At 40.9% G+C, this 72,089-nt stretch overlaps 2 protein-coding genes across 2 annotated transcripts in view; one reads left to right on the top strand and one right to left on the bottom strand.

Moving 5' to 3' along the window:
* The first annotated feature begins 16,860 nt into the window (after positions 1-16,860).
* FKBP11 (FKBP prolyl isomerase 11) lies at positions 16,861-58,116 on the top strand. Its single transcript, XM_063444724.1, has 6 exons — positions 16,861-17,069; positions 20,041-20,103; positions 27,003-27,090; positions 44,243-44,276; positions 54,250-54,320; positions 57,881-58,116. Exons 1-6 carry the CDS (start codon positions 16,950-16,952, stop codon positions 58,096-58,098), a joined length of 594 nt encoding a protein of 197 aa, XP_063300794.1. The 5' UTR covers positions 16,861-16,949; the 3' UTR covers positions 58,099-58,116.
* A 6,610-nt stretch (positions 58,117-64,726) lies between these two features.
* CCDC65 (coiled-coil domain containing 65) overlaps positions 64,727-72,089 on the bottom strand; it is a 16,197-nt gene continuing 8,834 nt past the window's right edge. Inside the window, exons 6-9 of the mRNA XM_063426062.1 lie at positions 71,368-71,565; positions 70,408-70,626; positions 67,176-67,328; positions 64,727-66,570 (exon numbers count right to left, since the gene is read on the bottom strand). Coding sequence (XP_063282132.1) covers positions 66,253-66,570; positions 67,176-67,328; positions 70,408-70,626; positions 71,368-71,565 — 888 coding nt within the window. The 3' untranslated portion in view covers positions 64,727-66,252. The remainder of the gene's footprint in view (positions 66,571-67,175; positions 67,329-70,407; positions 70,627-71,367; positions 71,566-72,089) is intronic.

Here is a 72,089-nt window from a genome sequence, read left to right as displayed (position 1 = left end):
TAGATTTAACTGGGCGAGTTTTAACAATATGTCAATCTAGATTTTGCAATTAACTTATCAATTCACCACAGTTCTCTAAAGTGTTAGCCAAGATTTCTTACATTTGTAAATCAAAAATCACACATTACATTACATTTTCTGCTCAGATATAGTTCAATTAAGGGAAGTTTGTCCTAACCACTCCCTATTCAGATTTCACACACCCACACATCTCCTCCCCTTAGCCTGAGAGGTAACCCAATTATCCATACAGTTTAAACATACTTTTTACTCAACTTTCATAACTCTAAAACCATACATCCAATATTAATAAAATATTACATATTATTAATCAGCACATTCCAAATACAAACATACCCAAAAATCATTTGAATCCGTTCAGCCGTTCGGGAGATAGATATAAGTCACTTTTGACCGACCGCAAGCACATTTTCATGCCCAAAACATGGATTACATGGATTTGGGCTGTGCGGTCGGTCTATTTTACACCGAGAAAATTACTAAGTCCCATTCGAACAAGCATTCGAATCTTCGAACGGGACGTAGTCTCCAGCCGCTGTGTCGAAGAAGGTACGGGTCAGCGGTGTTCGTTCAATTGGGTAGCCGAAATCAGTTCCATAGATTTTGCTGCACACACCGCGGACCGCGTTCGAATAAGTTAAAATGGCCGCCACGTATTCGTTTGTCGAATGGCGGCCACTTCGATGACTTCAGCACTTCGACTGCATCCGAAGTGCCAGATTAAAAGTTGTAACACTGCTCTGAAGTAATTAAAGGGCCAGGAACAGCATTATACAAATCCATTATGCCCAAATACAGTTCTTTAAGGGGTAATACATCCCAGGGCCATAGTCGCAGGGCAGGAGGCTAGCAACCAGGCTTCTCCAGTGCACAGTGGTGAGGTTGGTTCTGCCACACCATGCAAGAGATTACTAGAGCATTTTTAATATGGAATCTACAGGATTTGGTAAGAGACTGGATGTGAGCCTCAAAGGTGAAACCAGAATTAAATATAATGCCAAGACAGGGTGCTTCCAAGGATGGCTGATGTGGGTACCACCAACTTGAAGCAAGAGTAAGAGAGGAGTATCATTAGTGGTGGAAGGACATCCAATCAGAGACGGAAGAAAGGCAAGCAGTGACACGTGCCAGAATGGCAGGGGAAAGGTCCGGGGAGGAGAGGTATAAATGGGTGTCATCAGCATACAGGTGGTATTGGAATCCAAATTAGGTAATATGTTTGCCAAGAGAGACAGTATAAAGAGAAAATAGAAGGGGACCAAGTACAGAGACAGGACGAAGGGAGGAGGTATCATTAGAAAAGGAGACACTGAATGAGCGTTGAGAGAGATGGGAGGAAAACCAAGAGAGGACAGTGTCACAGACACCGAGTGATTGAAGCGTTTGGAGAAGGAGAACATGGTCAACAGTGTCAAAGGCAGCAGAGAGGTCAAGAAGAATTAGTCAAGAGTAGGTTGATTAAAGTCTGCAAACATGTACACTGAGACCTGTTTGGATCTTTACCAGCCTGTTAGCCAAAAGTTTCTTTGTAAAGACAATTGCAGGAGAAGTGGGACAATACCTGTCATGAAGAAGAGGGTAAGACCAGGTCCCTGGTATCAGAAGAGAGGTGATGGACAATGTAGTAGAGTAGATGTGCATTCCCAGCAAGGGACCAGTCATCCCAGTTCCTGTTATAATGTTATTTTCCATTTATGTTATTTGATTTATATTTTTTAATAATCAGAGTTAAAACTATCATTTATAGGTCTGTAACAGCAACTATGTACACAGTGCTACAGTTTTATTTTGCCTATCCTCTAGCAATGAAACATCAAATATAGAGATTGTTTCTTGTGTTTAGTTTATTTCAAACAACAGATTTACTTAAAAGATCTTTAAATGTCTCATGCATTATATTAATGCATCCAATATACATTTAATATGTATATGTGAATGACATAAATTCTAGAGATAATTTCTTTGTACTTAAAACACCTACTTACAGAAAAATAACATGATTTAAGGGTACTCTCAATAAATCAGCATTTACTCTCTGTGTTCCTAAGGTTCCTAAGTAAGATTTTTTTTAAAAAATGAGCACAGGACTTTATAACATTTCAGAAGATTAATGAAAAGATCTCTGATCTGCAAGTTTACTTTATAGCCTTCGGCAGAAGTATCAAAACTTGTTAATAGTGCAAGAAAGGTTCACTGTTTAATAATTCACTTAAAAATGCCAGTGGCAAGTTCATTTGGCGCACAGAAACAGACAAGATGCTGATTTTGTTTATATGACTAATAAATCCGTTGGGAGGGCCAAGTGAAATTTAACCCTGTTCTTCCTTTGCCTGATTTTATAGTTTAGATATATCTCTGTAGCAGCGCAGTTTGTTCCTTTATATTTTCCGTTTGTCACATGATTGCTCAATGTTGTTCTGAGGCGGTTTTCTAATTTATAATGCCTAATTACCATTTCATTATTGGCTACAGGCTTCTTTATTTTCATATGGGCTTCTTATGATATATTTTCCCTCTGGCTGTGAAAGGGAGAAAGGCAATGCTAATTACCAAGGCCTTCAACACATGCAGCTGATAATGGACATAATACTCAGACTTGTATTGAGTTTATTCTTTCTCTCCATGTCCGCACCCATCCCATTGTCTCAACAGATTCTATCTCAAGAATTCAGAGAGGAGGGACACATCAGCCACTGGAGACACTTCCATATGAAAATTGAAGGTTTAATTATACCATTAAAACATGACAGCAGGAGATACAGATTTCTAAAACAAGCACCCTGTTCAAAAAGATCAGCTTGGAAATTAAACATTTTTCTTATAGAGATACAGGGGAGCTGAGGCTAGGTGCTGCATAAAAAAAGTGATTTTATTACTAAACAGCAAATAATTGAGCAGTGAGACTGCAGGGGTATGTATGATGCATACATCAAATTTATTTCATTATCCTTAAGTTGTTTTGATGCTTAGATTAGCACTGTAATGAGACTACCTTTACAAGTAACATCAAGCAATAAAATAACTGCAACTTTGCGGAGCAGTTTTTTACAACGAATGATCATTCTGTCAACACTGCTTTTGCTTTCCATTGGTATGGATTTTTTTGTTGTTTTTTTAAATATTAATTTGGATAAGGTTTAATGAATACAGCAAGAAAATGAATATCTTTTTACAGAATGACATATTGATTTATCAACTGTTGGAAGAAGAACCAAGAATAAGCATTTAGATTAGCAAACTGAAATCAGAAACAAATGCAAAGTGAAATAAAAGAATGTTTAAATGAAGAGATGCGTAGCTCTCTACTTCATTTTAAAGCAAGTACATTGGTATAATAGAAACAAAGCACACAAATTAGTTACTAAAAAGCTAAAATAAAGATTAGTTAAAAGTAGGATGAACGGAATAATAGAAAACAAAAGAATTTCATATTAGAAAGTCTGTCAAAGCAAAATATGCCAAAGACCATTATAAATTGTGAATATACCCTCAATAGCCGAAGTATAAAAATAAAAAAATTAAAAATGTAAAAAATAAAACCCCTAGGATACATGAGCCTTTTTCATGTTTTTCATAAGAAATATTGATCTTATATATTACAAAGAGTCTTGAATGAGATTGGTAACACAGGACGTTTTGAAGACATATAAGTAAATTATCTTTAATCTGAATTACTAAATCGGAGACAATAACATTTTGTAAATAATTATTGTATGAAATCACTCACTGCAGACACTGAGATTTACTGATAGAGACTTTCTTCCCTCAATCCAACTTCATCTCAATGAAGTTGTTTTGAAGATTCGAGTCCCTGGGCAGAGACTTACCTTAAGATGATGAACCGTTTTAGAATAGCTGTGTGTGTCACCTCTCTTTGAAGACGCAAGGGCACTGCTGAGACCATTTCGGTTCTATGTACTGAAACAGTGATTGTTTGTATAGAATGACTGAGACTAACAGTAACCTCATACAAAAGCTGCTTTTTCTTCGGGAGAAGGGCTATGTTATTGGCCTCATTTTGGTTTCTAATATATTTTTCTAAGAATTGGAACAACTGTGAGTACTCTACAGTAATATAAGAATGCTGTGGACCCTTGAGATGAAGTTGTTACATTGCCAGGAGTACCTCCTGGCCCATAAAGTGAACCTAATCTCACGTACTTGAGTTCCCAATCCTTTAGCAAATCTTTTTTCTTTGGCTGTAAAAAAGGCCAATTAAAAATACGGAGCACAAAAGACTACATGTTCTCCCTAATAGACTATTAACTATTAGGGATTAATCTCCAACTGGATATAACAAGGACATTAAGCATCTCAAAGGCCCTCTACATGGGTCAATATTTTTAATAGTAGGGTCCAGCAAACTAGACATTTCGGTACCCCTTTTATAGTCTTTACACAGCCACAAGGTGGAGAAAGAGGAAAGACCACTCACCGGACTTCTTCTTGTTTTCTTAGCGTTCTCCATGTTGTTGTTTTTGTTTTGTTTTTTATTCATTTTGTTTTTTATTATTTAGAGTCCTAATCAGCTCAATCAGAGTCAGTTGTGTTTCTCTTAATACACGCTGGGCATGCAGATTACAAGTAATACTAAATGAGGAGCACAACCATAGAGATAAAACACACTTTATTAATTGGGTCCAATATAACAGGTATCCCAAGATGCAGGTAAAAAAAATACCTTAGCAATAATGCCTCAATGATAATACAGAAAATATACAAAATGTATCACAGTTACATACATACATGATAAACAGCTAGAAAAGGCAAAAATATTATTCCAGATACAAAATCATATAGATAGAGGGGCGGGGCCTAACCATCATGGCGACAAGACGTGTCTCTCAGGAGCTCCCGCTCCGTGAGACCGAAACAAGCGACCTAAGGCAGTATCTCAGAGCAAATACGACGACAAAATATACCCACAGGCTCCCTACCACTGAGGGCATGCAGGGTGAGGGTGAGAGACTCACTCGAGACCTGCTGACACAACGACTGACAGCGCGGCCTAGCACACACCGGGTGGAAGAGACGGCCGCTCTCCCGACCCGGAGACGCTCAGGCGACAGGATGAGCAAGCCCCGTTACCCCCCCTCTGGACCGGCGGGGGAGATCCCGGTCCACCCAGCGGAGACAAAGCAAACCAAACCTTACAAGCGACAGGCAAGTGCAGAGTTTTGCCCAAGATGGCGGACACTGCAGGCGCTGAGAGCCCCACAGACGAGATATCGGATGTCCTGGCAAGGATCAACGGACACTTCAAGCGGTTCTGGAAGCAGCTGGAGCGCAGGCTACACCAACCTGCCCAGCCACGCAGCACTGACCCGTTCACACAGAAACCGCGGCCGACCGGACGGCCGGTGACCCAGCGCCAGGGCACCAGAGCTACAAAACGGAAGGCGAGTAAACCTCACTTGCAGCAGAGCCACCCACACACGAGCCTTAGGCCAACCATCCACACTAAACAAAGCAGAAGGGGTCCCTCGGTGCCAACGCCTAACATCAGGAAGACAACACACATGCCACAGCACCCTGACCTTCATCAGCGGGGAAAATGGCTGCAGCATAGCGGAGGCCCTGAGTGGAACCTAGGAAGCAACCTACTGGACATCGGCACACACCAGCAACAAGGCGCGACCAACCAGCCTCATCAACCCACTTACCGATCTCGAACGGGCAGAGACACTACTTACAAGGCGCCCAGCCAAGGCATCGGTTGAACGCCCTATTAAAAAGACTGGCAGCCCCACGGAAGCAGTACAGGCGACTCTCCTGCAGCAGATCCAAGCAACCACACGGAACCTGCTGGGATACCTACTACGACTCCCTTCAGGCCTACTGCTCACCAGATAAGACTGTCCACCAGTTTACTATAAGCGATGACTATGTCTTTATTTAGTTTGTGTTATTCATGTGATAATCTCTCAGAGCCTAAGCATAATGTATACAACAGCATGGAGCAAACATGATGTTTATATCTTTTACTGCAACATAAACAGCTGCACTATTAGCGAGACATACTAACATATTATTCACACCAAAGCGAAGTCTTAAAGAATATGGCGGCTATGTTAATTTTGCTTATTAACCGCATATCTACGCTAACGCATATTAAGCGATGTTCTTACCGTTACTTATTATACTTTAAACATCTCACCAAAGTAAATATTACACTTATTAGCTATAGCCGAGGTTAACTTATGTTTAAGGGCACTGTATTGAGAGGGTATCAATAAACTGCTATCGAGAGTATTATACTCACCTCATAACTTGCCTAGCCTATACTAACAGTGGAGTTCCACTCTGATTCATGACTCCATTAAGCGACCCACAAGACGGAATCAACCACAATAGCTTGCTGGTATAGCTACCATTACGCTGGATACAGCGTCTTACTCTTATTCCAAGAGCAGAAAGTTAAAGCGACGTCAATTTAGAATGTTTTAGTTTAGTTAACTCTGTGTCATGTATATGCTTCAGTAATTATTCAACTTTTAAAAATGTGCAAGATCAATCCTGTACCTCTCTGTTTTAATGTTTCATAATACGCTGGAGGATTGCCTTTGGGGTACCTACCAAGCAACTGTATAAAGCTTCTGCACTACAAAAATAAAGAATTTAAAAAAAAAAAATCATATAGATACCCGGAAAAAGCTACCCAACAAATAATACATACCATCAATAGAAAAATACCAAAAGTAGTGAGAAGAGGGAGAAAAGGGAGCCTTGATAAAGGCAATTCTGCCGAAACGTTGGGGGGCTTCTTTTTGAATTTCTCCCTCGTCTCACTACTTTTGGTATTTTTCAATTGATGGTATGTATTATTTGTTGGGTAGCGCACTTGTGACCGAACTCTATAGTAATGTCACAGCAAAGTTAATCCAGTCTGTAAATGGCAATTTTGATTTAACTTTGCTGCAATTCCAAAACAAAGTGAGTTAAAAGTGTTTAACAGTTTGCTAAATTGCTATACACTGAATAATAAATTCTTACTTTCACGTATATATAGATAGCACGGCGGGTAAAAAAAACGCGCCTGCTGTGAATGATATTTACAACACAGAAAATTGTTATTCATTTAAATGTATATGGCACAGTCACCAATTACTAAAAGCCAATTAATGCCTTGCCTCTTTGCATTTCCCTACATCAATTTAAAACTAAGTGCCCTTTTTCAAAAGTAACCTTTATTTATGCAAATTAAAAGGGATTTAACTCATAAATGGGTGAGAATTGAACAGTGAGACTGCAGGGGCATAATCTATACACTAAAACTGCTTCATTAAGCTAAACTTGTTTTGGTGCTTCGAGTATGCCTTTAAACCCTTTTTAACTTTGGGTTGAGAAAGATTTTTCACCTTTTTTTGCACAATTTAAAATGGCTTTTTTTGCATTCTTTTAGCTCAGCAGCAGATACATGGATGTGTGAATGATTGGTCATGATACTTCAAATCTTTTCTCAATCTATGGTATGTCCAACTATACAACTGAGACTGAAAATAATCGTATTGCTTATCTATCTCCCACTGCTCAAAATCATAGCTCAGCTTTGGAACATGTGAAAAATGTCTATCATAGATCTTGTAGAATCTAAGGCACTGGTATATTATAGCAACTAAAGTATTTCATAAAATGCCTGACCCACATACAACTAATCATATCCTTATTACACAACTAATCATATCCTTATTTATTTTAGTTTTTTTTCCTATCTTTGTGAAGTTTTCTCTTTTTATTTCCATGTTTTACATTTGTTTACTTTTATCAGCACTCAAAATGCATGAATTTTTTTTTCGTTTTTCGAAAGTGCATCAGATATGTAAACTACACAATTTTATTTAATATAGAAAATTAAAATAAGAAAATAGATAAAGCTAGAGGTATGAAAGAGTTAATGGATAGAAAGACTCCAGGCATGGTTTCACATCTCATACATAAAAAATATTATTTTTATTGGCATTTATGAATTACGCTCCAACTTCCACCTATGTTACAATATTAGGCATCTCCTGTAACACTGCTGTTTTTTTATTTGTTTTGTATTGTGAAAATATCAGAATAAAGAATTATTTTAAAATTGCCAAAAAAATCAAAGCAACCTCTAAACATACAGTTTCTATACTCAACTGATAGATGCAAATGTATATTTTTTCCCTGATAATCTGCTTTCAATTTGTGTAATAATGGTGACTACAATTTGCTATCACTATGTATTCCTTTTAAACAGCATATAAATATATGCTTTTTCTGCTTATGCATCCCTAGCCACACCTCCACTGGCTGTGACTCACACAGCCTGTGTGAAACAAAAAATAAAATTTTCAATCAGATGTGACAGAACAGTGTGTTTACTTTAGAAGTTGTTTTCTTCTCCTGCTCTGTAAATTGAAATTTAATCCCACACAGGTGGCTCCGACAGGTTCTAGCAGAACATAAACAGGGCAGGAGATAAGACATTCTAATGAAGGGAGTTTAAAGATTAGATCTCTCTTTAAAGGAAATGTACAGAATCCTACCTGTGGTGGGACTTAAACCCTTGGTTCTCACGTTCTACTGCTGCACACTCCTCGCTGTGCCTGCTATCCTGGGGCGATTCCAGAGGGTTTTAACTTTGATTCTTACCATCTGGTTATTCTGATTGCTTGTTTTTGTAGTTCACCTAAGGCTACAGAGGTACTCCCTTTCTGAACTAATTGCTCCCAGCAAGCAATAGCCAATCAAGTACAAGACCTCCTTTTTGAAGGAGGGCTATCTGGCTGATGTGGATCTTTTTGTCGTTTCTGTATCCTTCTGTATTTTGTTTTGCTGTTATTTTGACCAGGCTTACCTGACTACATTCTGCTCTCCTGCTCTTGAATACCTGACCAGGCCTGTTTGTTGTCTGCCTGATTTTGTGAACCAGTCCCTGGCTTGTTCCTGACATTGCATTTCTCATTATCCTAACCCTTGCTTGAGTCTGGTATTGTGTGTGTGTTTTTTTTATTTATTTATGTATTCCTCTCCTGGTCTGTAGTCTTTACATAGTTCAGTCCTGTTACTTCCTACTTCCTACTTTATGTTGAGCTTGGCCACTCTAAAGTCTGGTAATACGCCTCTTTCTTTCCCTCTGTATTTGCCTTTGTTAGGTTGCTGCCTCTCATCTTGCTGAGAAGTGGTGGAACTACCATAGTTGCAGGGTCGCAGCTGGGACCGGGAATATTACTCCAGGAGTCCGGCTGCACTGTCAACCCTTGATGATTTCTCCAGAAGATGACCACCTTAGGGCTCCCCAATAGGAAGCCGGCTGTTTGCCAAGGCAGAGAAGGCATTTGCTTACCCAAATGGCATTTGTCTGCGCTGCCTAAATACAGTGTTTCTGTGGGGAGGCTGTAACCAGCAAGGGAGCTGTAATCTTCTTCATCTCCTTTTTGCGCCCTGCAGTGATGCCAGGAGCCGGCCTTATGATGTTACTCCGGCACCGGCATCACTAAACCGTGCGTGAGGGAGCAGTGAGGAAGAGCAAGAAGATTAAAGGAACAAAACATTTTAGCTATGAAGAAAGGGTAACAAATTTAAACCTCTTTAGTTTAGAAAAACGTTGCATCAGAGAAGATATGATAATATAATACAAATATATCTAGGGCCAATTCAAACTATTGTCTGGCACTCTATTAAAAAACAGTACTATACATAGGACACGAGGTCACGGAATTTAGACTGGAAGAAAGGAGAATTAATCTGGGGCAAATTAAATGTTTTTTTTACAGTAAGAACAACAAGGATGTAGAATTCTCTGCATTTTTTTATTTGTTTTTATCAGAGTCCGTACAGATGTTATTCAAGGGTATAATTTTTCAATTGTAGCATAATAGCTTCTTGATCCAGAGATAAATCTAACTGCAATTCTGGGGTCAATAAGTACTTTTTTTTCAAGTTTGTTGCAAAATTGGAAGTGCTTCAAATTGTTTTTTTTTTCATTCTTTTGGATCAACAACAAAAAAACACAGACGTGAGGAAGGTTGAACTTAAAGGACACATGACTCTTTTCAGCCTATGTAAAACTGCCAAAGGACCGCAGGTAGAGGTACCACTGAACCCCAAAGGTAGGGAGGCTGGTTGGGCCTCAAAATACAACTAAAAAAAATAAAAAAATATATAAATAAAATTAATTTGTGATTGTGTGAATGTGTATGTGTTAGTGTGTCAAATCAGTGAGTGTGTGTATGTCAGTGAGTTTGTAAAAAATGTGAGTGTATCAGTTTACATGTGTGTCTGTCTATTTGTTAAATCAATGAGTGTGTGTCTGTCAGTGAGAGTATCTGTCAGTGTGTGTCAAATCAGTGAGTTTGTGTGTGTGTCTGTCAGTGTGTGTTAAATCAGTGATGGTGTGTCAAATAAGCAATTTATTTGAGAGTGTGTGTCTGTCAGTGAGAATGTGCGGGTCTGTCCTTGGTGGTTAAACAATGTGTGTGTCAATGGAAGGGTGTCTGTCATTGACCATGTGTCAGTGAGTGTATGTCAGTATATGTGTATCAGTGAGAGCGCAAGGAGGTCCCTTATTTAATTCTTGCACAGGGCCCTCTGATTCCTTGTTACAGACTGTTGCTCAGGTTCCTCTAGCCAGCCCTGATAGGGAGACTGTATAAGTGGAATGATTATTGCACCAAAACTGTTTCATTGAACTTAAGTTGTTTTTGTGCCTATAGTATCCCTTTAAATTGGAGAAACACACAAGGATCAAAACACTGTCATTTACTAAAGTGGTAATTTAAAGTGAATTAGGATACTGTTTTAGGGCAGGACCACCAGACATAAAAGTAAGTATATTAACACAATACATCATCACAACGTGAGCAAGTATATTAAAGTGATTTTTTAACATATATATATATATATCTCAAATATGTATAGCAACAAAGTACCTATAAAGAATAATTCAGAAGGTTTGATGCTTTGTTTACATAAATTCGAAACGGCAGTATTAATTTCTCTTATATCTGACATCCAACAAACCTGCCCCCACGCACACGCCCACCCCACCCCACCTCAATTTTTGTATCTATGGCATGTCTTAAAAAAATGTAGCTCATTTCCATAAATTGTACCACTTGTATTAATAAAATGATTATTAATATAGTTGCTGTTATATAAAATTTAAAATCTTTCTCTGCCCCAGGCTCCCCTGCTTTTCCTGTGCCCCAAGCTTCCCCTGCTCTTCCTTCTGCCCCAGACTCCACTGCTCTTCCTTCTGCCCATGGCTCTCCTTGCTTCTCCTCTGCCCCAGGCTCACCCTGCTCTTCCTCTGACCCAGGCTCACCCTGCTCTTCCTCTGACCCAGGCTCACCTGACCTCCTTTGCAACAGGTTCCCGAGGCTTTCCCTGCTCCTCCTCTGCCCCAGGCTCTCCCTGCTCTTCCTCTGTGCCCAGGCTCCCCCTTCTTCTCCTCTGCCTAAGGCTCCCCATAGTCCTCCTCCTTTGCCCCAGGCTCTCCGTGCTTCTCCTCTGCCATGGGATCTCCCTGCTTCTCTTTTTCTCCTCTGCCTCAGGCTGTCCATGCTCCTCATCTGCCTCAGACTCCCGTGCTCCTCCTCTGCCTCAGACTGTCCGTGCTCTTCCTCTGCCTTAGGCTCCCCTGACCTTCTCGGGCTACCCTGACTTCCTCTGCCTCAAGCTCCCCTGACCTCCTTTGCCTCAGACACTCCTTGCTTCTCCTCTGTGCCCCAGGCTCCCCTTGCTTCTCCTCTACCCCAGGCTCTCATTGCTTCTCTTCTGCCCCAGGCTCTCTTTCTGTTCTTCCTCTGCCCCAGGCTCCCCTGACCTCCTCTGCCCCAGGTTCCCCATACTCTTCCTCTGTCTCCAGGCTCCCCCTGCTTCTCCTCTGCCCTAAGCTCCCCTGACCTTTTCTGTCCCAGGTTCCCACTGCTCTTCCGCTGCCCCAGGCTCTCCTGCTCTTCCGCTGCCCCAGATTCCCCCTGCCTCTATTCTGCCCCAGGTTCCCCCTGCTTCTCTTCTGCCCCAGGTTCCCCCTGCTTCTTCAGGCTCCCCATGCTTCTCACAGTGCAGATACACACACTGATACACATGCAGATGCACAGATACACATATACAGACACATATCCAAACAATGTCACTCAAAGATAGACAGACATACAGATACTCACACTGACACATATGCAGATACATAAACCAGGGCTTGACAAGTTTGCTGGGAATCTAGGAGCCAGCAAAAAAAGTTAGGAGCCAGATTTTTCAATGTCAAAAATACAATTCTTAAAAGGGAAACTATAGTTACTAGAACCACTACAGCATAATGAAGTTGTTCTGGTGTCTATGGACTGTCCCTGCACACTTTTTAGCAAAAAGGCAGTGTTTACATTGTTGCCTAGTAACACTTCTTGTGACGTCCTCTAGAAGTGCATCCTCTGTTAGTGCTGCACAGTGCGTAGCACCTACATTCAGCGCCTTCACACTTTGCATGCAGGTGCTGAGCATTCCCCATAGAGATGCATTGATTCAATTCATCTCTCTGAGGAGATGCTGATTGGCACAGCGTGGCATTTTGTCATACATGCCAAAAGCCTCCCAATGCTTTCCTATGGGAGATCATAATTCTGATGATCTCAGTTATAGAGGCGGGGTCAGCTGCGGCAAAACAGGCACGGTGTGAGGAAAAAAGGTGAGTATAAAACCCTTTTCCGTGTGATTAAGGGGGGGGTCTGTCACCTAAACACACACAGACACACACAAACACTGAAAGACACACACTCACTGATTTAAAACTCACAGACAGACACACACACACTGACCGACACACAAACACACTGTGACTGACACACACACACTGACACACACTGACAGACATATACCCTCACTGACAGACACACACTGACACTGTAACAGTCACACACATTTTATCACACACTCATTTTTTTGTTTACATTTCATTTATTGTTACCACCCAGCCTCCCTACCTTTGGGAGAGCTGGATTGGTTCAGCTTTCCCTGCGGTTCAGTGGGGCTGCTGTCATCTGCCTATTCTCTTCCCTAAAGCACTAATTAATGATGCTGGGGCCGGAATGACGTCATAGTCCTGCTCCCAGCATCACTGTAGGGGGCGCAAGGGACCAGAGCAGGGAGATTACAGCTCCCTCGCCGCCCGCCTGCTTCAGCCCTCAGTGAGCCACCAGCCGGCCCATGCTCTCCATGAGTAGGTTGGCCACCCGACAGCCCACCTCCATTTACAGTCAGCTGGCCACCTCGGGGTCTGAATGGGCCAACAAATCCCAGGCACCAGGACAAAAATCCTAGTCATCCTGGCAACCTGGGATTTGTCAAGCCCTGACATAAACACACAGATAAAAACACTGACACACATGCAGATGCACAGACACACTGAGACGCATACTGACATACATGCAGATACACACTCACAGAGGGCATGGGCAACCCGATGGAACTTTACTCAGATTCCCAAACCGTGCCAGGCACCTGCAGCACCGCCATTACCTTTTTTTTTTTTTTTTTGCTTACCCACTGGGGGTACGCATACTACGGGTTGGGAACCCCTGCTCTAGACAACTATATTTGGCAATGTCATATATATAAAGGAAGACTTCAGGATGCAAGATACCTATAAAGATAAAATAAAGTTAACCCTGCTTGCATGGACTGGTGATTGCATTATTAATGAAAAGCTTTAACCCCTTAAGGACCAAACTTCTGGAATAAAAGGGAATCATGACATGTCACACATGCCATGTGTCCTTAAGGGGTTAAGATAAGTCGTTTTTGTGCAGCATGAGAGGTGTCACTTTTGAAATCTATATATACAGCTCTAATGACCTATTGCTTCACTTTAATTGTAGCCGTTTCAATTTATGGTGTTTCAATAATTTATACAAAGTAACACCTGCTGTGGTAATTATTTAGAATGTATCTGAATTTCTGCTACAATAGTTGCTGTGGAACTGACTCATTCTGATTTTTCTAACAATTGAGTTTGAAAATTGGATTTCTTGCTAGATAGTTTACGATCTAATCTCTATTGTGAGACTTCATCCTTTGCAAGATAATTCAAGTAAAATGTCTCTATGGACATGTATTTCCATGAATAATGATAACCAGTTATTAGAATTTATTTTAATAATATTGAGTGTTGCTACTCAAAATATTTTGGATCTAATTCCTAATCTGCTATAGATTAAAAATGATTCAGTGTTTGACTCTTCATTCAGTTCTGCTTAGCTAAAGAAACACTATAGGGTCAGGATCACAAACATGTATTCCTGAACCTATAGTTTATAATCACTATCTATACCCCCTGGTCCTACTCCCCCCCGCCTCCTAAATATAGTGAAATCTTACCTTTATTCCAGTCTGCCGGTGCTGGCTACATTCTTGATCTGCCTCCTTGGCTGACATATTCAGAAGTGATGATCTCAGCCAATCACTATAGAAAAGCATTGGATTGGCTGAGATTATCAATTCTGATGATCTCAGCCAAGGAGGTGGTCTGGGGATGGAGCCAAATGCCGCCCTGGACAAACAGCATCTTCTCACAGAGATGCATTAAATCAATGCATCTGTATGAGGAAAGTTCAGTGTCTGCATGCAGAGCGTGGAGATGCTGAACGTCAGTGCTGCACTGTGCAGCACTGCCCCAGGATGCACCTCTAGTAGCCATCTGAGTAGTGGCCACTGGAGGTTTCCCTAGGCTGTAATGTAAACACTTCCTTTCCTCTGAAAAGACAGTGTTTACAATAAAAAGCCTGAAGGGAATGATTCTACTCACCAGAACAAATACAATAAGCTGTAGTTGTTTTGGTGACTATAGTGTCCCTTTAATGCTTCACTTCAATTGTAGCTGATTTAACTCTTATTCCACCGCTCTTTACATAATGTTACATAGTGTTAACTATTGATATAATGTTACAATTGTTGTTGTATTAATTTAGAACTTGTCCATATATTCTTGCTACAAGTGTACCTGAAGCAGTCTTCTCAATGCATCTGTATATCACACAGAATAATATTGTTCCTTGTTCACTAATATTTTAAGCATTTGAGATCTCATGACTTTTACCACTTATTATTTTTCTTTTTTTCACTATTCACATTTTGTATATTACCAATAAAGGTGACGTTTTATTAGCGGTAATTTCTTTGAAGCCATGCTCCCTAGTGGTGCTTGTCTTCATTAGTTCTACAGACCATGTCTCTCCCTCTCGCTTAGTAGATAGGAGATTCCAACGGTAGGAGATTCCAACGGTATTAGGGAGTTATCTACCAAAAGGCTGAAAGACCTAAATTGGTCTTTCAGCCAAATTTACTAATACTAAGTAAAAATGACTTAGTATTAGTACATTCTGCCCCTACAAGCTATACCGCGAGTAGGGGCATGTCTATTAAACAGTGAGCAGCCTGTGGCCACTGAAAACTGAAGGGGGGACCTATTGACCACCCCAGGCCTCACCCCTGAGCGGCGTGTGGGGGCCCTAAATTACTTCAAGCAGGGGAACTATTGTCCTCCCCCCTGCCCCCACTTCTGAGATGTGGGTGGGGGCCCTAAATTACTTGAAAGGGCGGGGACCTTGTGTCCTCCCCCCTGGCCCCTACCCCTAAGCGGCGGGTGGGGCCATAAATAAAAATTTTACCACCCCCCCCCGCCCCCAGGTCCCCAATCCCCTAGTCACCCCCTCCCCAAAAAAGTTGTTTATATCCCTACCTACCCCCTCACGCAAAAAAATAGTGAGGGGGGAACAATGACTAAGTACCTGTAAAAAAAAAAAAAGAAAGAAATACAACTTACCATTTGATACCTTCTTTTTTCTAAAATCTTCTTTTTTCAGCCTCAGAAAAGGCCAAATAAAAAACCATAATATCTGTTGCACCTAACAAAAAAAAAATTGACGGAAAATAAAAACCACCACTCTGATTGGTTAGCTTGAAATCCAACCAATCACAGTGCTCTGTGTCATTTTACACAGCGTGGGAAAGTTCTTTGGAATTTTCCCACGCGGTGTAATTTGACTCATAGCTCACTCTGATTGGTTGATTGGAAGTAACCAATCAGAGAGTTATGACATGCCCCTAAATAAATAATAAGAAAAATTATTCGAAAAGACAAAAATAACAAGTAAATTCTAAAAAAATATATTGCATTTTTATAGTTTACTTTTTATTTTATCTGTATTATTATTATTCTCCTTATTATTTATTAACATTTAAGTTAAAAAGTGTCTACTTCATATTTGAACTTTAGTGTTATTTTCTTATTGTATATCAATCAGTCTTTATGAAAAATAACAATAAAGTTCAAATATGAAGTGCCCGCTTCTAAACAGATCATATATGTGTTCCCCCTGCAAAACCATTCACCATTCTGCACTTTAATGATTATATTACTGTTTCCTATGTGACCACGTGTTGGCAATAGGTTCTCTTTAAGCTATGACGTGGCAGGAATGTCACTATGCTGCAGTTTGCAGTGACGTGCCCAGCCGTCATTGGTCATTAAGGGGTTAATACCAGTCCTCTTCCCCTATTAACACGCATTTCCTAGGAAAATATCCCTAATATTATACTGTCCAGAAGTCTTAGTGCAGTAGGTGTAGCTGTGTGTATGACGGTAGTGAGTACCACATTACTCCATGATACATGGTAACCGCCGCTGGTTCTCACAGAATGTGTGTGGCAGATAGTGAATGGAAGCTTTGGGATGTAAAGTGGGCGGGGCGACGGGAGAAATGACAGGTATGTGGGCGGCGCCATGGCTGGGGATTCAAACTGGAAGGGGCGGTGACAGGTGAATGGGCGGGGGTGGGCGTTCCTAGCGTCGGCGCCTCCTCCGTTTCTCATTGCCACGCTCCCTGCCTGTGCTCTCTCTCTCTCTCTCTCTCTGATCCTGCGCTCCGGCAGCTGTCACAGCCTTTAGGGCTCTCTGTCCCGCTATGTCCAGGGGTCTGATTCTGGCACTGCTGCTCCTCTCCTCCTCCCCTGCACTCAGCTGGGCGGACACCCAGGAGGAGGACACTAATGAAAGTGTGACCGAACTTGTGATTGAGACATTGGTAAGTAATGATGGGCAATGAGATGCAGAGCAGCCACTTGCGTCTGTTGTGACCGTCCTTACTCAGAGGCATGTTCACAACCTGGTTTAAATCCCACAACCACCCCAGTACTGTTACAGCCAGTACCAAAACCTATGCAGTCCTGTCACAGCCAGTACCACAACCACTGCAGCCCTGTCACAGCCAGTACCACAACCACTGCAGCCCTGTCACAGCCAGTACCACAACCACTGCAGCCCTGTCACAGCCAGTACCACAACCACTGCAGCCCTGTCACAGCCAGTACCACAACCACTGCAGCCCTGTCACAGCCAGTACCACAACCAGTGCAATCCTGTCACAGCCAGTACCACAACCACTGCAGTCCTGTCACAGCCAGTACCACAACCACTGCAGTCCTGTCACAGCCAGTACCACAACCACTGCAGTCCTGTCACAGCCAGTACCACAACCACTGCAGCCCTGTCACAGCCAGTACCACAACCACTGCAGCCCTGTCACAGCCAGTACCACAACCACTGCAGCCCTGTCACAGCCAGTATCACAACCACTGCAGCCCTGTCACAGCCATGGTGTAGATGTCGCATCCCTGTATCGACTATGCAGGAGCAAACTTTCCAGCTCATTATCTCTAATCATAATGTTCAGCTTAACTTTACTGATCACTCAAGCCGCTGGCTCTGATCAGAAGGATTTCTTTACCATATTTGATCAAGAGGCACTCATGTTCCTGCCCTGATGGTGAAGTCCCTCCTCTCTGCTCTGGTCACCCCTCTCCCTGATCTGAGATCACCCCTCTGCCTGCCCTGGTCTGGGGTCACTCCTCTCCCTTCCCTGGTCTGCGGTCACCCCTCTGCCTGCCCTGGTCTGCGGTCACCCCTCTGCCTGCCCTGGTCTGCGGTCACCCCTCTGCCTGCCCTGGTCTGGGGTCACCCCTCTGCCTGCCCTGGTCTGGGGTCACCCCTCTGCCTGCCCTGGTCTGGGGTCACCCCTCTGCCTGCCCTGGTCTTGGGTCACCCCTCTCCTTTCCCTGGTCTGGGGTCACCCCTCTCCTTTCCCTGGTCTGGGGTCACCCCTCTCCTTTCCCTGGTCTGGGGTCACCCCTCTCCCTTCCCTCGTCTGGGGTCACCCCTCTCCCTTCCCTGGTCTGGGGTCACCCCTCTCCCTTCCCTGGTCTGGGGTCACCCCTCTCCCTGCCCTGGTCTGGGGTCACCCCTCTCCCTGCCCTGGTCTGGGGTCACCCCTCTGCCTGCCCTGGTCTGGGGTCACCCCTCTGCCTGCCCTGGTCTGGGGTCACCCCTCTGCCTGGTCTGGGGTCACCCCTCTGCCCTGGTCTGGGGTCACCCCTCTGCCTCCCCTGGTCTGGGGTCACCCCTCTGCCTGCCCTGGTCTGGGGCACCCCTCTGCCTGCCCTGGTCTGGGGTCACCCCTCTGCCTGCCCTGGTCTGGGGTCACCCCTCTCCCTTCCTTGGTCTGGGGTCACCCCTCTCCCTTCCTTGGTCTGGGGTCACCCCTCTCCCTTCCTTGGTCTGGGGTCACTCCTCTCCCTTCCCTGGTTTGTGGTAACTCTCTCCCTGCTCTGGGCTAACCCCTTTCCCTGCTCTGGTCTGGGGCCACCCCTCTCCCTGCTCTGATATGGGGTCAGCTCACTCTCCTTGGTCTGCCCAGGGTAACCCCACTCTCCCTGCTCTGATTATGAGTCTCCGAACTCTTGCTAGATCAAGAATCTCCTACCCTGCCTTCCATGCCCGAGATCTACAAACCCCCACCGCATCTGCACATATTTCACATTCACCTTGCTTTCATTTCAGCATTCTCTGTTAGTGATCATCAACGTTCCATAGATCATTCCTTCCAATTCATCTTCTCAAAGCCCTATTTCATCTCCCTCCATCACTTCTCCCGTATTGTTACTCATTGCTGCCCGAATGCTACCTGTCGGTGTACATTTCATTGTCACTGACATATTTCCATTAGCTCGTGTCCTCCATGAATTGTTCCTCAATGCCAGCCTCTTACTGGGTATAATAGTATTTCTTCTCCTATTCTATTTGCTGTAATTCATGTAAAGCAAGTTACTACCATACATCATGTATTATTCACCTCTCATACACACAGCCCTTGCACTCATTCTGTCTGTCACCTGTGTGTCTCTGCTACCCCCTTCTGTTTCTGCATGCACCCTGTTGCTCCATAGCGGCTTTCCCTCTGCACATCTCCTTCTCTTGCAGTTGCTCACATACTCAGCTACTCTAATTGTCATATCTCATTACTGTATCCTCATCCACCCCCATGTGCCATCACATCTTTCCTAGCTTTTCATCATTTACTCTTTAACTGTCTCACACTATTCATTTTCAAGCACTGGCATCCAACTCCTCGCCCCCTCCCCCCAGCTGCTATGGACGACAAATAGCAATGTACTTGGCATGATGAGATTTGCTGTACACATCAGAATTGGCTGCAGACGTTGTCTAACATACATATGAATGGTCCATGGAGGCGGCTGCAGGAAATGAGTTCAGGTTTTGCAGTTGCTGTAAGATCCATCTTCAGTCAAGCTCAACATTATTGGCTGAGCGTGATGGGGATTATGATCTACAGCTCTTTTAGTGCCTGCTTAGCTTTTTTTTTTTTTTTAGTGCAGAGAGGTGAGAAATGCCAATGCTACAGCATATATTCAACCTTTATAAACACAATAACATTAACCCTTGCTGTTTATATTGTACCCCCTATCTCATTTGTGTCCCCGTTCCCTATTACATTGTCTGGCTGTGCGTTGTGGGATACATGGTGCTCAACAGCTGAGTTACTTTAATTCAAGCCTGTAATAATGGTCCCTTTCTCTCTTTATAACATTACAAATTGTTTATTCTAAGTCATCTGCGTGTTTCACAAAACATTTCATGTTAAAAAAAACCAAAACAACAACAACTAATCGCTCATGTCACTAATCCTCCTCTTTTTTCAGGAAAAGCCTGAGACTTGCGTAGAGACAGTCACTCATGGGGACACCATTCAACTTCACTATACGGTGAGTGCTGGCTTCCTCTTGTAGGGCCACATCTGGGCCTAAGGGGTAACATCTGTAACAACAATAACACGTCAGCATTCTGATCACACTGGGGAGGAGTGATGTGAGAGCACTGGGGAAGGAGGGCCTAGGGAGGAGAGAGGAAGGTTTGGGAGGAGATGTGTGTGTGTAAGTCCCAACGTTTAACCCCTTGTGCAAAAGACTCTTACTGCTGATTTGTGGGAGGAGGAGGGGGGGGCAGCAGATTCATAAAACATATGGACTATCCATACACGATGAAAAACTATAGAACAAAATGCACATATTAGGAAACTAAAAATAACTTGTATTGACTTTCCTTTTCTTTCTATATTTTGTTAATTTCTTACACACCTTTCATGTTGTGATATTTTCTTTCTTAGGCTGTAAGTATAGTTTTTACAATTCTTGCATTTTGCTGTAATGTTTTTTTTGCAAACATAAGTGTGTGTGTGTGTGTATGTATGTATGTATGTATGTATGTATGTATGTATATATATATATATATATATATATATATATATATATATATATATATATATATATATATATATAATCGGCTTCAATCTGCTTTCCTTACTATCTGGTGTGAGATACAGAGAGATGTGTACCTAAGCCGATCTGGAATACGATCTGCCAGGATTCTCGCCTGGGGCTTTTAATTAGAGCCCTGGGCTCTGTCCCACTCCCTCATTTGTGATATAGGAGCAGTGGCAGACAGAGTGCATTGCAGCCGCCTGTCACTTGTATCTGCATGGTTCTCTCTGAGACAGCATGGTCTGATCTGCAAGCAGAAGGGATGTGGTATCACATCAGCTTTACCCAAACCAATTTTACTTACTTTCAGAATTCCACGTGGGTAGCAGTGCCAAGTAGCTTCAATGCACAGCACTGATCACTTCTCCCTCCTGCACCTATACCAACAATAGTAAGGGGAATTCCATAACATACAAGGTGCCAGTCAAATGGATTAAAACCATGTGTTAAAGACCTACCCCTCCACATTCACTACCTTAATCAATGACATTTATTCATGAACGTATTGGATCAGGAGGGGTTCTTTAACACATGTTGCTAATTAACTGGACCAGCATATTGCATGACACAACAAAGGCCCACTGGGCCCCTGTTTGAGCCCTGTGTCCATAGGTGGTTGCTTACTGGTTGATTTAACTGCCTAGCAGGATGCCCAAAGACAGTGGGTTGTACATTTGATAAGCAGTGAGTACCAAGATATAACCTCACATCCCAGCACCAGCTTCCTGTCTTAATATGTAGCTGCAATGCCCACATAAAAGTGCCAGTCAGCCGGCAGTTAACTATCTGTCTGGCACTCTGTAATGTCTGTGCAAAATCTTCTGAACTATTGTTCACACCAAAGAATGGTCCAAATATGGTCCCATATATGATCACCTGGAAGAACTATTGTCCCCTGCAACAATGACATAAACCTACTTTCTTTAGAGAAGTAATTGCAAGAACATTGCCTTAAATCATTATGAAGACATATATCATGAGCCCAGGAGAGGGAACAGGGGAATTAAAGATTTCTGTTCCGTTAGGGAATCTTCTGTGTCTGGCACTACTGATAAAAATAATAACTACGTAATAGTATCTGACTCTAGTAGGAGTTTACCAGTTGTGCAGCCCTCTAATTGACTTTTCCTGTCTGCTCTCAAAATGGGAAGTCTAAATGAAGATGTCAGGCTTTCTCCGTGTCATCCATAGCGTTTGTACACCTTTTCTGGTGATAGGTTTTTGTCAAGCTGCTTTCTGGAGGCCACGGAAAAACATGGGTGCTAATTATAGCCATTTTTAAATGATTCTTATTGCAATAAATATTGCAAACACATATCAGAAAGCAGGTGATTTTTTTTTCTTTGCTACATAATTCCTCAGTGTTGATACATTAATGTTTTGCGTTTTATTTATTTTTTTATTTATTTCCTGTAGGCTTAATATTTAATCACAGTAGTTTACTGAGAAAGACTAGCTGAATCCTCATTTTATACCTAGTAAGTAGGTAACCCCATATAGATCACCATCTTATTTAATTACATTTGAAAGCGTGTGTCAATCAACTAATAAACTCTGCAGGTATGTGGTAGATAGACACAATTAACTAAATATGGCCACTAGAAGGTTTGAACAACACTACTCCTCTTAAAGTCAGGTTCAGACCGTCTTAGCTAGGTGGCTGAACAGTTATCAGTACCGGAAGAAGCTGTCCATCCACAATTTCTGCATAGGGTTCAGCTAGTATAAGTGTGGCCCTAAAACCAAATTCAATGTATTGTACGTGAACACATCTGTATGTCAGGCAGAGACGCACTATAAGTTATGTACAGGAGCACTTTGAGCAATCAGTGTGGGTTTTGAATAAATGTTTATTTTCAATAAAATTTATATATTTTTTTTTTTACTTTTTCCAACCAATTTAGTCTGGATGCTTTATGACTAAAGTTTCCCTTAGAGGTAAACTCTCTTCGTGTTCATTTTTTCTTTTATTATTAGTATCAAAATATGCTCCAGTTTAAGTACGGTATGTTAAGTGTAGTCTGCGAAGTGCTGCATTGTTTCTTTGTATATTCAATCATATTTTGCACCTTCATTTGTGTTATGTAAGGAATAAGCCTGAAGACGTGTGTCAGGGCAGTTTCAGTTCTTTGCTGTGGAGTCATTTTTTACCTGTTGTAATTCTGCTTCCTATAAGGGTTTTGGCAGTTTTCAATATACAATATTTAACTTAAATAATTATATATATATATATATATTTTCTTTTCATATCTTCCTGGTAGTACACCTGTATATCTAAGGGACACACAAAGCTCTACTGTAACTAGGAGGTGAAGCAAGATCTTTATTTACCATCCATCCGAGTTTGGGTGTTGGGCCACTGAAGTCTTTGCCCTATTTGTAATAAAGATGGGTTCTGTTCCACATATTAAGATCTAAAGATCATATATCTATGACCTGTTGCTAAATTATTGCAATATGCATGGAAACAAACTCACATTACTAGAACAGGGCTATTGATATCTTGGATCTTCAGCTGATAGTGAACTAGAATTTCAGCGAGCCTTTCCCAACTATTTGCTATGATTGTGTTTTTTTAAATTCATGGAAATTGTAGAAATATAAAAATATCCACAGCCACTAATAAACACTTCACTTACTATAAGAAAGTGTACAATGAATATATTGCAATAATGTGATGTCACCCGACCAGTGAATAATAAAGATATATGCTTCCCTATACATGGATACAAAAAAACAGAGACTCTACAGTGTCTCATAAACAAGCAATTTAAATATCTTGGGGATAAAAGTAAAAAAGAATAATGTAGCAGCACAGAAACGTAAACAGAGTGGCGATTTAAGTTACACTTTAACAGAAAAAGCGCTTGTGATAAAATTCCAAGGTTTTCCAGGTGCATAAATCCTCTGGAGATGACTCCAATCAATGGACCAGAATTCCAGGGAACCTCATGAGAAGAAAGGAAAAACACACTTGATATATAGTATAAAATATTGAAACTAAATTTTACTGACTTACATTAAAGGGAATAAAACCGTGTACCCAGGCTTAAAAGCAATCATCAGAAAGCCCATTAAAATATCCAACGTGATTAACAAAGATATTTACACGATGGGAATTATAGTTTGCTAACAGCTGTCGATCTGGAACCTGAATACCCCATAACAGGGTAAAGATGGGATATACAACTGGGAATTTTATCATACGTACAAATTGCCATCAAATGGAAAATCATTTTTGATGATTATAACGTGGCAGAATTGTTGGAACAAGCAGTCTGTTTTTAATGAGTATTTCCGTTTGATATTTACATTCACTCACTTCTCCATAATATCTAATATTGACACTGCAGATCTTAAGCAAACATGAGAGTCTTAATCTAGCTCTGCTCTGGCCTCTAGATTTTGTCAGTATGTGGGGGAATGACCGAGGTTGCAGGCTGAATTAATTTAGAAATTATCCATCAGTGCCTGGTGCCTTGACTACCTCATTACAGAATTAAAGGGACACTATAGTCACCAAAACAACTTTAGCTTAATTAAGCAGTTTTGGTGTATAGATCATGCCCCTGCAGTCTCGCTGCTCAATTCTCTGTCGTTAAGGAGTTAAATCACTTTGTTTATACATCTCTAGTCACACCTCCCTGCATGTGACATACACAGCCTTCCCAAACACATCCTGTAAAAAGTAATCTAATGTTTATACTTCCTTTATTGCAAATTCCATTTAATTTAGTATTTCTTATCTCCTGCACTGTTAATAGCTTGCTAGACCTCGCAGGAGCCTCATTTTACAGAGCAGGAGATAGAGTTAATACAAATTAAGTTAACATCTGAATATGAAACTGTTTTCTTTCATGCAGGCTGTGTCAGTCACAGCCAGGGGAGGTGTATCTAGGGCTGCATAAACAGAAACAAAAATGATTTAACTCCAAAATGGCAGAGAATTAAGCAGTGAGAGTTCAGGGACATGATCTGTACACTAGAACTGCTTTATTAAGCTGAAGTTGTTTTGACCACTATAGTGTCCCTTTAACAAAATCTGTATGTATGATATAATATTCTCATGCAAAGAAACCATATTTAGAGGCTTTGACAATGACTGCAATTAGAAGCAATGATTCTCCTTTGATTTTAAATACTGCTTTATGGGAAGCTTAGTACAGTACCTAGTGTTTTATTGATATTCTTAATTAAAAAAAAGTACAACTCCAAATGGTAAACTAGTTAATCTCTGTGAGTCTTTGTCAATGTCTGATTTATGGTTGGTGGTTTGAGTCTGACTGGCAACATTTTCTGCAGTACTTCCAATACTTCAAATATTTCTTCTAAAATTTAGAGCCTGACTGGGCATCATGGGAAATGCTTTTCACATATATTGCAATATCAATGCTAGCATTCTCTTATCTAGACCGATAATGATCAAACTAAATTAATTTAGCGGATTATCATGGAGTTTAAAGTGCCTTCTGTCCTCTTTTATCACAGCATCCCTTCTTTGGTTTATGATGTGAGATAGACCTTATGAACTACTGAGATGTGATTTCAGTCAGAAAATATCTGTAATTATTCATAATCAAAATATGTTTCCTTCTGTAGATGTTTTAAAGTACTAATGTACAATTTTGACAGAAAAATAGTAGACTAAATAAAATGTCTGAAAAAAATAAAATTCAGTTCCACTGAACATTTTAAAAATGACTGTCACTTCTAAGGGAATGGCATTCTAATGACTTAAAGGATCACCATTGAGTCAGGAAAACAAACTCGGATAGCATCCTTAGGGCTCCCCTCCCTTGATGTTGAAGGGGTTAAAGCCCCTTCAGTTACTTACATTAATCCAGCACCGGGCTCCCTCAGCGCTGGTGACCTCTCCTCCCCCACCGACGTCAGCTCCCAAGTGGAGCGGAATGCGCATGCGCGGCAAGTGCCGCGCGCGTGCATTTAACCCCTTAAGGACACATGACATGTCTGACACGTCATGATTCCCTTTTATTCCAGAAGTTTGGTCCTTAAGGGGTTAAACAGTCCTCGATGCTTTCCTATGGGCGTTCTGCACACTGGATGCGAATTCCGCATCCGGCGTCGCGGAAGCACCTCTAGCGGCTGTCAATGAGACAGCCACTAGAGGCTGGATTAACCCTATTATAAACATAGCAGTTTCTCTGAAACTGCCATGTTTACATTTGAAGGGTTAAAACCTGGGGGACCTGGCATCCAGACCACTTCATTGAGCTGAAGTGGTCTGGGTGACTATAGTGTCCCTTTAGTTATAATTAGGTAACCAAGGAGCTCAGTTGCTGGATAACTTATTTGTTCAAGTAATTAATATTATTCCACCATTTTTTTTCGCATGCTCATGTAAACCAGGACACTAGTTGAAAACTCATGAAATTTAGTGCAGTGGTAGAGATCTATAATGCACTTTATTTTTCACAGCATAAAAATAATCTTATGCTGAGAATTTTATTGGTTTTGGCAATAAATTTCCTTTAATATTCAAACACCTTTTTCTCCAGAACCACTTACGTTACAAAAGCACAAATTATGGAAGTGGTTATGGTTTGATTTTGTGAACAAATAGTTTTTATCTGTGACGAATGAATCAAATTCCTGTTAATCTACAAATACAAAGAACAAGTCCTGCGCTCAAACTCCCATGACTCCTGGGCGGCAGCAACGACCATAGTACACATCAGCCCCAATACATACAGTAAAAACCAAAGGGAAAAAAAGGTTACCTGCACTCTATCCTTAATCCCTATGTATATTTAAACAAATGGAGGTCATTTAGTTACACCAGTGGCGATTGGAGGGAATGCCCGCCTGCCACGTGAAGGCAAACCCCGTAGGTGGGTTTGCATCAAATAAGCAATTGTAGCCGAATGTATTGTAATGTAATGTATGTGTTAATAACATGTGATTCTGTGTGCATACATGAGGAATTATGTTATAGATTGCAAAAATATAACTGTCACTACCTCCAAAAAAGTGACCGTTCCTTTTTAATATACACAGAGGTCTAAGTTTGTTTGAATATTGATAAATGCAACTGTTATAGATTTTTGCCTTTCATTATTGAGCGTGATTTATTGAATGCTTTCCTTTTTCCACAGTTTCATTAATGAGATTTCATACAGGCATTATGTCATAATGCGTAGCTAGGACACTTCCCATGTGTGAAGCCACATCACATCTTTCCAAACCTGTATTAATGCCACCTGTAAATGGCTGATTACAGCTTAAGTAGGTTATGCAATCTGCATAGTTTTATTAATTAGTAAATTTGAATAATCATTGCAGATTTGGTATTAACCGAGACACCTCTCTCTGTATTTCTCTAGGGAAAACTAGATGATGGACGTGTAATTGACAGCTCTTTATCGAGGGACCCACTTGTGGTTGAACTTGGAAAGAAGCAGGTGATACCAGGTAAGTGTCAGGATACCTGTTGTGCTAGTATCCCCTGGGTGCCCACGTGGCATTATGGAAGGAGACAACACTCTCAATTATGCCTCCGAATTTTCATTCAGCCATTTGGGGCTCCATCCCTTTATGACGTTATAACATTTATACATCACAGTGGGGAGGATTCAACGGTCTCTCATGCTTTGGGGGTGTGGCTGTAAGCCCAATGAGCCACAGTATAAATAGTTTGCTAGGGCTAGGTTGCATGCCCTGTTGTGGTTCCTTGTTAGTCCCAATAGTGCGTTTATATTATTTCTGTGTTTTCCGACTATTGACTTGGCTAGTACTGCCTACTCTACTTTCTGGTATCTTTGACCCAGCTTTTATCCCTCAAGCTTGTCCCACCCTCACCCAAAAAATAATGACAGAGGTCTGCTTCATTGATCCCACAAAAACAATTAGCCGATTCCCTAATTTTTAGACAAATCCTTTTGTTTTTTTAGGAGCAAAATAGGTATGGTGCTTGATTATCAAATGCTTTTCCTGATAAGCTGATGGGAGTAATTTGAGTAATTTGACAGTTGTTGCTATGAACATCTCAGGTCATTATGGGGAAGTGAGCAACTGTATTGTTGAGTAGTCCAAGTGAGGCCAAAGTAGGGAATAGACATGATAATGGAGTAAGAACAAGTGGCGGGTTGAGTAAGTAAATAATCTATGGAATGATTACAATCCATGGAGCAAAAATGTGGAAGAATAGTGCAGATCAGGCTGCGCGTAGAGCCCTTAGGGAATAGAGAAGCTTGGGTACTATGATTGATTTTAGAAGGGTCGCCATACCTGAAAAGGAAAGAGGGAGATGTGCCCTGCAATAGAAGGGATACTTCACATTAAAGAACAGACAGTCCCCTAAGGAGGAGACTAGGGTGGTGTGTAAAGGAATCTAAAAAGGGGTTAAACCTATGGTTACAAATAGATAAGTTAAAGGATGTCCAAATGACCTGAAGTCAGGAGGACACAATGAGGATCCCTAATTGATTAAAAACCTCCTATATAACATAAATCTTTATTGGAAATGATAGAAAGAAAAACAATAACTAAAGTGTCTTCCAGACGTTTTAGAGTGCCCATTGTTTCAATTAGGTCTTTTGTTCTAAGTTTTTTAAAGGAGGAAGCGAAAGAGATCAGGTGTCCTCAAATGACCGCTTTATGGGCCGCCCAGACGTAACCGGGTGTGACTTCAGTGGTATCGTTTAGTTGGAAGTATTCCTTAAAGTGTATTTGAAGGGTGTCGACTATAGCTTTGTCATGTAGTAGAAGTGGGTTAAGCCGCCAGGACCATGGGTGGGTAGTGTCAGGGATGGTCAGTGTCATTTGAGATATCTGCATGGTCTGACCAAGATATGTTCCCTATAGACGTTTGGGAGATCCAGGGCTGTGTTTTGGGGGTGACTAAGAATCTATTGATCCTAGAGTAGGGTTGAGGGGTGTTGGGCCCTCCATATGTCCATCAGTGGTGACGAATCTATGAAGCGTGAAAACATGTGATCGTTCCGTGTGGGTTAGGGGTACCCCCGTCTCTTGACTTTCTGTCAATGGTCGCCGTCAGAGTTGCATTGCAGTCTCCACCTACTATCAGATGTGTGTTTTGGAGTGTGGCGATGTGGGTCTGAAATATGTCCCAAAATGACTGGTCTGGCAACGTTGGGGCGTGCAGAGCGCCAGCTTATATGTGCCTATGCTGCCAGTCAGGGTTAAAAAACGTCCGCCTGGGTCTGCCGTTGTCGTCAGGTTGGTTAGTGGGCAGCTGGACTGGAGGAGGATGGCTACTCCTTTTAAATTAGAGTCAGGCAAGTTTGCTAAGAAGTACAGTTTAAAGTGTCGGTTGATTAACGGAAAGTGGCGTGCATTAGTGAAGTGGGTCTCTGGTATGAATAATATGTCTGCCTGTGTGCGGTTAGCCCAGCGTAGTAGGCTAGGTCTTTTAGCTGGTATGTTGAGGCCTTTAGCATTTATGGAAACACAGGTTAGTTGAAGTGGCATTTTGGGAGTAGTGTGGCCGTGTGTTGTTTTGCTCCAATGGCTGCTCGTGGCAGGAAGGAAGGCTAGTTCGGGGAAGGGTAAGTGGGTCAGGATCCAGGACCCCGGGTGTGCTCCCCAGCAGCGCAGTAGCAAGAGAAAGTGGGAGAGGTAGGATGAAACTGGGCTCATCTTCTGTGCCAGTTGGTGTTGGGTGGGCCCCCCCTGTGGGAATACACAGTAATCCCCTTGAGGTTGGGAGTGTAAAGTGGTGGAATAAAAGTATAGAGAATTTAGGTCAGTGGTGTGTAAGAAGTGTGTACAGAGTCGGTCGCGGACCGCCGCGGTCTGACCATTGGTAAGGAATTATCTCCCAGGTAAGTGTATGGGTAGGATGGGTATGGGGGCACGATCGTTAGTGCATCACAGTTGGGGTTATAACCAATAGGGGTGGCATGTGGTCCATGGCTCTGCAGTAGCTCGTGCGCCAGGTCTGAACATGGGAATTACATTTCAACATTAAACCAGTATAAACCTTTAACAGAGTAGGTGTCCTCAGCATGCAATAGGATGTAGTAAAATAGAGTTACTCAGTAATATATCGGTAACAGGTTAGTCATTAACATCATTACCAGGGGGAAGAAGTGATCAGGTCCATGATCCCTTGGATTATGCTCTGTGCCCCATGTTTGGCTCAATCTCTTCTCGTAAGTCTTCCTGCCAGCTTTCTCCTCTTTTCCCCCCTGTGCCCTGTTTCTTTTCCCTCCTATCTCTTTCGTTCCCTGCACCTGTTCCCCCTTCCCACCTACCCACTCATTCATCCCCCTTTAACCTCCTTGGTCTCACCTTTCCATCTCTCATTTGCCTTTTCCCCTTCCCGTCCCCTTTCTTTTAGGTGTCCCACTCCTTGGATAGGCATGCGTTCCTGGCTGTGGCTTGCAATTGCGGAGTGGGAGGGATTCTTCCCAGCGTAAGGGGGTAGCAGGTGGGTTCCCAGGTAGCGTCTGTTAGCTTGGGGCAGGGTACTGGTGGTAGCGACAGGATGTAATGTGGGCATAGTGTAGAGAGTGGGATCCAGGAGTACGTGCTCTTCCTGTGTGTGCCTATGGGCCCGAGGGGGTTGTTAACCACTATTCAACCAGGGGTGTGCCAAGACAAGTGTTGGTTTTCTACACTGGGGCAATTAACGCATGAAATGGGACCAAAGGTTGAATGGTCTGGTCCTGGTGGTACAGGACATTAGAGGGACGTGCCTTCTTGAACTAGTAGTTGGGAACCATAGTAACTATAACATAGGTCCTATTTTAAGCAGGGGAGTTAAGGATTGATCGCTAAGGTTACATCTACCCGTTTCCTCCCATCCCCAAAAGTGTAACATGCATATCCTGTTTAGTTTGGTTGCAGTTGTTGATCCGGGAATCGGTTTACTCATGGGTCAGCTGTGTGTAGTAATGTTCGGATCAGTCCTGGCTTAGACTGCGTTTAGTCCTTACCTGGGGCTTTTGCCTCAATGTGAGAAAAAAAAATAAAAAATACAATAAAATTGGTAGATCTATTTATATAAAAAATAAATTTGAGAGAGTAAAACTGTGAGCTGCTGTTCTTGTTAAAGGTTCCTGCAGGTGACGGGTGTACGATTTGTTGAAGTGGCTTGTACTTTGTTGTTAATTCATCTGCGATGTGGAGGGAGTCTCTGTTTGTGTGGATGGTTCTTGGTGTTCCAGTGCACTTGTAGCCGAGGGTTTCCATAGATGCGCCTGCTGTGTCTGTCGTCGTGGTCTCTGAGGTAGCGCTGTTGTGATCGGTGGTAGATTGAGCTTTGTTAAGAATGCTGGGACCTCCGTTAGATGCGTCAGGATATGGAATTTGTTGTCCTTTCGGACCATTAATTTAAATGGGTGTCCCCAGGCGTATCTTGGCTTGTGTTGTGTTAGCGTCTGTCTGAGCAGATGCAGCTCTCTCCTCTTGTGCAGTGTGCTGGCCGCCAGGTCTTAGAATAATTGTACCGTGGCGTCTGCGATTTGAAGTTGGGTTTCTCTGGCTGCTGACATTAATCTCTCCTTAATATGAAAATAGTGCATCCGCACTATTACATCTCGCGGCAGCGTATTGGAGCTTGGGATCATAGAGCCCTGTGTGCACGGTCCATAAGTAGGTCAGCCTTGGTGGATACTGGTAACAGGCCTCAGTGATGGTGGGCTGCAGGAGCTCTATAGAGATTGTTTCTGGTATGCCCCTTATTATTTTTGGCGCGACCGGTTACTTAGGTCCTCCTGTGCCTCCTCTAAGCCCCTAATTTGCTCTCTGAGCTCTTGGATGGCAGTATCATGGGTATTTACCGTTGTAGAAGAAAAAGGGGTGTAGGTTAGCGCTAATAATATATTGAACAGGCAGCGACCTTATAGAGGGTAACCCTCTAACCCTCTATACAAGGAATACAAGGTAGAAAACAGAGAAAGGTTGCGCCAATGTTAAAAATAACCAGTAAAAACTATACAACAATAAAAATAATAAAAAGTTCCAATGTGTGTCAGAAGATCAAATGGTTTTTAGTCTCTAATTCCGCTGTGGGGGTGACTTCTCTTGTTGTAATGGTTCACACCGTCTCGTAATATGGAAGACACAAGAAGAGAGGACCAATCGTGCGGAGTGTATTACAGTAAACGTAGTAGTATTAAATCTTAAGTATTACACTCACATTTAGATGAGCTATAGCCAGCTCTGGGTTTGTAGGCATATAGCGGAATAATCCCCGCTTACAGGATTTGTAGATGCTTGTCCTTCAGGGGTTTGGTCCAACTTGCAGGAGAAGAAGATAAAAACAGCAGATAGTGCTCTCTGATGGTATTTTTGAGTGATGAATAAAATAAGATAAAATATACTCACAAAAGAAGTGCAGGTCTCACTGCACTTTTTGGATAGCGTTAGTGGTATAATCCCCACTTCAGGATATATAGAATAAAAATGCCAGGAAAGATAGTAAAAATTATAGTAAAAATTATAGTTGTGTATAAAAAATGATAATGGTGCATATATCTAACCAAAAAGTCATTTATTATTTAAAACACAATATAAAATAACCATAACGCGTTTCACCGCTGGGGCTTTATCAAAATGGTATAACATATATCCTGGCACATGAATAGTTTATATAGGTACACTAGTACTTTAAAAAATGGCGCCAAGATGACATCATAGTTAGGTGGCCAATCAGAATCATACACTGTACATTTAGAAACAGATTTAGAATTCAGTTTAAAATTTTAAACCAAAGGGGTGTATCTTTAATAAAACGTTTGTTTTAGTCATATCTGATCGTTATTTTTTAAAAACGAGGTTTAGAACTTCAGAAGATTAGAGTTATAAAAATCGCACGTCACGTGACCCGCACGGCACCATGGGTAATGTAGTGCGTCGGTCACGTGATCGGCTACTACAGAGTGGGGAATGCTGACGTCCAATGAGTGGGCGGCACCTATTGCAAGAGGGGCGGATTGTAAAACAACACGTGACCCGCGGCCAATAGGAGGAGGGCACGTGGGTCACGTGATCGGCAGATCGGCGAAAGGGCGCATGGGAAATGTAGTTTAGCGCGCCCTTTCGATAATAAATCAGTATAAACTGATAATATTCTGAAAATACATATTAAATATGTATACAAGTTGGTAAATAAATGAATGATGGCATATACTGGCTAGTTCTAAATAAATGAATAGGTGAATTAATCAAGTATGAATGGGACTAGCTGATTAGGCATATAAAATATAACATTTGATGTAATAGTGCAAATAGGGAAAATAAAATGAGTATATAGACATCACATAAATAAACTTATTAAAACCAAAAAGCAATAGAGATATTTTTAGACACTTATATGTAATAGATAGATAAAAAATAGAATAATTAAGATAAAATAAAATAAAATAGAATAAAATAATATAATGAGACACATCTAAAAGAGTAACTAGTAGTGGAAGCTCTACATTTTAGGCTTTCATTAAGGTGCATATACACATTTGAGCATATATATTAATGGTATATATATTAATGATGAACATATAAGCGATAATGCAGTCAGGCTGGGGGTATCCCAGACTATAATGCCGTAGGTGACAGCTATGAATTGGATAGCCCCAGACTGGCTGCATAAAACCATACATAATAAAATGACATTTAATAAAAAACCAATCATATTATTATAAAAAATTAAATAAATCAAAGTCAGCGTTTAAGCCTTGGGGGGTTAGAGTTTGTAAATTGAACACCCACTCCATTTCTGATCTCCCTAAGATATTTTTTATGTTGCCCCCTCTCCAGGGCAATTTACATTTTTTGATACCTATACATTTTAAAAATTTGGGATCCCGATTATGTTTAATAAAGTGCTTAGACACGGAGTGATTAGGGTATCCGTTTTTTATATTCCGGCAATGCTCTGCTAATCTGGTTTTTAGACATCTGGTGGTCATACCTACATATTGGAGGCCACATGGGCACTCCAATAGATAGATGACGTTAGTGGTGTTACATCCAATAAAATCTTTAATGGTATAGTTTTTGTTGGTGATATTGGATTTAAAATTAGTAACTTTACAGTGTGTGGAGGGAGCAGTGCTCTTACACACAATGCATCTTTTGCATTTGTAAAATCCTGTAGCTCCATCTAAAAAGGTGTGTGGTGGATTTTTTATTTCCTTAGTATAATTATCAGTTAAAATGGATCTAAAATTTGGTGCACCTCTAAAAACAATTTTCGGTTGTATTGGTAAAATTTCTTTCAGGAGATCGTCCTGTCTTAAAAGATGCCAGTGTTTTTTGATTGTTTTTTTGATAAAACCATTTTTGTTATTATAATTAAAAATTATAGGAAGGGTGGGGGCTTCTGTGTTGTTTTTATCCTTATAGGTAAGGAGGCTCTCTCTAGGTTTTTCTTTCACTGATAATATAGTGTTATCCAGTTTTGTTGGTGAATAGTTTTTTTCTATAAATTGTTTTTTTAAAACCAATGATTGTTCGTTAAAATCATTAATGTGGGAACAGTTTCGACGTATTCTTAAAAACTGGCTTTTCGGTGCACTCTCCAGCCATGGTTTGTAGTGACAACTGGTGTGGTCAATTGCCGTGTTAGTGCATACTTTTTAAAAAAATGTTTTAGTGTGTATTGTACCTTCTTGGATAAAAATGCTTAGATCTAAAAAATTAATTATCTCTTTACTATATTCACATGTTAAAACTATCCCTTTGTCGTTGGAATTAAGGTGTGATATAAAAGAGTTAAGTGAGTCCTCCGTGCCCTTCCATATAAAAAACAAATCATCAATGTATCTAAAATAGGAGACTAGGTTATGCTCCCAGGCATGTCGTCCCCAGATGGCGCTGGATTCCCAGTCAGCCATAAAGAGGTTGGCATAACTGGGAGCAAACCTAGTCCCCATAGCTGTTCCCCTTTTCTGAAGATAAAAAGAGTCATAAAACCAAAAGTAATTGTTAGTTAAAATGATGTCTATACCTTCTACAATAAAATTGATCTGAGAGTCTGGAATTCTTTTTTCGTTAGATAGTATTGTTTTGACAGCATTGCATCCAAGTTGGTGGGGGATAATGGTATACAGGGAGGTGACATCACATGTAACAAGTGTAAAATCTGGTTCCCAACAAAAACCATTTAAAAATCTCAGTAGTGACATTGAGTCCTTCAAATAAGATTTCATAAGTTTTACCGCTGGTTGTAATAGGGTATCTATATATTGGGACAAATTACATAACGGAGAGTTGATCCCGGACACAATGGGTCTGCCGGGGGGGTGTTGAGCGTCTTTGTGTATTTTTGGTAAAAAATAAATTACTGGGATTTTAGGATTTTTTACAAACAGGTAATCAAATTCTTTTTTGTTCAGAATATTTTCATCTAGTCCTTTTTGTAGAAAGGTAATTATTTTTTGCTGTATGGATGATGTGGGATCCCTAGATAATTTCTCATATATAGCAGTATCGTTTAGTTGTTTATAAGCTTCATTAATATACATTGAACTCGATTGGATAACTAGACCCCCACCCTTGTCAGCAGGTTTGATAACAATGTCTTTGTCTTGTTGCAATTGTTTGATAGCTCTCTTTTCTAGTGCATTTAGGTTCTGTGCATCATATTTATTGTATTTGATTTTATTAAAATCTCTTGGCACTGATTTCTCAAACATCACTAGTGGGGCTGATTTAAAATGATAGGGATAAAAAGTAGATTTTGGTTTGAGGTCCGTGTTAATGTAAGCAGATTGCTCAGTGGAGGTAGGGGGAGGGAGGGATGACGGGGGAGGGGGATTGGTTGCTGGGTTTTGCGCATTAAAAAATCTCTTAAGTGTAGCTTTACGTACGAATTTATTGACATCTAAAAATGCTTCAAAGGGTTTAAAAGAATTTGTTGGGGCATATTTTAGTCCTTTGCTTAAAACTGAAATCTGTGCTGCATTTAAAACTTTTTGTGATAAATTAAAAATGCCAGCATCTGATTCTTTCGGAGCGGTTTTTATCTTTCTAGTCTCTCTTTTTTGTTGTCTTCTGCCGCTCCGTTTGCCTCTGGGCTTAGGGTTCTTTTCTTTGCCCTTATTGGGTATGGTGTATTTGCAAAAGTGTTGGGGTGTGTTTGAATCTCTAAAAAATGATCCTCATTTTCAATTTCGGAGTCAATAGATAATAATTGGTACCTATTGGTATGTGTAATGGGGGTTTCACTGTGATTTTTATAGTAGTGGCTAGGCCTTTGGGTTTTCGGTGAGTGTTTGAAAGTGTCGGGACTCCGTGCATTGTAATAATTGGAACGGGAATCTTGGTGTATAGACGTGTAGTAAGGAGTTCTTCGTGGTTTGAATGTGGCTGATCGATGGTATGAGGATGTGGGTGCATGATTCGGGTTGAAATTCCTATAATAAGGCCTCGGTTTGTGGGGGGAATGGTGAGGGGGTGGGTGAGTGGGGTGATTGAAGTTTTTAGTGACATATGGGGATTCGTGACGTGTATTTGGTGCTGGTTGTCTTTGGTATTTGTGTGGCTCTGTTCTCATATTGAAAGATTGATTTTCTGATGTGTACTTTCTATTTAGATGGTATGTCCTCACCTGTCGGTTGGCATAATCCTGTTTGTCTCTTATATATTTTTTTACTTTAATGTGTTTTGTATCTGTTTCTATCTTTTCAATTTTACTCTGAATTAAGACTGAGTTTTGTTGGTATACGTTACTTTCTGTATAGGGCATAAGTTTGTCTCTCAGGTCATTAATTTCTCTGTCTAGATTTTGAAGCTTTTGGCTTTTTTTCTTGATTAGGGTTTCCATAAGACCAAATGTACACGTTTCTAATTTACCATTCCACTCATTCATAAATTCTAGATCATCCTGGTCTGAGGTAGGTAATTTCATAAGTCTCAGGCCACGGGGTGTTATGTGTTCATCAATATATTTTTTAAAAGTGGCAATCTCCCATTTAAGTTTAATTTCAGTCGTTAAGGCTCTCTCTAATTTAATAAATAATTCCTGTTGAGTAAAGGTGGGAGGTCTAATATAGATAGGGCTACTTGGCTGGGTGGAAAAGACATTATCTATATCAATAGAATACTTATTTCTATAATCAAAAATAGACATATTTTTTATTAAAGATACACCCCTTTGGTTTAAAATTTTAAACTCAATTCTAAATCTGTTTCTAAATGTACAGTGTATGATTCTGATTGGCCACCTAACTATGATGTCATCTTGGCGCCATTTTTTAAAGTACTAGTGTACCTATATAAACTATTCATGTGCCAGGATATATGTTATACCATTTTGATAAAGCCCCAGCGGTGAAACGCGTTATGGTTATTTTATATTGTGTTTTAAATAATAAATGACTTTTTGGTTAGATATATGCACCATTATCATTTTTTATACACAACTATAATTTTTACTATAATTTTTACTATCTTTCCTGGCATTTTTATTCTATATATCCTGAAGTGGGGATTATACCACTAACGCTATCCAAAAAGTGCAGTGAGACCTGCACTTCTTTTGTGAGTATATTTTATCTTATTTTATTCATCACTCAAAAATACCATCAGAGAGCACTATCTGCTGTTTTTATCTTCTTCTCCTGCAAGTTGGACCAAACCCCTGAAGGACAAGCATCTACAAATCCTGTAAGCGGGGATTATTCCGCTATATGCCTACAAACCCAGAGCTGGCTATAGCTCATCTAAATGTGAGTGTAATACTTAAGATTTAATACTACTACGTTTACTGTAATACACTCCGCACGATTGGTCCTCTCTTCTTGTGTCTTCCATATTACGAGACGGTGTGAACCATTACAACAAGAGAAGTCACCCCCACAGCGGAATTAGAGACTAAAAACCATTTGATCTTCTGACACACATTGGAACTTTTTAGTATTTACCGTTGTGTCCTCCATTTTGATTTCCACTTCATGTGTCCGCATGGCCAGGTCTGTGAGGCCCTCGTGGAGAGGTTGGAGGTGCTTCTGGAGTTCCTCTACTACGTGGGATTTTAATTCCCTCATGAACCCTCTCATGTCGCGCCTGGTGAGGGGAGCGTCCAGGCTGCGGTCTGATGTCCTTTGATTCTGTGTTGGAGTTTGCTGCGTCACGGTGAGGTGTTTGGGCCTTATCAGGCCTCGCGCTGAATATCAGTGCCACGGCTGGGTGTTTGGTTTTGTGCCCTCCTCCCATCTTCAAGTGTGGTCAATGGATGTTGCCGTGTGCGTACGGCTCGGGTAGGTGGTAAGTAGCGTGTAAGGTGGGGGATGCGCTGATTGTGGCTGTAATTGTGGTGGGACCGCAGCGGAGCTTCAAAATTATGCGGCCATCTACGTTGCAGGTTAGGCTCCGCCCCTCGAATGTTTTTTTTTATCACAAATACACTGGTAAATTAATATATGTCTGTGTCTCTTCTGTAAGGCTGATACTCCATATCATTCCTCAGGACACAGACATGATCTTGGCACAATGACATTATGCCATCACCTTACAAAAGTGCTACACTAGACCTCGTCAGCCTTGGCAAAATATGTTACTAGAGCAGACCAGACAGCAACGTGCATATTGAGGGCTTTAATTGGTAATATTCAGTGTGTCAAACGATTGTTCATCCAAGGAGAAATCGGACTGCCACTTTATTGTCCCTTTTTGTGACGTAAATGGATATTGATAAAGTCTTTTTTTGTTTTCATTTGGATAAACGGCATAATGTAACAGCGGGAAAGTGCATAGTTGAAAAAATATTCCAACATTAGAAATAAATACATTATCGCCAATTTTCTGATCCTCCAGCGCTGCTTATCATAGGGAAGCCTTGAAACCAGTGGTTCTTGATGCAAAGCCCTCACTTCTACTTTGAGTAGAATATATGCGTGCTCGCAATATGCGCATTAGGTTTCACCATTGCCATGATGTTGCTGGGGAGGAGTTGACCTACCAAGCTCTGAGGGATCCTTGAAGCTGGAAAAGGTGAAGTAAAAAAGAGTTTTTAACACTTTACTTTGCTAATGGTAGGGTGGGGAGGGGGGGAGAGGGGGTAGGGGGGAGGGGGGGAGGGGGGGGTGGGGGCGGGGGTAGGGGGGAGGGGGGGAGGGGGGGGTGGGGGCAGGGGAGGGGAGGGGTGGGAGGGGGGAGGGGGGGGCTAATAAGTTGGGGACAGGAACACTATAGCGTTAGGAATTCAAGTTTGTGTTCCTAATGCTATAGCGTTCCTTTAACTCTTTAACTTTTCAGAAAGCTCAGACCGTCAGGTCCTTATTACACAAAAGAAGGAAAGGAAAACTTATGTGGAGTTGGTTTGCTAAATGAAATCTTGGAGCATTATCAAAGTTCCAGCATCTGTATGTCTAACAGACATGTCCTACGTAATTCATAGTTTATATTTGAGCGTACAGAAAGATGCAAAATGACTTTGAAACCGATTGAAAAGTAAGAAAGATTAGATCTTTTTTCTTTTCAGTCCTGTTTCTTCAGAAATCTGTGTCTAAGCTGCAGCCCTGACAACCCAATCATTAAAGTGCCAAGAATGGATTTTTCAAGTAAGGAATGGTAATAGCACTTGGGAAAAATGCAGTCCTTGATTATAGAGCACTCACCGGCCACAACCTAAAATATGCGTTTCTCAAATAGCTATTTCATTGAGAATTTTGTATTCTGTACAGCATCCCAGATTATTGATTGCCCAAGGCTGCTACCATGGTTTCAAAATGTACCAAATATCAGAAGAGCTATGGATTATAACTTGTAAAAATGACCTGTGCCTGTAGCAAGTGTGTTAAAAAATGATAAGCTTAGAGTCATGTCTACAAATGCTCGCAGTTTAGGGAATAAGATCCATTAACTTGTGGCAATAATGGCAACTGATAGTGTAGATTTAGTCGCTGTTACTGAGACATGGTATAATGAGAAAAATGACTGGGACATAGCAATACCAGGGTACTCTTTATATAGAAAAGACAGGGAAGGCAAGAAAGGGGGAGGGGTGGCCCTGTATGTGAAGGATAGCATAAAATCTAGCCTAATAAAGGTTAGTGAGACGAACATAGAGTCCATTTGGGTTATGTTAGAATTTGGTAATCACACAGTAGTTCGTGTAGGTGTGATTTATAGGCCCCCAGGACAAATTGAAGAGTTAGATAATCTACTAGTTGAAGAAATAGCTAAAATGACAATGAAGGGGGAAGTTATCATCATGGGTGACTTTAATCTTCCTGATGTGAATTGGAAAACAAAAATAGCTACTTGTGCCAGAAGCACACATATTCTAAACTCCCTACTGGGGTTGTCTCTAAAACAAGTCGTTGAGGAGCCAACTCGTAAAGAGGCCATACTAGATTTAGTGTTAACAAATGGAGATTTGGTATCAGATATTACTGTAGGTGAAAGTTTAGGATCCAGTGATCATCAGTCAGTGTGGTTTAATATAAGAACAGTGACTGAGTCACACCACACAAAAACAAAAGTTTTAGACTTTAGAAAAACAGACTTTTCTAAAATTAGAATATGTGTAAAGGAGTCATTATCAGACTGGAGCAACTTAAATGGAGTCCAAAATAAATGGGATTATTTAAAAGCTGCACTACTGAAGGCAACAGAAAATTGCATTAGGCTTGTCAGTAAAAGCAAAAAATTCAAGAAACCACTGTGGTACTCCGCAGATGTGGCCAAAATAGTAAAAAACAAAAAGTTAGCATTTAGTAATTATAAAAAAACCCAGAGTGAGGAAGACAGAATGACCTATAAGATTAGGCAGAAAGAGGCTAAGCAAGTTATAAGAGCTTCCAAATCACACACAGAAGAGAAAATAGCACAGTCAGTAAAAAAGGGGGACAAAACTTTTTTTAGATACATAAATGAGAAAAGAAAAGTAAAACAAGGATTAGTTAGATTAAAAACAAAAGAAGGAAGGTATGTAGATGAGGATAAAGGTCTAGCTGACTGCCTCAATGAATATTTTTGTTCGGTATTTACAGCTGAAAATGAAGGAAAGGGACCTCTGTTAAAAAAAAGGATAAATGAGTCATTTATTACACGTGAGTTTACAGAGGAAGAGGTTCTATTTCAACTGTCAAAAGTAAAGACAAATAAGTCAATGGGACCTGATGGAATACACCCAAAGCTATTAAAAGAGCTTAGTGGTGTACTAGCAAAACCATTAACAGATTTATTTAACCAATCATTGTTAACAGGAGTAGTCCCAGAAGATTGGAAGTTAGCGAATGTTGTGCCCATTCACAAGAAAGGTAATAGGGAGGAGTCGGGCAACTATAGGCCAGTAAGCCTTACTTCAGTAGTGGGGAAAGTGATGGAAACCATGTTAAAGGATAGGATTGTTGAACATCTAAAAACACATGGATTTCAAGATCAGAGACAACATGGGTTTACTTCAGGGAGATCATGCCAAACTAATCTTATTGATTTTTTTGATTGGGTAACTAAAATTATAGATCAGGGTGGTGCAGTAGACATTGCTTACCTAGATTTCAGTAAGGCTTTTGACACTGTTGCACATAGAAGGCTTATCAATAAACTGCAATCTTTGAGTTTGGATTCCAATATTGTTGAATGGGTAAGGCAGTGGCTGAGTGACAGGCAACAGAGGGTTGTAGTCAATGGAGTATATTCGAAGCTTGGGCTTGTCACCAGTGGGGTACCTTAGGGATCTGTACTTGGACCCATTCTCTTTAATATTTTTATTAGTGATATTGCAGAAGGTCTTGATGGTAAGGTGTGTCTTTTTGCGGATGATACTAAGATATGTAACAGGGTTGATGTTCCAGGAGGGATAAGCCAAATGGCAAATGATTTAGGTAAACTAGAAAAATGGTCAGAGTTGTGGCAACTGACATTTAATGTGGATAAGTGCAAGATAATGCATCTTGGACGTAAAAACCCAAGGGCAGAGTACAGAATATTTGATAGAGTCCTAACCTCAACATCTGAGGAAAGGGATTTAGGGGTGATTATTTCTGAGGACTTAAAGGTAGGCAGACAATGTAATAGAGCAGCAGGAAATGCTAGCAGAATGCTTGGTTGTATAGGGAGAGGTATTAGCAGTAGAAAGAGGGAAGTGCTCATGCCATTGTACAGAACACTGGTGAGACCTCACTTGGAGTACTGTACACAGTACTGGAGACCCTATCTTCAGAAGGATATTGATACCTTAGAGAGAGTTCAAAGAAGGGCTACTAAACTGGTTCATGGATTGCAGGATAAAACTTACCAGGAAAGGTTAAAGGATCTTAACATGTATAGCTTGGTGGAAAGACGAGACAGGGGGGATATGATAGAAACATTTAAATACATAAAGGGAATCAACACAGTAAAAGAGGAGACTATATTTAAAAGAAGAAAAACTACCACAACCAGAGGACATAGTCTAAAATTAGAAGGACAAAGGTTTAAAAATAATATCAGGAAGTATTACTTTACTGAGAGGGTAGTGGATGCATGGAATAGCCTTCCAGCTGAAGTGGTAGAGGTTAACACAGTAAAGGAGTTTAAGCATGCGTGGGATAGGCATAAGGCTATCCTAACTATAAGATAATGCCAGGGACTAATGAAAGTATTTAGAAAACTGGGCAGACTAGATGGGCCGAATGGTTCTTATCTGCCGTCACATTCTATGTTTCTATGTTTCTATGTTTCTATGACTAAAATGCAGATTTATGAAATTAGGATGGGTTATTTTGTGCAGTTTTATCCAATTTCTAAGATTATATGTTACTTTCTTTGCTGTTTTAAAAAACCCCTCTGCTGGGGGGTTTATGGGATTTTTAAAAAACTGGCTGGAACGATTGGCTCCTGATTGGTGGCGTTTCCTCTTGGCTTATTTATTTGCAAAAAACGTATCTATATAAGTCTTTACACTGTATAAACTTCTGCATATTGTGTACTTTTTTTTATAGTGCTGTTCTGCTTAGACAAAACATAAGCCAGATGACGTAGCCTAGGAGGAAAGACAATCAAGTAGACCTTTTTCGTTAGTAATGTTATTATTATTATTGCCATTTATATAGCGCCAAAAGATTCTGTAGCGCTTTACAATATTATAACTTTTTATTAACTATAAATAGGACAATTACAAGAAAATTTACAGAAACAATGGGTTGAAGAGGAACCTGCTCAAACGAGCTTACAGTCTATAGGAGGTGAAGTATAAAACACAATAGGACAGGAAATAGCCATCAAATAAGGTGGGAGTGAAGCAGAGCTGGGGGAGAGAGCAAGAGACAGGTATGTGAGGTAGAGGTTACTCTGGGAGGCCATGAGCTTTCCTAAAGAGATGGGTTTTAAGGCACTTCTTAAACAATTAAAGGCTATGGGAGAGTCTATTGGCAGTAGGCAGGTTGTTCCATAAGAAGGGAGTCGCCCGCGAGAAGTCTTGCAAGCGTGAGTTGGCCGTATGCATTAATGTTAAGTCCATAAAAATAATGTTTGCTACTAAGGCACCAAACCAATCTATATCTTGGGTAAATATGGTTACAGGCTGATTGGTATGATACAAATGTTAAAGGGGTAAAATGTGCTTGTATTAAATAATTATTTCTTTGCATGATTTAGTTATGACCCTGAATTATACATTTGTAGTGCTTTACTAAATAAGAGAAAGGAGAGCACACTTTTTATGTGGAACTCCTCATAGTTTTGGATCACTGCGAGATTTGCGTTAAGCTAAACGCAAACAAAACTAGGGAGGCGTCTTCCTTTTCTCCAAAATGTCAGTCATCTCTCCCAGGAGGAATAGTCTATTATTTTTATAATTTTATTTTTCATGCTATAGGTAAATTCTCCTTTCCACAATTCTTAATGGATGACCACTTTTTGGATTTGTACAGTACTGCAAATGACCATATAGTGCATTAACCCCCGCCCCCATAAATAGTTTTTATTCAGATGTTTTGTATTTTTTATTATTTTGTTAATTGAGCATATTCTGTAGTGTTTCTTCATGACGATATTCCACTCCCCTACTAATTTTCTAGCTCACCTTTACACTTTTGTTTCCAGTTCTATGATGGCCCTTTTGAGGAAGCGTCTGGTAACTAACTGCACAAATGTATCTGTTGCTTGCCTATTCCTTTATTCTCTCCACATGGGCTTCTGGGATAGACTTGGTGCCACACTTGTTGGGTTTTGTGTTTTCCTTTTATATTTTGATGTGATATACTGGTTCTAGGTGCTTATTTAACTGCATCACTTCTGCTGACTTGACTGGCATAGATATTAGAGAGCTTGACTCTATAATATCCATAAACAACATATGCAATTACATAGGAATAATGTTGCTGACATCAGATGCATGAAATTAGGTAAAACCTACCATACTAATGTAATTGTCTTTTCTATACCTAACACACAAGCATTATTACACCAGGTCCAAATAATGTGTATTGTTTATGGTGTATAGCTTGTTGTAAAATTGTATTGTACACAGATGCTGCATTTAAGGGTTTATTCACTTAACAGCGAATGGTGATGAAGTTAAAAAAAACTTGCAAATGTCAGGCTGATCTAGCCAAATTGTGATTTGGCAAGTTAAGATTTGCGTTGGCAAATTAAGTTTTCACTTAACTGCTTACAAAATAAACTGATATTTAATAAATATATGTACTGTTTCATGTGTTTACAGGTCTGGAACAGAGTCTCATAGGCATGTGTGTTCGGTAAGTTCAAACCTATACCATTACAATCTACAATTTAAATATCTAACACATACTATTTAACACAATATAAACTTGCTCTCATATTTTCTTTTTAAATTTGATCCTTTTAGTAATTTTATTTTTCACATCATTGCTCTGCCACCTTATACCAACTAAAATGAAATTGTGCTTTAAAGGACACTATAAGCAACATAACATCTACATCTAAGAGTATGCAAAGCTTCACTCAAAGCCAATAACTGTAGACAAGACAGGAGTGTTTCTGAATGTTTATGGTGATGCTGGGTTGTCAAAGTACAAAACAATGTTATCCAATCGATTGTGCAAATTTTGAACAACCCCATTACAAATGTTTACCGTTACATTTATATATTATGCTCACTATAAGGTAAATTAATTGAACACTCTGAGCCTCATAACAACTTTATCTCAATGTTTTATGAGTGATTTTACACTAGTCACTAGTTGTGATGCTTCCGCTCTGACCCTTATGTATGTACCATTTTTACACATGGTTTTCTGAATGGGAAACTAAGGCTAGAAGCCTTGAATTTTGCTAGAAGAGAGAGAGATGAGCTGATGGGTGTCTTCTTCACAACTTTAGGGTTAAGTCATTGGTAAACAATTTAACTCCTTAAGTTAAGATGGCATCAGGAACCGCATGCACCATAACAACTTCCTTGATATGAAGTTGTCATGGTGCCCAGAGCACATGTTTTTGTTTATATATCACTTTGTTGATGTTATTGTTTATGAAGCGCCAACAGATTCTGCAGCGCTGTACAATAGATGGACTAATAGACATGTATTTGGAGCCAGATGAGTTGGACGCACAGGAACAGGGTGTTAAGTGCCCTGTTCAAACGAGTTTACATTCTAGAGGTACATCTCTTACTTTCCACATACCTCTGACTGCTTCCTTTCTGACCAAAGTTGAATTTAGACCTTTATTTTTTATATAAACTGTATTTCGCATTTGTTTGACAGAAAAATCTAGCAGATGAAAGTGACAGTAACTGTGCTTCTGCATAGTGGTCAGTCAATCTGTGAAGTATAAACAATACATGATAATAATAACCCCAGGATATCTGTAGTGTACAGCAATGTTGACAGATGGATTTTCTTAGCAGCTTAAAAAGAAAGTGAAACATATTTTGTATCAAAAAGGCATTCTAACACAAAAAGATAAAGTGCATTCTATCAAAGCCTTGGCTTCAGGGATGCGTTGCCCCATCTAGTCATTTTCTAACCATACATTTCCTTCCAAGAAGAAATAAGACTAAAGTTCTACTGCATGATATTATGCTGGTGTATTCTTGAATCTTTGACCGGTTAAAAGGCAGTCCCACCACCCATTTTTAATCAATTTTAAAACGCAATTAATCTTGCAGTAACCTAGCATTGAGATAGTATCCTCACTGCTCATAATCCTCCTTTATTGAAATCAACAGCTGATCCAATGCTTCTCATAGGAGCTGTCTGCCTTCGATCTGTCAGCCACTAGAGGTGTTTAAACTGCAATTGTAAATACTGTAGTTTCTCAAAAATGTCACTGTTTACAACAGCAAGGCTGCAGGGCTAGTATCTGTGCCCCCAAATCAATTAATCTGAAGGGATTGTGATACCTACACTGCCCCTTTAGTACCAGATTGTGGCATATCATATACATATCTACCACTGTAGTATATGTTAAATGGGGACCTGTTCACTAAACAGTTCATACAAGACTGTTCCTATGCCCAACACACTACTGAAACAGCACTGAACAAAGTAAAAATTATATTTTTTCAACTTAATCGTCCTGTTGACTATCCTATCCTTCTGCACATTGTGGTCCATGACGATCTAAGACACTGCTCTCCTAATTGAAACCATATCTCTGTCCTTTTAGTTTCTTATTCTAAGGTACCTAGTCCTCTCCTCTGGGCTCTGATGTTAGCCCCTTGATCATCTTTATCTACATAACCTCTCTTAGCAGGTGTGTAACTAGGAATCACAGTACCCTGGTGCAAGAATCACAGAATGGCCCACCCTTGCTCTCTCACTTATACACATACACTGACTGACACAAAGCCATTGGCACACACACTGTTTAACCAACACATACTTTCACTGACAGACACCAACATTCTTGATTGATATATTGATATTGATATATAATCACGCTCACTGACAGACAGACACACACACTGACAAACTCTCACTGATTTGACACACACACTAACTGATTTGACAAACACACTCACTGACAGGCTCATGCTTTCACTGATTTGACACATACACTCACACTCACAGATTTGACACACACTGACAGACACACACACTCACTGACAGAAACATATTGTGTAGAGAATCTGGTGTGTGTAGGGTATCCAGTGTGTGTGTCTGGAATGTAGTGTGTGTAAGTGGTGCAGTGTATAAAATAGATGGTGTGTGTGTAGGAGTGCAGTGTGTGTGTGTGTGTGTGTGTGTGGAATTAGATGTACCCATTTTTTATTTGTAAATAAAAAAATAAACTTTATATCCCCCACTTTTTATCTTTGACCGGGGAGGGGGGACATTACAAGCCCTGGTCGTAAGTGAACAGCACCAGCGGCAACACTCACAAGAGGATACGGGAGCTGCAGGTTAGAGCTCCCGTATCCTCCACTGTCCTCTGCCAGATTTATTGAATGATATCTTTGATCTCCCAAATGGCCTGGTGCGAACAGACACCAGAACCAGGCATGGAGAGATAATACTTTAAACAATATATAGACACTTAGTACAAAACAAAGTTCAAATGAGACTCCATTATGCTATTGTTGACATTAATCAGTTTAATTTTTAAATCTTCAAGTAGCAACCTTGTCACACCAGTGTATTTACTGATTGGAATGTTAATTAAATAGCAGAATGAAGAGTACCTTTGAATTTTTAATGCAATCACACAGTGAGTCCATTGAAGCAGACCTAGGATTATTGTGATGATATAATGGACACTTGTGAGCAGGGCTTTTTATACATTATGTATTTATGCCTCTCAAAATCAATTTGAGATACTCTTTAACTGCAGAATCAAGTGGTGTGCCAATTATTGCTCATTAGTTTGCATTTATTGTAGCCTGTTCTGCAGAACTATACAGTGTATGTGTTTTTAATTACTGTATTGATTTGATGATAGCTCACACCTTTTTATCAAAGTTAATGCCTGTAAACAAAATGTTTGGATTATAAACATATCTCTACTATGTTACTGTTAATTAGATGTTTAGCTTGTAACCGTAAGACCTTAATCCAACGTAATGAATAAATGGCCCATTATAGTCCATTAAAATGGGAGCCTAGTGGGGGGGCGGGGCCTGACAGCCGAGGCAGCCAGACGTGCTCTGTAAGAGCTCCTGCTTCTGGCCCGACAAAATCGAGTTTTACGCCCGGGCTACTCAGCGACCAAGCTACAATATGCACACATCTTGCTAAGGGGTCCTCGGTGCTCGGGAGAATACCCGCTGTGAGCCTGTCCGACCCCGGTCCGTTCTGGTAGCGGCACGCGGCCTATACAAGCCTGAGCTGGGGGAGACGGCCACTCTCCTAGCTCCTCGGATGAACGGAACGGACTCGGGGATAAAACTATCCTCCCCCCCCCCCCCTCTGGACCGGTGGGGGTTATCCCGGTATCCACTGGTTGAAGCCTATACCGACCCTAAGCGAAATCCACCCCAAGACTCCTGATCGCGGCTGACTACTCTAAGATGGCGGCAATACCTCTGTCCCGCCAACCAAGCCTGAAACAGCCGATGGAGCCACAAGGAGGGGCCGCCGAACAGGTGCTGGAGCGCTTGGAAGCAATCTTTGCAAACTTCTGGGCCAAGTTGGAGGCCCGTATCACAGCAACGCCACGCCGACCTCCTGAGGGAGAGCAGCCCAAAGAGCTACCCCGTAAGCCTGCGGAAAGCCCAGCAACTACTGGGGGCCGCCCTGCTACACATAGCGACATGAAGAACCATCCCCCCCGCATGACCAAAAGGAAAAAGCACAAGGAATCACAGCGGCGAGCACCACTTTCCCAAAAAGCCCAGCAGCGTGGACATTTCTACTCACCTTGACCGCAGAGCTCCAGACTCACCGTCAGGGGCAGCGCAACCCTGGGAAAGTCCCCTCAAGCCACACGGCAGACAGGACCGACGGCACACGGAGGACACACCTGCCCCTGCCGCTGCACCGCACACAGAGAGAGCAGGTGGGGGAAACAGAGACTGGTATCAGGCTCCCTCATTGTACCTGGACTTTAAGTGGCATAGGTTGAACGCCATGAACGGACTCACACCAGACCCAGTATAACAAGGGTATCAGCCAGTTATATTTTCTAGGATTTAACGTTCCTTTTTCTGTTTGTTATTATTTGCTTTACTGTTAATTTATATATTGCCTATATAGAAACTAGCAGTCTTACTTGGACCACCCTTAGGCGATTTAAATATTATCTTGAACAGTAGAATTTTGTTTTTCTAACTCCACACGAAGGCTATCATTTACTAGAGAGGGTGCAGCTTTTGAGTTCTAGGGGCAGGGCTCAGACTTCATTTGAGGCTAAAAATCAGCTCCATGACTTCAGCTTGGATATTAGGAGAGTGGATTTATAGTTAAATGGAAGGCCTCTGCGTAGGATTCATTTTATTGCTCTCTTTGATGTTTTTGATTCTGTTAGTTTTGTTTTTGCCTGACACTGGAAGATAGAACTGACTAAAAAAAACAAAAAACTAGCACCTATTTCGTATATACCTTATGTTTTTATTTTTCATGTCCTGCTGTCACTCTTCTCATGACTCACACTGTCTCTCCCTGGTAAAAGCCTAGATTATTTACATCGCCACTCTTCACTGAAGCATGGCAATCTATTATTACGCATAGTTGAATCGTATTCAAGAAGAGAGGCATTGAGGCTAGTGGTGTTGTGAAGAGAGGCATTGAGGCTAGTGGTGTTGTGAAGAGAGGCATTGAGGCAAGTGGTGTTGTGAAGAGAGGCATTGAGGCTAGTGGTGTTGTGCAGAGAGGCACAGAGGCTAGTGGTGTTGTGCAGAGAGGCACTGAGGCTAGTGGTGTGAAGAGAGGCATTGAGGCTAGTGGTGTTGTGAAGAGAGGCATTGAGGCTAGTGGTGTTGTGGAGAGAGGCACAGAGGCTAGTGGTGTTGTGCAGAGAGGCACTGAGGCTAGTGGTGTTGTGCAGAGAGGCTTGAAGACTATGGTGAGGCCTAATAGAAAGCAGTTGTTGGTGGGGGATTCCATCATAAGATGTGTGGAGATGGACAATGGTGGTCTTGTGAGGTGTCTTCCCGGAGCTACTGCTCGCAGAGACAGGAGACGTATCTGTAATATTGTTAAGCAAGCAAAGCAGGAAGGGGAATTGGATGTACTTGTCCATTTAGGGACAAATGACTTGGCTTGCAATGAGGTTTCAGAAGTTAAGGAAGTTTTTAGTGTTTTTGCCAATGATATACGGCAGGTTGCTTCCACATTGTCATTCTCTGAAGTTCTGCCTGTGCATAACACTCAGAATGACAGGCGGATGCGTATTAGGGACTTTAACTTGTGGCTTGGTGAATGGTGTCGGGAGCAAGGATTTGGCTTTATTGCTCATGGTAGCTCTGTTTAGAATGGAAATAAACTGTACAAAAAAGATGGTTTGCATCTTTCTCAAAAGGGAACAAATGTTCTCAGTGAGCAGTTCAGAGGTTTTGCTAGGATGTATTTAAACTAAGAGGGGGGGGCAAAAGGGTGATAAAACATCAATCCAATTGTCCCCCAAAACAAGGACAGAAGGTGCCTGTAGCAAGTGTGTTAAAAAATGATAAGCTTAGAGTCATGTCTACAAATGCTCGCAGTTTAGGGAATAAGATCCATGAACTTGTGGCAATAATGGCAACTGATAGTGTAGATTTAGTCGCTGTTACTGAGACATGGTATAATGAGAAAAATGACTGGGACATAGCAATACCAGGGTACTCTTTATATAGAAAAGACAGGGAAGGCAAGAAAGGGGGAGGGGTGGCCCTGTATGTAAAGAATAGCATAAAATCTAGTCTAATAAAGGTTAGTGAGGCGAACATAGAGTCCGTTTGGGTTACGTTAGAATTTGGTAATCACACAGTAACTCGTGTAGGTGTGATTTATAGGCCCCCAGGACAAATTGAAGAGTTAGATAATCTACTAGTTGAAGAAATAGCTAAAATGACAATGAAGGGGGAAGTTATCATCATGGGTGACTTTAATCTTCCAGATGTAAATTGGAAAACAAAAATAGCTACTTGTGCCAGGAGCACACATATTCTAAACTCCCTACTGGGATTGTCTCTAAAACAAGTCGTTGAGGAGCCAACTCGTAAAGAGGCCATACTAGATTTAGTGTTAACAAATGGAGATTTGGTATCAGATATTACTGTAGGTGAAAGTTTAGGATCCAGTGATCATCAGTCAGTGTGGTTTAATATAAGAACAGTGACTGAGTCACACCACACAAAAACAAAAGTTTTAGACTTTAGAAAAACAGACTTTTCTAAAATTAGAATATGTGTAAAGGAGTCATTATCAGACTGGAGCAATTTAAATGGAGTCCAAAAGAAATGGGATTATTTAAAAGTTGCACTACTGAAGGCAACAGAAAATTGCATTAGGCTTGTCAGTAAAAGCAAAAAATTCAAGAAACCACTGTGGTACTCCACAGATGTAGCCAAAATAGTAAAAAACAAAAAGTTAGCATTTAGTAATTATAAAAAAAACCAGAGTGAGGAAGACAGAATGACCTATAAGATTAGGCAGAAAGAGGCTAAGCAAGTTATAAGAGCTTCCAAATCACACACAGAAGAGAAAATAGCACAGTCAGTAAAAAAGGGGGACAAAACCTTTTTTAGATACATAAATGAGAAAAGAAAAGTAAAACAAGGATTAGTTAGATTAAAAACAAAAGAAGGAAGGTATGTAGATGAGGATAAAGGTCTAGCTGACTGCCTCAATGAATATTTTTGTTCGGTATTTACAGATGAAAATGAAGGAAAGGGACCTCAGTTAAGAAAAAGGATAAATGAGTCATTTATTACACGTGAGTTTACAGAGGAAGAGGTTCTATTTCAACTGTCAAAAGTAAAGACAAATAAGTCAATGGGACCTGATGGAATACACCCAAAGCTATTAAAAGAGCTTAGTGGTGTACTAGCAAAACCATTAACAGATTTATTTAACCAATCGTTGATAACAGGAGTAGTCCCAGAAGATTGGAAGTTAGCGAATGTTGTGCCCATTCACAAGAAAGGTAATAGGGAGGAGTCGGGCAACTATAGGCCAGTAAGCCTAACTTCAGTAGTGGGGAAAGTGATGGAAACCATGTTAAAGGATAGGATTGTTGAACATCTAAAAACACATGGATTTCAAGATCAGAGACAACATGGGTTTACTTCAGGGAGATCATGCCAAACTAATCTTATTGATTTTTTTGATTGGGTAACTAAAATTATAGATCAGGGTGGTGCAGTGGACATTGCTTACCTCGATTTCAGTAAGGCTTTTGACACTGTTGCACATAGAAGGCTTATCAACAAACTACAATCTTTGAGTTTGGATTCCAATATTGTTGAATGGGTAAGGCAGTGGCTGAGTGACAGGCAACAGAGGGTTGTAGTCAATGGAGTATATTCGAAGCTTGGGCTTGTCACCAGTGGGGTACCTCAGGGATCTGTACTTGGACCCATTCTCTTTAATATTTTTATTAGTGATATTGCAGAAGGTCTTGATGGTAAGGTGTGTCTTTTTGCGGATGATACTAAGATATGTAACAGGGTTGATGTTCCAGGAGGGATAAGCCAAATGGAAAATGATTTAGGTAAACTAGAAAAATGGTCAGAGTTGTGGCAACTGACATTTAATGTGGATAAGTGCAAGATAATGCATCTTGGACGTAAAAACCCAAGGGCAGAGTACAGAATATTTGATAGAGTCCTAACCTCAACATCTGAGGAAAGGGATTTAGGGGTGATTATTTCTGATGACTTAAAGGTAGGCAGACAATGTAATAGAGCAGCAGGAAATGCTAGCAGAATGCTTGGTTGTATAGGGAGAGGTATTAGCAGTAGAAAGAGGGAAGTGCTCATGCCATTGTACAGAACACTGGTGAGACCTCACTTGGAGTACTGTACACAGTACTGGAGACCCTATCTTCAGAAGGATATTGATACCTTAGAGAGAGTTTAAAGAAGGGCTACTAAACTGGTTCATGGATTGCAGGATAAAACTTACCAGGAAAGGTTAAAGGATCTTAACATGTATAGCATGGAGGAAAGACGAGACAGGGGGGATATGATAGAAACATTTAAATACATAAAGGGAATCAACACAGTAAAGGAGGAGACTATATTTAAAAGAAGAAAAACTACCACAACAAGAGGACATAGTCTTAAATTAGAGGGACAAAGGTTTAAAAATAATATCAGGAAGTATTACTTTACTGAGAGGGTAGTGGATGCATGGAATAGCCTTCCAGCTGAAGTGGTAGAGGTTAACACAGTAAAGGAGTTTAAGCATGCGTGGGATAGGCATAAGGCTATCCTAACTATAAGATAAGGCCAGGGACTAATGAAAGTATTTAGAAAACTGGGCAGACTAGATGGGCCGAATGGTTCTTATCTGCCGTCACATTCTATGTTTCTATGTTTCTATTAAGCATAGTTAACCTCGAAGAGGCATGGTTAAAACTTATTAAGCAGTTAGCACCCTACTGGGTGTTGATAATGTATAGCCTGTATGATGAAAACCACATAACTACCGTAGTGACTTCAGCCTGTTTATATAAAAAAAAAAAAAGTGCAGTGTTTCTTATGCCACATTACTGTTACCGCATGTTTCTTTTGTGTTTGTACCAGCTGTCGTGGCAGTACAAAACTGATTGTTAATTCTATGCACAAATAAAATAAAGAATTAAAAAAAAAAAAAATGGGAGCCTAGTGTCCTGAAAGTTTGCAATCACTCCCAGATGACACGTGCTATTCTCAAATTTGGCACATTCTGTTTCCTCCTGGGCACTTTCCATCCTTACACCGGCCACTTGCTATTTTCCTATTTAGAGCAACATTCTCCCACTTTTTTCTATTTAAATTTTATCACTTGCTTTAGAAAGAAATGTGTTTTTTAATTTAGTAGTCACTGTGGTTTGGACAGGTTATTAAATAGCAATATTGAGCTCTTAGTATGTTTTATTTATTTTTTGTTATTATTTTTTATTAAGCCAAGGCAGTAGGGAACTGTTCAATACACTCCCCTTCTGTTAGAAATAGCTGTATATGTCCTACAGAGAGTCTCATAGAAATACTGAACTCAATTGTGAGCTCTATTAAGATTCTAGCTTATCTAATCGGCAGCTAAGGTGTCCATCTGTAGTTCAATCTTGACCACGTATATCATAGAATTTGTACTGGAAGCCTATTTATGACCTCTCTCAATGTGTGTACAGGGAGAATCGTCACATGGGCCACTCACAAGGCAAATTATTTAGGGGGAAGGTTGTTGAATGCTTTGATCTTCTTCACCGATACGTGCATTACATAATGATAATACTGCTCTAAAAGCTTCGTTCACATCAATGTCTCCAGCCTTACTGATCAGCAATGTGCCACTTGAAAACCACTTTTACCAGCAGATCTTTTATTTTTATTTTTTTAAACCAGAGCACCATAATTGCCTTCCTGTTACATTGGAAGCCTTTTTCCGATCTGTTCTGATAAGCAGAAGCAGATAAAACTGACCCAAGTGCAGACACGTATAATGCCACACACTGTTTGCAACAATCAATAGCATGACTGAGTATCCTAACAATCTGCTAATTTGTTTGCCTGCTGTTCTGGGGCAGATCAATATAAGTAAGTCACTCAAGATTACTTGCATGTCTTCGGGTATGTTTGTAAAGTTCAGTTTGTCACCTTGACAGTCATTTTGTTATTTCAATCCGCAGAGAGAAGCGCAAAGTAATTATCCCTTCTCACTTGGCTTATGGCAAAAGAGGATATCCTCCGTCTATACCAGGTATGAGCTAAGAACACAGTAATAATGATAATTTGAACGTGATGTTTTCTTAGAAGGTGCAGTCCTGTAATAATGGTATATTAACTGAATGAACTGGTTATGAAATATCACTTAATAGATTGCGTGTTGAGCTCTCTAACATACACCTAGGGAAAATGCTTCATTAGGATTTATGCATTCAAGGAGGTCTCCCTTAGATTTAATTATTGCTTTTTAACTACTATATCAAGGGGTTGGATAAATTGTCACCGCTAGACAAATATATGTTGATGATCTTAAGGAGAGCATAAGCAAATTCTAATGTCTATTTATTGAAGGCCTCTCATGGAAAAAATTACTTAATATGTTATGGCAAAAATCAAACCGGATCATTCACTGTACTGTAAATTATTGAGACTTTACACCGAGTTACTCACTAAATACTGGATATTTTTTGGATGGACAAAATCTTCTGAATTAGGACCACAATAGCAATTCCATATTTACTAAAGCCAAATGCAGCCAGGCCGAGTGAATCTGCAGCAATCGCCCGAATGCATTCGGTGTCTGGATTAAAATCTGTGCTTCACACCCTATACAGGGTTTGTAATATTCACATAGCACTGGGTTTTAATCAAATTTTGAACTGAATGAATATATCCGGCAGGATGCACATTCGAAAATTATTGTTCACTTGCTTTTTTGCAAGTACATGATGATGTTAAGTACTATGTACCGTGGGCAGCGCTAGCAGCCAGTAGACTAATAGTTGAAACAAATAACTAAACAGTGATAAAGTGAAAAGTGAGTAAATGGCGCTTAAACTATATATAAATAAATATACATTTTAATGGGAAAAAAGATAGGAACTGAAAATGTCAGAAAAGCTGTGACAAGAAAAAGGGGGTAATCCTAGGTAGAAAGTAATTAAAAATAGGTACTTGCCTACTAGTGTCAATTTAATTAAAACATAAAATTTAATATATTGATTTTAAAATATTACGGTTGAAAATCAACAGATAAACTCAAAATATATTAATTTAAGGCTATCAATAATATAGATTAAAAAAAAAAGAATAAAAATATATATATATATATATATATTCTAGAAAACGAAAACATATATTAAAGGAAAAAGACTAATATCTAATTGTTTCAGTTTCCCTTGAAGGGAACTATCAGGATCACTGTGCTTTGGTTATAGACTCTAAAAAAACAAGGAACTTGGCCTGAAAATCTCTAGTACCAGATGAAGAGATCAAATCTCTAAGTGCATGACTGTTATCCCAAATAGTGCTTTTTTCTGTTGTCCTGTAAATTGCTGAGCGGTGCATTCAAGGACACCTATTCTGTATAAGAAGCTATCTGCCGGTCTAAGGTAAGCACTGATTGAGGAAAAAGTCATACACATGCCCTGCCTATACCTCTTCCAAAGGACGTAATGTCCTAGATCTAATTGCAAACAAAAGAATTATAAAAGTGATTTATGGAGGATAGTGCAGAGCCCCGACGCGCGTTTCACCAGTAAGGCGGCTCTCCAAGAGGGAATACAGGCTGTGCATGGTTAGGGTGATGAGAGCCAGAGTCCAAAGTTCAGTCAATACGTGTAACGAAAATATACCCCAACACGCAGGATTCAACTCAACAGAAGACAACACAGAGGGGAGATACATCTACCGGACCTTAGAATGGCCGGACTCGACGTATATGAGAGGAGTACAGAGTCAGGAGCGATCCAAGGTCAAGGGCACAAAGAGACAGTGTAAACTAGGACTAGCCGGGGTCTGGTACACGGTAAACAGCAAGCCGGCAAACAGAACAGATAAGGATAAAGAGAAAACGTAGTCAGAAACAAAGCCAAGGTCAAGTACGAAGGAACACAACTGAACACAACAAGCGCTAAAGGGAACTGAAACAGAAACCACGATTGGGCAAGGAACTAAGGGAAAAAGGTGAGTATAAATACCTTAACATCTATTTTGATTGGCCCCTGTCACATCCACGCCCCCAAAAGGTAAGTGTATGGGGATTGTGGCACGACAGGGACCAAGGGGAGGGCTTTGCCAATTAAGGCTCCCACTGTCCCTTTAAGAGCGCGCCCGAGACCCGCGGCGCGCTCTTAGAGTCAGGCGGGACACGTGACCGCTTCTTGCGGTCACTGCTCGCCTTCCTGTTGCAGCCGTCGGATGAGCCGCGCGCGGCTCGTGCAGCAGCAGGACCGCGCGCGGCTTGAACAGAGGACCCCGGCAGGCCCCTGGAAAGGGTAAGTACTGCTACAATACCACAATCCTGGGCAAGGTGGAATCCAGTTCCGTTTACTCAGTTTTCAGAAGATAGACAGAGTCCATGCTTCTCCATACTACAGTAGCTCCCATGGCCACAGGCTTTGTCTTTGTCAGTTAGGCACAGTCCTTGATGCTGCAGGGAGCTGTGATTTCATGTGTGCCTGGCTTGCTCACTGCCTGCCGACTCTTTGGAATCAGCTTGGATTTCCGGCCAGAGGGAAGTTTCAGAGCTGGGACTCTGTAGTCTGGCTGAGCCTTGGGGACGTTTGTATAACTTGCATCATTGCTTCACCTCTGTCGGCCATTTTAGATATGCAGCGTGGTATCGATCCCACAGGAGTCATTCAGTGCCACTGAGAGGTAAGTAGGCCGGGCCTGGTGGGGACCAGGATAACCCCCGCCGGACCAAGGGAGGGGAGGGGGGAAAACGGGGCTCGGATGTTCCACGCGGATGGAAACCCGGACCGCCTCGTGCGGAGAGATCAGCTGTTTCTCCCGCCGAGGGTTCAACAGGCCGCGAGTTGCCGTAGGTCGCTGCCACCTATCCGAGATCTGGAACTTGCTCCAAATGTGCCCAAGAGGTACTGGACAAGGGTGCCTGTGCAGGTATGTCGGGATTTGGAGTTTGTCACCCTCAAAGTCACCTTAACAGCAGAGTTAGGCTGGAGCTCAAGAGATATGCGACTATCCAGTATGGCGTCCAGGCCCCGCCTCACATGTACCTGTTTCAATCTCAGTTTTGCAATTTGGATTAAAAGAGGAACTGTCATTTCCAGATAAAGCAGAGATAAGTTAACAAATGTAATTATCTCTGCTACACTTATAAGTTGAAGCGTTCACAACTCTCTGCAGTGTAAGGCATTCAATGCTTAACATGTACAACTGGTCATAGACCTTCAGTGCTAAACCAGTCTTAGGACTGTATAGATTATAGAAGTTTTCTTCATGTCTTAACTCGAATTACATTACACAGAAAGGTACAATTTAATAATTTATATCCAGTTTTTCTAATTCCATAAATTAGAATTGCCTGGTATTGGCAGTTTACATTATATATTGAAAGATGCTTGATGGTTCAGAATTCAGGGCTTTTCAAACTCTGGCCCTCCACACGTTGCAAAACTACAACTCCCATGAATCTCTGGCTAACTATTTAATTCAAAGAATCGTTCGAGGTATAGTTCAACAATATCTGGAAGGCCAGAGTTTGGAGAGCCCTGGACTTTAGATAATGATGAGAAAAGGCCTTACAAGCCTACTTGTTCTCAAACCAATTTGCTTATCTCTTTTTAACAGGTGATGCAGTCCTTCAATTTGAGACGGAGGTGATATCTTTGTCCAAGCCAACACAGTGGCAGACACTAGTGAATGATGTTCTACCCCTGCTATGCATTGGCTTGGTACCTACTTTGCTAGCACTCATTGGGTACCACCTTTACGCCAAAGCTAAATCTCCTGCTGTGTCCAAGAAGAAACTGAAAGAGGAGAAAAGGAATAAAGCCAAAAAGAAATAAACGATTTTAACTTTCTAAGACCACTTGATCAGGCCTTTTATTATATGATGTGTGTGTACCCATTTACCCACTCCTCAAACAGTCCTTTAAAATGTACCTGTCAGAGGTACATCATGTATGAAAGTGCATTTAATATGATTTATATATTGTGCTGATAGAATTGTTGGAAAATGTATAGATTTTTATATAAATCTTAAATATAAATAAAGTCTTTCCCCTCCCCTGTTGATAAGTTTTGGCATACAGGTCATGCCAAAAATTAATCACAGGAGAGCAGAAATGTCCAACAGGGCGTTTTTCTTCTTTGCTTCTTTGTAACTACAGTACATGTGATTTTTCTCTGGCAAGTGCCTCACCTATTTTGCCAAAAGAATAGAGGAACGTAGAGATAAATGTGACTTTGTTCAGTTACCAGTTGGCTTTCATTGAAGCCAAGGTATTTTTTTTTTTTTGACAATCTTTATTTAAAGAAGTTTTTTTTCACAAAATACAAAGATGCCACATGAAATGTCAAATAACAGAAAAAACAATAATGAGATAAAAATAAACAAAACAAATAGAAAATGCTTATACAAGACACTTACACTGCATAAAGAAAACAAATAACATCAGATGGCAGACTTCTATCAGACGCTAAATAGGGGTAACTTGTTGGGAAAATTGTGATTTTACCCAGTGAGCATTACATTCAATGTAACTCTGGATAGAACATTTGAAGGTGCCACAGTGAATTAAACACAAAGGACAATAACAGCTCAGGTAGGGGGAGAAAGAAGAAAGTATAGAATTGCTAAAAGGAGGAGCCAGAGAAAAAGAGGGGAGGAAAGAGCAAGGGGAAAAATAAATATTAAAAAAGGAATGGTGGGAATAGGGAGGCAAGATCTGAATGTCCAGTCCGGAGAGAGCATCTGTAGTTGGCAGGAGCCACACAGGTTTAGGGTGTTGGGAAGTGTAATGAAACCATGAGTGCCGGTTGGCAAAGTACTTGTTTGTCTGCCCTGGTACAGAGTAAAAGGAGTTTCTTTATGCTATAGGTCTGCTCCACTCAGAAAATCCACGGTGTGATTCTCCTTCCTTCCGTTTCCCTTTTCCTTTCCTCTCTTTTAATGAGTTGGTAAGAGCCTAGTTTTTTTCCTTTTCTTTTTTTTTCCTCCCCTTTTATCTCTTTTTGACAATCTTCATTTATAAGTATTTTTCGGTGAGCACAGCAGTTGTAGGATACAAAGGGTTTACAGGCATAAAAGAACAAACATTATGTGAAGTTCTTGTTCAGAGCTAAATTACAGGATTGATATGGGAGGTCTTCTGGCTTCGTGTCAGTCGTGACCGTGGCATGCAGTCGCATTTGGTAAAATGGGTGGGGTTATATGTGCCCAACTAGAGGAGTTGCGAGAAGTCAATATATCTGTCTCTCAGCTGTTGGTGGAGAGGGCTATCCTGGTAATTCTCTCTACCCTCAGACGGTAAGTCCCTTGTATGTGTTAAGACCCCAACCACTAGGAATGTGCATGGACCAAAAATTTGGTTCAGTTTGGAAATTCGGGTAAGTAAAAAAATTTGTCTGCTTAGGCAATTCAAACCAATGGCATTCGGTTTGGTTCTGCACTTCTGAAATTCAGTAATTTGGAACTTCAGCTATTTGGACATTCATAAGCATCCCTCTCTTGTTTTGACACTTTTCAGAAATCCGAAGCACTTTGCCACCACAACCACTTACACATCTGTAGGGCTCCCTAACCACCACAACCACTTACATCTATAGGGCTCCGAGTGCCAGGAATTAGCTTATTGGTCAAGATTCCTGTCATCATTCACATAATTTTTCCTCCCTCTCTTGTTTTGCCACTTTTCAGAAATCCAAAACACTTCAGCAATTTGGTTTGGCACTTTGGAAATTCTGGACTTCAGCAATTCAAACTTCGGCCATTCGTAAGCGTCCGAATTGCACAAAATTCGGCCAAATTTACATTCGAAACGAATTGCACATGTCTACCAACCACCATCCCTCCACCTATCTGGTATTGTAATACCTTTGACATTGGCATACCCCGTACCCAAATTTCACCATCCTCAGCTCACCAGACTCATCTCGCAGAAACCTCCACTGCCTTGACCTCCAGCAATTCTCCATCAAACTCTCCTTTTATCCATCTCAAATCTCACTTGCCCTAACTCTGCAACCTCATTCTACAACTCCACTCTCTCCTTTGAACTATACATCATGGCACCTCCTACATTTAAACACAGAAAGCGCTCCCAATTTCAATCCTGGCACACCAAACTGATCCGATACCTCCAAAAATGTTACAGAACTGCTGAACACTGCTGGAGAAAGTTTCACTCTGTATCTGACTTCCTCCGCTATAGATTTATGCTGCGCTCCTACAGTTTGGCTCTTTCCTTTGGAAAAGTAAACTACTTCAACACCCTCATAAGCTCACTGTCCCACCAACCCAAATGCCTATTTCACACTTTTAATGCACTTCTTTGCCCTGTTCCTCCCCCTTTTCCTACCACCTTATCCACCACACACTTTGCAACTCACTTCACTGAGAAGATATTTCCAATCAGGGAATAGATCTCTAATCACTCTCCCTCCGCTACCAATACTTCCCCCAATCCCACTCCCTCTGCAGTTCTATGCTCATTCGCACCCACTACAGCAGAAGAGGTTTCTGCTCTGTTCCAGTCCTCCCGCCCCACCACCTGTTCCCTCGATCCTATTCCCTCATATCTCATCCGCACACTGTCTCCCTCTTTTGCTCTTCCTCTCACTAAAATTTTCAATCTCTCCCTTTCCTCTGGCACATTTCCTTCACCCTTCAAACAAGCAACCATAACCCTGATTCTGAGAAGGCCCAACCTTGACCCCTACTCCCCATCCAACTACCACCCTATCTCGCAACTGCCATTTACCACCAAGATCCTTGAGAGAGTTATGTATGCAAGATTGACCGACTTCCTCGAATCCAACTCTCTGCTTGACCCGCTTCAGTCTGGATTCCACACTCATCATGCTGTCGAAACAGCTGTGACCAAAGTATCCAATGATTTCATCACTGCTCAATCTCGCAGCCATTACTCTTTCCTAAGTCTCTTTGATCTTTCTGCTGCCTTTGACACTTGATCGTCAACAGCTTCTTCTCATTCCTCGTAATCTTGGTCTACGGTGTGACAAACTACCTTTTCCCCAAGTGAGTTTGCCAACGAGTTCCTGGAGGAGCCTGCTTGCCAACCTCCTGCCCACAAACTATGGACCATGTAGAATGTGATGTAAAAGTCTCTGTTCATGTATTCGGGAACTGAACAGCCGCACGAACCGGAGACCACCCTGGAGCTTGTTAAGTCTAATTGATACTTTGTAGCAATTTCCACCACAGTGTTCGTCTGGGTGGCCGCAATTCCAATGGACGACCATGAGGTGGCGGCCATCTTGTTCGCATGAACACAGGCAGCGGTGTTTGGTCGTTGAGTTCATGGAGCTATTTTCGGACACTGAAACTCCCGAACACCCCTGGACTTCCATGATCGCCTGCGTTCGGTTCTAGGCAAACTGCCTTCTGCTCTCTCCTGGTGCTCCTCCTACCTCTTCCAGCACTCTTTTAGTATTTCTTTCTCTGGCTCTGCCTCATCTCCCCAACCTATCTCTGCTGGCATTCCCCAAGGCTTTCTCATTGGTCCTCTACTGTTCTCTATCTATACTACCTCCCTCGGTAACTCATTAGCTCCTTTTGGCTTCCATTAACATTTAAATGCGGATGACACACAAATATACCTGTCCTCTCCTGATCTCTCTCCGCCTATCTTGACTTGTGTCTGTGATGACTCTCTGCAATTTCCAACTAGATGGCTGCTTACTTCCTTAAACTCAACATGTCCAAAACAGAACTTCTGGTCTTTCCTTCCTCAAATAATGCTACTCCTGTGTCTGTCTCCCTCCAAGTCAATGGCGATACCATCACCTTATCTCGCAGGCCTGCCTAGGTGTTCTCTTTGACTCCGACCTCTCCTTCACCCCTCATGTCCAGTCAATCGCAAAATACTGCCACTTTCATCTCAAAAACATAGCTCTCATCCACCCCTATTTAACGCTGGACATGGCTAAGGTGCTGTTCCATGCCATTTTTCTCTCTTGCCTTGACTACTGCAATCCCTTTCTCAGTGTTCTTACATGTTCCCAGCTTTCACCATTGCAATCTATAATGAATGCGGCGGCAAAGCTCAAATTCCTGTCCACCCGCACCTCCCATACCTCTCTCGTCTGTCACTTCCTATATTGGCATCCAGTAAGATATAGAGCTCAATTTAAAATTCTGGTGCTTGCGTACAAGTCTCTACATAATACTGCTCCAACCTACCTATCCTCCCTAATACACAAGTATGTCCCATCTAGGCCCCTGCGCTCTACTGCAGGCCTACATCTATCCTCTGTCTGTACTCCCACCTCTGATGCTCGCTTTCAACACTTCTCCAGGGCTTTTCTGTGTAACTCCCCTGCCTTCTCTGTTAGACTTTCACCCAGTCTCCATTCAAAAAATCATTGAAAACTCACTTCTTCATGAAAGTGTATCAATTAAACTAATAATTAGACTCCTCTCCTGCATATGTCAAAAATAACCTACGAAGCCCTTGGTGAATACTTTTCTATCAACCTATTTCGTTACCCCTACTTTTACCCTTTCTGTCACTATACCCCACTCCCTCTAGCATGTAAGCTCATTGAGCAGGGCCCTCAACACCTCTGTTCCTGTGCATTCAAAATTACATGTCTGTTAGTCTACCATTCGTACAGCACTATGGAATTTGCTGGCGCTATATAAATAATAAAATAATAATAATAATGTCTGCTGCTTGATGGAGGGCTGCCACTGTAAAATGGGGGGCTGTGGAAAGACACATGGGGGAATGTGAAAAGGGCATAGGAACACACTTAACTTAATGTTGTAAGGACACTGTATTTCAAATGTCTTCTGCTCAAAGCATACAGTAGTTTAGAATTTAGGGATGCAACATAAAAACATGTCCTGTAAATAGGACATATCTAAAATTGTTGTTAAATAAATCACTGTAGATATAGTCTAGTACAGGAGCAGGCAACCTTTTGTTTGTGCTGTGTGTAAAGTTTTGAAGTCCATTAGTGCTGGCTCTATTTTTTTAAGGTAAAATTAATGTTGGAGAAGTCTGCATGTATTATGAGTGGGTGTGGTTGATGCTTTGTGGAGTTTCATGTGCGTATATGTAGGCTGTGCATGTGCTGTTGTGTATGTATGTGGGCTGTTAGTGTTGTCTGCAGGGCTGGATTTCCTAATAGGCAGAGAAGGCACCTGTATACAGGTGCATGTCCTGTAGGGGTGTCTGTTTCAACTTTTTTAATGTGCCTTTTCTGAGCTGGTGGTAAGAGGTATGTAGCAGGAGCCTTGATCAGTGTCCTCAGAATTCCAGTCAGCCTCCTATGCTTCATAACAGAGCTGCAGGAACATTTATCCTGTCTCAGCTTTTCCAGTGTCTGTGTGTGAGACTAGACTAATAGCCTCTCACACAGGAAATGCCTTGCACGTGGAGGAGAGTCAGCATTGAGTGATGTACAGTTTATAACAGCTCCTTCTATCACAGAAGGTGGACTGGGCTACGGAAGATATAGGACGTGGAGTATTTTGAAAATGGCCCTTCAAACTTAACCTAGACCTAAATTTAACCACTCTCAAAACCTAAACAAATACTTTCCTCGTTCCTAAAACTGAGCACTTAAAGCCTGAACCTGAATAAAGTAAAACTCTTTATCTTAATCCTAGGTTTAGCTCCTCTTTAACCCCTTAAGGACCAAACTTCTGGAATAAAAGGGAATCATGACATGCCAGACATGTCATGTGTCCTTAAGGGGTTAAAATAAAACCAAATACTAAATTGCAAATCACTCTTTCCCTAAATCCAATAATCCAAAACTTGTTTTATACTAGCTATAAACCCTGTCAAGCTTTTAATCCACTTAATACTAAATACCCTAACTCTGATGTTAACCCTCTCAAACCGTAAACCCTGTTTAACCCAACTACTTCTAACTATCTTTAAAGAAACACACAAAAAATCTAAAGCGCTTGATGAAGTGCTTTATGTGTGAATTGTGGTCCTCTTTTTCATTTAACAAAAATGTCCATATTTTAATAGAAATTGACACTTTTATAAATTAGCCTTACTACACCCCAAGGCTATTGATCAAATAACCTGTCCTGCTACTTCCTGGTAGTTCAGCTCAGTGGAGTTTAACTTAAGAGGCAGCAATTGCCTAGAGCAGGGATGTCGAACATGCGGCCCCCCAGATGTTGCTGAACTACAACTCCCATGATTCCCATGGATATCTGTTTCATTGAAAGAATCATGGGAGTTGTAGTTCAGCAACATCTGGGGGGCCGCATGTTCGACATCCCTGGCCTAGAGTATCTACTTTACAAAGACTTGTCAGTGAGCTGCACTGGAAAGTCTGTTGTTGGACAGCCACAGAAAATTTAGACTGGGGAAGAAGATGAGGGCTTGCAAAAGCTGCAGACAAGAGATCTGCAGACAAAGTTGCAGACAAGCTGGTTTTAGAAATAATTCCAATAAATAAATGCATAATTAAATGCATGCATGTTTTATTTGGAGTATATGTACGAAACAGTTTTTTTTTGTTTTTTAATGTCTTCTCCAATCTCAAAATTATTCAATCCCCTGAATAGAATCTCTCACTACATCACAAATATGCAAAACAGGTGTTGTCTCAAGCACACCTGATGCAGTTAATCAAGGGCATAGTCAATTGCACCAGGTGTGCTTGAGCTGGAACATTTGAAATGCCTGTCATGGCTAGGGGGTTGTTGAGTGTCATATTGGACTGAATGTTAGAAATATGGCAAATAAGTCTAAAGAATTGTCCACAAAGTTAAGAGAAGTGATCATTGCCCTTCACAAACAAGGAACAGGATACAAAAAGATAGTGCACGCATTGAATGTTCCTATAGACCCCATTGGAAGCATAGTTTGCAAGTTCAAAGTTGGAGGAACAGTTGTTACACTACCTGGACGGGGCCGAAAAAGGAAGCTATCAATGGCTCCAATCAGATTTCTGAGAAAGCAGGTTGTGGAAAACCATTGTGTAACTGCAAAAGACTTGCAGCAAGACTTGGTGGCAAAAGGTACTGAGGTTTCAGTGAGCACAGTAAGGCGCGTACTAAATGCAGAAAGTTTCCATGCCAGAACTCCAAGACGTACACCACTACTGACCAAAAAGCACAAGAAAAGTCAGCTCCAATATGCACAAAATCATACCAATAAGCCACAGAGGTTTTGGGATTCTGTTCTGTGGAGCCACGATACAAAACTGGAACTTTTCGGCCCAATGAATCAGCGGTTTGGATGTAGAAGAATGAAGCATAAGCTAAAAAGAACACTCTGACTACAAAGCTTGGGCGTCATTGGGCATTCCAACAAGACAATGATCCCAAGCATACATCATATTCCATCAAGGCTTGGTTGCAGAAGAAGTCTTGGAAAAGTCTACAGTAAGTATCACACTCACCTGACTTGAAAATGGGCTAAGATTCCCAGGAACGCTACCAGAAGCTGGTGTCTGGCTATGCATCCCATTTACAGCAGGTCATAACAGCAAAAGGGTTCTCTACTGAGAACTAAGAATAATTTTGAGACTGGAGGAGTCATTATAAGTTGCATTTTAAATTGAATTTGGGGAAACCACTTAAAGCATTCATTGCGTTAAGCTATTTCAGTTGAAAGTCTGGTCTGTAAAGTTTGACAATAAACCTAATTTTCAATGGGGATTGAATAATTTTAATTACAACTGTATATAATAATCCTGGGAGTTATAGTGGAATAAGCCAGTTGTTACAACTGCTAAAAGGGCATATTTTTTTAACAATGAAATAACTTTGTAAAGATCTAAATGTTGATTTTAATTGAATTGAGCTCAACCTCCCCCCGGCTATGACAGCACAAATAAAACTTTATTTAGAACCTATAGTGCACAATAGCATGGTCTCAATGTTACTGCAAACAGAGTATGTATTTATCTAAAGCCCAAGACACATAACTCCTCCTGTAGACAGAAGAGACATAGAGAAGTAACATGTTAAATACATCAAGCTGATTAAAACAAATGACAGCTCATAGTGTATGGCTGACTACATGAGCTGCTTCAATAACGTTATGTACTGGGCGTCGAACTCTTGTTTCTGTTACAGGAATCTGTGGAGGAATCTTGTGCTGCAGGCTAATGCGGTTGTTGAGAATAAGTAGTGGGTTCTCTTGACTTAAGACCTCTTCACTCACAGAGATGCCATCCAAATACTGTTTTAGCATGATACGCAGATTCTGGTTATCCTGGGTCAGTAGAGTTTTTTCACGTTCCAGTGCACATTGTTCAAGCAAAACCTTATTGTAGCGTTTCCAAAACTGGTCGAGCGCAATATAGTCTTGCATTAGCTATAAAATGTATAACAAAAAAAATACAAAGATATTGTAAAAAATGCTTAATACAAGTCAAGCTGTTAATGCTATGTTCCTTTGAGTTATCCTGAACTCATTTGATACAGTACAAAGAAGCTGAGGACAAAAAAAACCCTCTTAATAGGGATGTAAATACATTTATAAAAATGGCAATTTTGTTCCATTATTATATATTTAAAAAGGAGTTATTAGTTGTACTTTGTTTTTTGAATAAGATTTCAGTCTGGCATATTATGCAAATTCCAGTTGCCTTAAATGGCCTCCTGCACGTGTAGGGAATCATGGGAAATTTATAAAAGATGTATGCCTGTGCAGATCATCTCAGAAACATGGCTCTGATTGCCCAAAAGTGCAATGAAGATAAGTAGATTTTATAATTATATTGCAAAACACACTCCAGTAACCAATTCAGTAACATAATCTAACTCAAAGACTACAGTTCCTTTTCTTTTTTTGTATGTAGCTGTTATGCATTAATGATGTGCAACAGTATCTAAAGTGAAAACCTACATAAATAATAATCCTACAAAGGTGAGAGACTGATTTTCTAAACAGGCCTACATGGTGTTAAAGAATATTACCAGCGCCAACTGCTCGGAAGGCTTCGCCATGCTAACTTTCTCCACCGCTTCCATCTCTTCAGCACTAAGGGAAGATGGGTAGAATGGCAGGACTTTCTCTTCCTCGGTTTCTAGTTTGCGACACATTTCTGCCACTCGAAGAATGGCTTCACCCTGGGCATGGGACAATTTGAAATATGCCTTATTAGTAGACAAGTGGAATATCTTAAATATAAACATACTAAATCTACTTAGCAACATTTAACGTCCTTGGGTGACAAATGAAAATAATGGATAAACATAAATGTCAGCCAGTTATGAGTTAAATAAATTGGTTTGAAAGCTGCCATATAGTGTGTAGAAAATTGTTAACAGAAAACATACAAAATATATGACAAAGAGCATTTACTAGGAGTATTTACTCATATGAACAAAATATAATTACACTTATTTCTAAAACAATGGTAAAACAACTCAATTTTCTACGCTTCTCAATATTAGGTTATCACATTTTACACAGGACATTTAGGAACCTCATAATACTCAGATGGAAGTAAAAAAAAAGTGGGTATGAAAATTCACACATAAGAACTACACTAGAAATATGTATTATAGATTATACAGGATAGGCCAAAATTCAGAGTAGGCTTTGACAGGTAAATAACTTATTTGTTAGTAGTTATTTTAATATTTTTTGCAGTCTTGAGAGATCATCTGGCCCTACTTCTTCAAAACCGATGGTGGTGGTGCTTTGACAGTTACAGGTGTGCCTGTAGCTGTCAAAGCACAGAAATGTACATCCTGTAGTGGAAAATCGTCCTGACATTTGGTTTCAATAGGATGGGACTACTGCCCATACAGCCAGGGCCACGATGGACCTCCTGAGACAAGTGTTTAGCGAGCGGATAATTTCAAGAAATACCCAGATTAATTTGCAGCCACGTTGGCCTGACCTTTCAGCTCCTGAGTACTTCCTTTGCTTATACTTGAGCAGCTTAAGGAAAATATTCGTACAAAAATTAGAATGCTACAGCCTGAATTTGCAAGACGGCAATGGAGCTCATTTAAAAGATGTCTTCTTCCGTACCTAGTCAAACAAATCTCCATGATCTCAATGAAATTGGTTAATTAAGAAAAATGTTATTGACGGGGCGGGGCCTGACACTCACCATGGCTGGACGCACTTTCAAATAGCTCCGGCCCTTCAGGCCTGAAATCTGTGCTAAATAGCCTAAAAGCAACGCAGAAATAATCTTATTGCAGCTGCAGACCGACACTCTCACCCCTGGTACCGTTCTGGGCCCGGAGCGTAACAGTCTGACACGCACTAACCTCGACAGAAACCTGCGGCCTAGCGTGCGGGCAAGTGGGGGAGACGGCCGATCTCCCAATCCGGAGAGCACACCTGGCAAGAAACCTTACCGCAACTCCATCACCCCCATAGGACCGGAGGGGGTTATCCCGGTCCCCACCGGTGAGCTGATTTGCACACGCTAAGGTGGACAAACCACAAACTCGGGCCTACCGACACACGACTCACTCAAGATGGCGGAGGAAGCATGGCTACCATCTGCAAACAGCGACCCCAGCGACATACTCACCCGGCTGGACAGGCACTTCTATCATTTCTGGCAGCAACTTGAATACAGGCTCCGACCATTGGCACCGCCACAAACACAGGATCGCTTCCTGCCAAAGCCCGTAACCCCACAAGCAGCAGGGGCACTCGGGGGGCAAACCCCATCCAAGTGCGGGGCAGCGCGGAAACAAACCCAGAGGCCACCCAGGTCTTCTTTCCACCGGACACCACAAGCGAATCACCCATGCGCTACAAGCCCACCTGGGCAGAGAGCCCCTAGAAGGAATACCAAGACAGAGTCAAATACGGTGGAGCAGGCCCCAAAATGGCGGAGAGGCGCGTGGCATCCCCCATCTAAGGATCAGTGCAAGGCAGCACGGAAGAAGGAGCCATTGAGGGGGACGCAGTTACAAGCGCGTATGAGACCCGTTGCACCAAGCAGATTGCCAGCTGCGGGACAACAGTGCAGAGAAGCTTCCCAAGCTGCAGATGTTGCCCATCAAGCTAGAGTGGCACAACAATGCAGGAGGAGACCCAAGGTGGAGCGAAGGGTTGGTGACCCATCAAGGCGCAGCACGACTGTGCTGCACCACAAACCAAGTAAGTCACTGCTGCCACTAGCAAAGATCAGACAGACGTCGAACACCTTGCCGGAATGCTACTCTGAGCTTACCTGCTTCCACTCCTGCGGGCTGCTAGGCCTGACACCGGGACTCTCATGGCAAAACTTCGTCTGGCTCCAACAGGGAATTGGCTAGCTCCAAAGAAGAGCTGAGGACTGTCCCACTCCTGGCAAGTTGTTCCAAAGGCGCCCGCAACAGACGCTTTCTGTCTTTCTGTCTTTTTTTTTGTGTCTTGCATGAGTTGGACTCACACATGAAGAGTCTTAGGGACCTCCGAGGGGTCACTCTCAGTTATAGTTACTCCTGATGCATATACCCTATTTTTGTTTAATCTTTTTTCTTTCTGTTTTTATATGCACTGTGCTTTCCATATGTATACTTAATCCTCCTCAGGTATAGACAGTATCGCTGATAGCCAGCATATATTGTTCTGAGAAGTTTGCCTCGCATGATTAGACCTTTGTATTACTCAGCACCCGAACGCACATACTAATGGATAGGTTACTGTATTGCGATAAATGTTTAATCTCTTAAAAAAGAAAAAAGGGGAAAAGGCAACTGCTCATGTATAGCTCAGGCAGTAGCACAGCGAGCCTACTCACTGTACCAAGCGACACCTGGCCGGATGACCCTTTGTTGTTTTTTGTTGTTTTTAACTCTAATCACTTTTAAAGAAAATCGTCTAGACCTAGCATAATTACACATTGTGCATCCCAGCATAGCATCTCACCTCACTTTACTCATACACTCCACAGATATGCACTCAGAGGCCTGAACACAATAGCGACACAAAGTTTAATGTTAACTAAGCTTGCCTCCTACCATGTTCATACTCAACTACCTTTAAACACAAAATTTGTGCTAGATATTGCATGTACCTCTCTGTTAAACTGTCTACTATGCGTTGGAGGAATGCCGTTGGGGTACCTCACAACCGATTGTTAAAAGCTTATGCACAACAAAAATAAAGAATTAAAAAAAAAAAAAATTTATTGACTCCTCAAACGCTACTCTGAATTTTGGCCACCATGCACATATCGGGGAAGGTTACCTTGTTTATAATACGCTGCAGCTCTTTCAGAGTTGCATTGCTCTGCACTGTCAGAGTGGCAAGGCGACTGTGCTCTGAAGACCTTGCTTGGTTCATCTGACTTTTCAGCTTCTGGAATTGCTTGAGCATAACTTCTTTTTTCTCCCGCAAACGGCGGTTTTGCTCCTCGCTTTCACGGGCATGCACTGAAATCTTATTTTTTACGGATGCTATTGAATCCTAAAAAAAACAAAACATAGTTATTTTAGGTTGAAAAAAAAGATTCAAGTCAATTGACTGCAAATTTTTAACAAATCTTTTTATGCTGTTGATCTTAAATAATGCAAAAAAAAAAAAAAGCCCAACAATTTGGATCAATGGCCAATTAAGCCACAAAAAGGGGAGAAGTCCCTTCTTGATTCAGTAATGGCAATCACATTTCTACTTGGATAAATAACCTGTTTACATGCAGATCCATTAAATCTTTGAATATTCTGTGTTTCCTAAAAGACATCCAACCTTTTTGGAAAAGAAAATATATCTACGTAATCTGATAAGACGACTCTTTAGGCAGAGAATTTCATATATTGTTCTCACTGTAAAGTACCCTCTACTCTACTGAAATAGAAAACACCTTTCTTCCAGTTTCAATAGATGACCTCTTGTCTGTTGTACATTCCTGCTAATGAAGGTTACTAGGTAGGGCTGTACTGACCCATTTGAGATGCCTTTTTTTCTCAAAAAAACACATGCTGTTTGTCAAGCCTGCTTCACAACTTATGGCTTCCATCCTCCTTATTAATTTTGTAGTTTGCCTCTGCACTTTTCCTAGCTCTGTAATATCCTCCTTTAAAACTGGTGCCCAAAATTGCACAGCATATTCAAAGTGGAGTCTCAAGAGGCAAAACTATTTTTCATATCACGTGAATTAATGGTATCATGATATTAATGTAATTTAATGAATCAACAATAAATGGTTACCTGAATTTTCTGCAGCTTTTTCATCTGCATCTCAATTTCAAGTGCACTTTTCTCATCTTTAGCTTTCAGTGCTTCGTAGGCAATCCTACGATCATCCGTAGAGTCAGTGTAGTTTTTCAATGCGAGTTGAAATTGCTTCCACAAATCCTCCACTGACCCCTCCAGCAAAAGACGAAGTGCGTGCTTCTCTTCCAAATTCTGGCCGTCAAAAACAGAGAAACACTGCTCTTTACAAAGTGTTGCATGCTATCTACAGGATTTTATTTTCTTATCATTAAGCTACTAAAAATATTCCTTTGCTAGAAACTGGATTTGTAGAACACAAACATTTTAACTCCTTTAATGTGTTCTGTACATATATAAACAGACGTACAGATTACAAAGAAACCTGCAAAGTTGCACAGGCATTTATTCTTTAGGTTTTTCACATTGTCTGTATGACTTTTACAAAATGAAAAAGAAATAAAAAAACATGTTCAGTGAAAAGTATATGGATTTAATAGAGGATGGAAAGGAGGAGAGGTAAGCCTTATATTCAACAAAGGAGTAGGAAATAAGTACATAAACCATGGATACTACCCCTGTCTACAGGGTATCATACATTACATTACGAAATATGTAAAGATGATGCCTTGTTCACAATAATAATGGAATAAGTTATCTATAGAATATCAGTTTTAATGAAGGGTCAACTTCACTGATAAGGTTTTACATTCATTTTA

This window comes from Pelobates fuscus, chromosome 1, assembly GCF_036172605.1.
Source record: "Pelobates fuscus isolate aPelFus1 chromosome 1, aPelFus1.pri, whole genome shotgun sequence".
Classification (NCBI taxonomy): Eukaryota; Metazoa; Chordata; class Amphibia; order Anura; family Pelobatidae; genus Pelobates; species Pelobates fuscus.
Note: the sequence above shows the minus strand (reverse complement) of the source record. Positions and strands in the feature narration are given on the sequence as shown.

What these genes read in the sequence shown, in the direction of transcription:
- FKBP11 (XM_063444724.1), top strand. Translation starts at nt 16,950, where the DNA reads ATGTCCAGGGGTCTGATTCTGGCACTGCTGCTCCTCTCCTCCTCCCCT. An exon ending in AACTTGTGATTGAGACATTG is followed by an intron (nt 17,070 to 20,040) that starts GTAAGTAATGAT and finishes CTCTTTTTTCAG; the next exon opens with GAAAAGCCTGAGACTTGCGT. An exon ending in ATATCCTCCGTCTATACCAG is followed by an intron (nt 54,321 to 57,880) that starts GTATGAGCTAAG and finishes TCTTTTTAACAG; the next exon opens with GTGATGCAGTCCTTCAATTT.